The 60,951-nt window shown below is 39.4% G+C and overlaps 2 protein-coding genes across 2 annotated transcripts; one reads left to right on the top strand and one right to left on the bottom strand.

Moving 5' to 3' along the window:
* Positions 1–1,672: 1,672 nt before the first annotated feature.
* SPX (spexin hormone) lies at positions 1,673–8,047 on the top strand (the record flags this gene model as incomplete). Its single annotated transcript, XM_082481119.1, has 6 exons — positions 1,673–1,678; positions 2,612–2,692; positions 2,821–2,878; positions 4,934–4,996; positions 5,646–5,732; positions 7,989–8,047. 6 exons carry the CDS (start codon positions 1,673–1,675, stop codon positions 8,045–8,047), a joined length of 354 nt encoding a protein of 117 aa, XP_082337245.1.
* A 3,906-nt stretch (positions 8,048–11,953) lies between these two features.
* On the bottom strand, positions 11,954–58,102 carry GYS2 (glycogen synthase 2). Its single transcript, XM_082495987.1, has 16 exons — positions 57,856–58,102; positions 48,243–48,424; positions 45,149–45,340; positions 44,170–44,355; positions 33,276–33,420; positions 28,271–28,388; positions 27,739–27,859; positions 25,141–25,247; positions 21,886–21,945; positions 21,171–21,249; positions 20,390–20,503; positions 18,383–18,509; positions 16,505–16,600; positions 14,894–15,057; positions 13,623–13,703; positions 11,954–12,561 (listed from the first exon to the last, which is right to left on the bottom strand). The coding sequence occupies exons 1-16, from the start codon at positions 57,974–57,976 to the stop codon at positions 12,340–12,342; spliced, it is 2,115 nt and encodes a 704-aa protein (XP_082352113.1). The 5' UTR covers positions 57,977–58,102; the 3' UTR covers positions 11,954–12,339.
* Between the last annotated feature and the right edge of the window lie 2,849 nt (positions 58,103–60,951).

Here is a 60,951-nt window from a genome sequence, read left to right as displayed (position 1 = left end):
TGTGCACAAAGAGAGGCTCTGAAGTCCCTCCAGAAGAGAAAAGTTGAGTAGCTTTGTCTTTTCAAAGTCTCTGCTTGTTAAATGTCTCCTGGATGCAATGCATAGTGCCCTTCTAATGCTAAGGGTTAAACATCATCGAGAAATGTCTCTGATCTGTCAGAGTAAGAGGAAAAGAGCACAGAAAATGTAAACTTCACATTGAAGTAGATGCAAGTAGAATCCCTTCTCCTGGCTAGGGTGCATCATGGCATGGCCTTTTTAAAAGGATAGAGGTACAATAGCAGCTCCCAGCCATCACAAGATCTGCACGAGGTGAAAACCTGAACTTCCCTCTCATTTCTTGCATCTATACCAGAATGAGCTGCAGCTAACGGCACTTCTGTACATTCGATGGACAGTTCCGTCTGGCATGAGCAGAGAACAGAGCAATATCCCCCCAAAAGTGGGAGAGCAATTGCATCTTCACTAACTGTGTGCTTCAGAGCAGACTCCACAGACACATCAGGGAAAAGTTCATAACAAGCCTTAGCAGTGCCTATCTGCGTACCCCTCACTTAGGCTCTGCATACGTGAGCATGTGATTGTCACACATATGGGCCGACCTGTATGTTTGTAACACCACAGGCTGATCCTGTTTGTGAGGCTATCGCAATAAACATTCTATTGGCCAATCTTCTAATCAGCAAATTTCTAGCTCCCTGTTTGCTTTGCTTCCTCTTCTGCTTCCCTTTCCCATTTCACAATGGAAAAAAAGAAGGAGAGATAAAACCCCTAGCTACAGAACCAACACGGCTAGGCATCAAGCATGATTAGCTCTTTGCCTGAGGACCAAACCCACTATGCATGACTGTGACGAGTCCGACGATAACTTAGAAGTAGCTTATGGAAATGGCTTCTCTGATTCCTGCTTCCTGCCTTTTTTCTGTTTACTGCTCCTATGCTTGACCTATTCAAGGCTGCGATCTGGGCTTTTATTCCAACCAATCCACGAGACAGAAAAGTGTTTCTGACTATTAGGGATTGGTGGGTTTCTTGGTGGTTCTTTTTTTTTTTTTATTATTCAGCTTTGTATTTTTATTTATGTGTACGAAAACTAGATGCAAGAGATCATTAGAGAATCAAACAAGAAACTGCATCCTCTAAAGGTACGCTAGGAATAGCCTCAAACTAGTAAAACTGGGTAAGTCCCCTTCTTCTTGATGTTGACATATTATGACTGGAGAGTAATTTACTAACTTTCTCAGCTCCCACGATGGATAGCAACCTGATAATTAAATTATCTTAGGTAAACATTCGTCATCCATATTAATACCTGCTTTGGGCTGTGGTTATTGATCATCTAGCAAGGTGACGTATTGCAAACGCACAGGGATGATGCTGATGTATTCAGAAGGTATTCACCTGGCTAATGGGGTGCATCTCCAAGTGCATCCATCTTTCAATCATTTCTCTGACTTCCTGCAAGACTACAGATCTCCCTCAGGAGTTATCAGACCTTCTACTTCTCCATCTACAGGGCTGACAAGAGATCCCTTTAGACTCCTCCGCCCTGCCACAGAAGGGGAGGGTACCTTCACTCCTAAGATTTAAAAAGGGACCCCCAAACCTGTAGGAGATCTTGTGACACATTATCCCAAGAAAAGAAGACCGAAGATTTGCCACTGAACTAAGTATGAAGGTGAGTGAGACTCTTTTGGTGTGTGGGAAACATTTAGTTTGCAATTTATTTTTTTTCATGTGAGTATAATATTTAGGAACTGCAGGGAGGCTTCATAATTTTAACTTAAAAATAACCTGAGAGGAATATACATATAGTTCTATTCAGTGTGCTTGAAACAACTGCATTAAAAAAAAATTAATAGCACAATGTGGTCTCAAAACAAGGATGAAATATACCACTGTGAATCATAATGTTAAATGCTCTGTGTTGCCCATTACTGTTATCAATGCATGAATAAAAATCTGGTCTGTGCGAACAAGCAGAGGTGCAACTTGTTCACAGAATATTCATGCTCAATGCTTTCATTTGCATGTGCTGCATCAGTAAACAAACTCCAAGAATCAAACAAGCCTCTCTCATGACATGTGTGTAATCATGGTTGATGCAAATAAGATGCTAAATTTAAAAACTTTCTTTTCCTGAGGAAGCAGTGATTCGCTCTCCTGGTTGGTTAGGTGGTTGGTTGGTTTGCAATGGCAAGTCCCCTACATTTGCTTGTTGTCTAAACTCTATCATTCAAGGTCTGGTAAAATCAAGATATACTTTGTATCATATTTCCCCTTTAGTTTGTCATTATTCTCATTTCTGGAGGATCTAATGACCTTATAAATAGGATCACAAAAGGTACTTGCCTTGATGGCAGTTCTCACCAGTATGGAAACTTTATAATGAATATGAGTAAAGAGAATAAAAGAAGTTTGATTTAACATTGATCCTCCCATCAGATCCCTGTGTATTGAAGCTGAAATAGCCACTGAGCAAGAGGAGCTTTGGCAGTAAGACAGGGAGAAAGGAGGGACTGGAAATACCCTCACATTTAGATTTGAACTTGAGAGGATCTACAGACCTGAAAGGCTTTTCCTGTACCTCATGGTTCTTTGTTATGCTCAGGGACTGTGTAAACTGACAGCATCTGCAATGGCACTGTTCTTGGCAGCGTCCTTCGTATCTTTCTGCTGGAGCGCACCTCAGGTAAACAGCTTGCTCAGGCTGAAAGTGCGGCATCCATGAATCTCACAGGTTGGTGCCATTAAAGTATTTGCACTAGTTAGTAACAGCAAGCAACGCTGATATCTCTTTTCTCTTTTTTTGGCTTAAAGGTTCATTTCCAAAGGAGAAACTGGACTCCTCAGGCTATGCTCTATTTGAAGGGTGCACGTAAGTCCCAAGCTCTTTCTGTTTTGAGGAGATAACTTTCTCTACCACTGGATTATTTCTAATCTGCTTGGCTCCACACAAGCAGTAAATCCTTGAGAATGCTGTGGAGGTAGAAGTTCTGAGGCCTGCAGGGATGTGTTGCCAAAAAAGCCAATGGAATCCTGGGCTGCATAGGGAAGAGTGTGGCCAGTAGGTCAAAGGAGGTCATTCTCCCCCTCTACTCTGCACTGGTGAGGCCACAACTGGAATACTGTGTCCAATTTTGGGCTCCCCAGTTCAAGAGGGACAGGGAACCGCTGGAGCGAGTCCAGCGAAGGGCAACTAAGATGATTAAGGGCTTGCAGCATCTCCATTATGAGGAAAGGCTGAGAGAGCTGGGACTCTTTAGCCTGGAGAAGAGAAGGCTGAGGGGAGACCTTATTATGGCGTACAAGTATCTAAAGGGTGGGCTGAAGGAGGATGGAGCCAGGCTCTTTTCAATGGTTCCCAGGGACAGGACAGGGGGCAATGGGCACAAGTTGGAATATAGGATGTTCCGTTCAAATACACGGAAAAACTTCTTTACGGTGAGGGTGACAGAGCACTGGCACAGGCTGCCCAGGGAGGTTGTGGAGTCCCCTTCTCTGGAAATTTTCAAGACGTTCCTGGATGCAGTCCTGAGTAATGTGGCTCCAGGCAATCCTGCTTTGGCAGGGGAGTTGGACTAGATGGTCTCTAGAGGTCCCTTCCAAATCTGAAAACTCCGTGATTCTGTGATTCCGTGATTCCGTGTTAATTGTTATTTCATCTTGTCTCTGAAACAGTGGCATTGTCAGTATCATTTTTAAAGAAATCAAATCGAAGAAAGCAACTGTTGGAAGAAGAAAAGCAAAACAAAGTACTGAAAATGTAGAGTTTGAAGCTTGACTGTAAAACTTATTGGAAAAGCAGTTTCCTTGTCTGAAATAATCTTAAAGGGGGTTTAAGACATGCTGGGTATAATCATCATTCCTTATTCTCTCTCAGGCTTTATTAAAACATTTTCTCAAGCAATAGGAGAGCACACATTCCTATTACAAGCATCTTGCATTAGAGTTGGTATTAAGACCACAAGCAGCCTCTTCTAAGGAGAACTGGATGTCAGTGTTATCAATATTGTGGTGCTAAGGTTGTGTAAATGACCTTTTGAGTTTCTATCGCTAGTCCAGAGTTAAAGAAGCATTAAATATAAAGATAAAATCTGGAGCCAAAGAGAGATTTTATCCTTTCATGCAAACCCACAAAATTTAACAGAACTATTATTTAAAAAAAGAATAATCTATTATGAATTGTTGTTTCAAAATTAAAAGCTGTCAGGTAGATATTAAGAGGGCAAGAAAAATAGCTTCCTTGAAATTAAAAAAAAATGAAACTCACAATCCTGAAAGAAATGCGAAAGGGAGACAATAGGAATAATAAAAACATAAAATAAATATAGGCTCCAAATGGCTGTAAGTGTAACTGGAAGAAGCTCTAGTGCCATTAATAAAATTATTTCTATTCATAAAAGCAAATAATTTGGCCCTTTTTTCTTTTGCTTAAGTCTTCCAACTGAATAATGCACTGTGCTTCTTCTATACTGACTTGTGTATCATTCTTACTGATGAATAGGAAGTAGTGTGATTATATTTTTTTAGGGCACTTAAATTTTTTTTTTAATTAGAAGTATCCCTTTAAAAGGCAATACTTTACACTCCAGCAAAGAGATTGAAGGCTGTTGATCGTACAGCAGTCGAGAAAAGAGTGAGGAAAAGACAGCAAATTCCTCTCTATATACAGTTCCTACAGCAGGTTAATACAAGAATCAAAACGGCTGAAACAGCTGTTCTATAGAATAAAGTATGTCTTGAGTGTTCTGATTCAGGATGAACTATTGCTGATTGGGAATACCCCAGGATGGACTTATGCCTCCCATTTTATGTTTGTAGGGGTATTGCTGTAATTTTGTATTTCAAAAAGACTACTTTAGGGATTGTAAAGTAGGAATTACAACAGTTTAGGGAGGTTGTTTTCACCCTTTCCCCACTGCTTTTGTAGAGGGACGTCGATTCATCTCAGATGAGAGCCAACGAAAGGATCTGTATGACAGAATGCAGCTTGGTAAGTACATGTGCACACGTGTATGTAACACGTCAGTCTTTCCTCAGATTATGGGAGAAACCTGTGGAAACTGGAGGGGACTTGTTTTCCTGGAATTATATTCAAGGAAGCAATTGAACTCCCTTTTGTTAGTTCCTTCGTTCCAAAAAGCAAACGATAAAGACTGCCTGACTTCCCTCTCTTGTGTGCCTGTGTGATTTCACATACATAAATGACGTTCCAGATTGACCCGGCTGTTAAGTGGGATTATCATCAGTACCTTTGACTTTCTTTTTCCACTGAAAAAAATCAAATCAAGTTATTAATTGTGCTGAACTGACAAATGACAGAAGTAGACAGTGTTAATCTATGCTAGACAACGTTTCTGGAGGAAACAAAATGTTGTGGCAAAGTAAGAAACAAATGAAAAAAGAAAATGTTGGTTTTACCTTCTAAGGGACTTTAAAACAGCCCCCTTTTTTAAAAGATTACTAGTCTGTTCTGTGTTAGATGTTTATCAGGCTGCTTTTGAGCAGAGAATGCTATAGAGTGAAGGAGACAACAATATTTTTTTTCTCTTTGGGACTCTAGTTATAAAGAAGTAAAGAACAAAATAAATAAATGCCAGTAAACATTAACAAACCATGCATCTCTGATTTTATAATTCTAGAAACACGCAGCCAAAACACAAATCCTTTATCTCTTTCTGAAGCTGCAGCGCTGTTCCTTAGTTCCCTACAGAAAGCACGAGGAGAAGGTAAATGCATGTTTTGTATTACCCTGACTTTTATAAAAGGGCTTTATCAGTATTTCATTTACTAACAATTTAGTAAATTGATCTAAAAGGCGTGGTTTGAAAAGAGATATTATTCCACAGAGTGCATTATATTAGACTGTACATTTACAGAGAGGTTATTGCATTAGGGTGTACATTTACACACATTAGAACATGAATCAGATAAATGATAATAGGTAAACTTTTGTATATTCTGCTCTTAATTTGCTTTTCAGATTTTTATTAGTTTAGATTGAAGGGAATGGCTATTTTGAATTTAATTTTCTGAACTCTACTGGGGCTTCTTTCTCTGCAGAATGTTGTTTGCTTGTGAAATTTTTATTCCTCCATTGCCTTTTATGTCCTGGTGGAAAGGCTTAAAAGAATCCTAAAAGGCCCCAGCAGAGGAGCTGTGGGATTCACATCTGGGTCCGGAGAGCTCTGTTGTTGGCACAGCTGACAACAGGTCCCAATGACATCTAGAGGCAGAAATATCCTGAAAAATCCCATAACTAATTAACGTGTTCCCAGCCTCCCAGACATATTGTCTAACCCTCTCATCTCTGTCTCCTCACCACCTGCTTCCTCATCACCTGCTACGTGCTTCCACTTCTCACTTTAGAACCTCAGAACCCACATCTCCCTTCCACAACACCCCACAGCAAAACCCAGCTACTGAGTCGGGTGTAAATAACTTGTGTTTCCTCATCTCCTTCACGCACATCGCGCCCCTTTAGATGAGGACCCCTACCTTATGCTCCCCAGCTCCCTCACCCTGCTATCCTTCCTAGACCAGCTTTCCTGCAAAGCCATTATGCTGAACTCCTCATTGTCTGATGCATACATACAGCTCACCAGGCTGAGACCCTAAATCTATGCTCTCCATGTCCTCTGTCATTCTACCTTTTGCCTCTTCAGGTACATAGACTATCTTTTGGAAATGGAGCTGGGGACAAGGAGGTTATAAAAGGACGATACACCCTACAATGTTGTGGAGAGTCTGTGCTGGGCTTATAAAAGCCCAGCAGTTTGTCAAAGTTACGCTCTTCCCCTCTTTGGTTCAGGACAGGGAGGACCAGAAGGTGGCTAGAAGCTACCTTTGTTTCTTATTGTCCTGGTTGTGAGTTCCTTACTCAGACTTTAATTTCTGTCATCATGACAGGAAGAAAATGTGCTTTACTTGAATTAGGACATGTGACGTAAAACCCTAGTAAAAATGAGGTCGTTTTGTACCTTTCACATAGATAAGGTAAGACAGGCCTCTTACTGCCTAATTGCCTTTGACATCATCAACAGTATGTGATAAATAACTGCCTTGCCACCTCTGTGACATCACCTCTCCTTAGTTATCTAAAGTATGCAGCTTTCCTGAAATGAAAACCAGGACAGAAACACCTGGCAGAATTTACCTGGTGTATGAGTAGATATGCTGGAATCCCTCCTGTCTTGTTACACTTCCTAAAATCTCCCACTGTATGTCACGTTGCGCTGGGGCTCAGGTCTCTCTTCCCTGCCCTGGCAGAACTCTGCTAACCAAAAAAATTCAGTGGCATTTTGACTGAGAGAGAAAGGCAGGATTAAAAACGAGCATAGTGCTTTGGACAAAATATATAAGAAGTTCTAAAGATAAATTAGTGAAAGTGTCATTTGTGTGCTAACAAAAAGAGAAAATCCGCTGAAGTTCACGATTCATAAGTTTTAGTGGTATTTTCCTGCCTGCTGTTGCTATTCCAGAGGAGACAGAGGACAGCAACAGCCCCCTAAGAAAGACGGTGACATATCTGAGAGAGCTAAGCAGAACTGGCAGCTTGTTTGAAAAATACTATATGGAATAACATTGCCGTCATTGTGGTAGGGAATAACAACACAGTCAAACCTGGGTAAGCCCTGCGTTTTCAGAAGACCGCTTTCAGGTGATTTTAGAATCCTTTTGACTGCGAGAAATGTGCAAATAAAGAACAAATGCAATTATTTTCTTCTGCATGTAAAATTTCTGCCTTGTACTAAGACATCCCTCTAGACGTGGTTTGTATCTTTGCTCTTCAGCAAACAGAAAAATTCCTACATTTAAAATGAGAGAAGACATGGTTGTATCTACAGATGCCTGCATCTCTTAGCTAAGCAGTCACATTACACTAGGCCTGTGCCTGACGCACATCTATCTCATGAAAACTTTGGCTGACTGAACTTTCTCCTTTATCTACAGCTTATTTTTCCCCATTGTGTCTTGTCTTACAGTTGAAGAAGAAAACAGTGATCACCCTGGCTACTTGACAGATAATCTATCAAATTGGTGAAATATTTCCAATTTCTTTAATGTTTGTATTGTATATACCCTGAAATCATGACTTGTGTAAACAGTATTTCATCCATCCTCACTAAATTTCCCAAAGGGTGACGTATATACTCATTGCAACATTTTGAATGCAAACTGATTAAAAGTTACCAGTTTAGATAAGGAAATTATTTATAAAGTTCCTGCCTTGTTTAGACCATTTTGCATGTCCTGCCCAAAATTTAAAATTCACTGTACCGTCTTACCTGAAAGGATGATTAAAACTGTCTTTTTTGATAACTACTTCATTAAAGGCAATTTTTCAACAGTATTCGGTAAACCTTTTACTGCCTTCCACCCAGCTGTATATTGAAGGCTTTTTATTTCTGATAAAGGTAGATTCCTTCACCACTTCCACAGCTGGCCCTGTAATTTGCTGAAGGTCAATAAAGTCAGTGAGATATTCAACCAATCCAGCCATCTTTGACTGCAAAGCAGGTGATTTTTTTTTCACAGATATTTGTCACCACAGAGAACAGCCAACAGCGCTTACTTAGACCTCAGTGCTGCCCTAGTTACATACACACGGGATCGTATACTCTGAGCAATCCTACTGAGCAAGTCCCACCACATAAAGATGGTATGGGGATAGGTCTTACAGGATCAGGGCCTCATTAATGACTATGGCATACAGTCACTACTGTTGTCAGGAGGTGAAGTACTGCTGGAGGTAGTGGTGGTGTACTAGGTGCAAATCTAGTGTCACGCACGACAACAGGCCCATCGAATCATAGAATGCTTTAGGTTGGAAGGGACCTTGAAGATCATCTAGTTCCAATTAATTACATCGTTATTGTGCTATTTTGTCGGCCTGGTTTTTGAGTTGCAAAACTGGAATTATACATATATCAGTTAATTATCATTCCATGCTGATAAGGATATATTTAATGCTATTTATGTAGTTTTGTGGTCTTACTGGAAAGTCCTCTGGAGTTCTCATGTAATTAAAAAGTAGCTACATGATTCTTGTGTCCAAGCAACTACGTTTTATGTTTTTGACCTTTAACCCTAGTTGTGCTCTTCATCTTTTAATGCTGCTTTCCTCTGATCTTTCTCATGACACTGCTAATTTTCTTAACTGACACTAACTATAATGTTGCTTTTCCTCGACACAAAGAAATACAGCCAAAGGAACAGGGGAATTAATTTCTATCATGGGACTATAGGCACTTTCAGTAATTGTTCATAATCTGTATAATTTCACAGAGGAACATAACTGGAGGAATCAAAATGTCCTTGTTTGTTCATTTTTAAGCACTAATATATCTTTCAATAGCAGTATATGTTGTATGACAGAATGCATTCACGATGAACTTCATCTAAAGACCAATGGTATCCACCAGCATCTTTTTATTAATTTAATTGCTCTTTGTTTCAAGCATACTCTGAATACCCCAGGTGCATCTGAGTTATTTTTCAGCATATTTTACAGTATGATCAGAGAGTGCTCAGACAAAGAGTAGAAGTCTTATACATCCCTTGATTTGGTAGTATCATGAAATTCATATGCCTCTAAATGTCCCAGGGCTAAAAAACCTACTAATCACATTCACAGCTGACTGATTTTTTTTTATGTATTCCTGATCTAAGCTCACTAGCTTAAACAATTCTTTACAAATATCATGAAATAGAATAAACATTCTGCCTCATTGGTGAGCTGTTTGTGAAATCCTAATATTTTCAATCTGGCAGATGATCATTTATGTACCAGATAGCTGCTACCAAGCTTGTCAGATGTCAGTAACTCTTAGAAATGTGTGGCATTTAAGTTAGGTGATCTGACGTCTCGACTGAATGAAAAGACATTCCCTCTAACACTGCAAATTCAAAAGAGATAAATGTTTTGCTGTAGTTAAATTGCCTTCCTACTGATGGCTGGTCCTAGCATTCAAGGCAGAACTAAAATAAGCCTAAAAGCATGAGGCAGAGATCCCTTTGACCACTGGGACCATTTCTGAGAAGAATGGGCATAGTATTCACATTAGTCCTATCTCAAAAGTTGTGCACTTTCTGTCACTGGGCAGGTGCTCAAAGCATGTGAGCGTGCTGAAACAAACACAGCTGGATTTGTGCGAGATGTCACGCCAGCTCCCTGCTCTTCCCAAGGAGCTCAAACACTGTAAACGCATCTAAGAGAACCTGCAACCTGGATCATAGATATTGCTTATTTTTCTACTCTGGGACTTCTCCAGAAAGAACAAGTGTAGCTGTCTTAATGCAACCCTAGCAAAACCTTTCCACCTCCCATATTGTCTGTGCTGTGCCTCCATCATTTAGCAATATTTACAGTATGTGTGTAGTGATCACATCTTTCAGCACTGCAATGAAGCTGGGTCTGGAATGATGATAAACAGATGTTCACCAGCTTGTGGTGACTAGGACATTTTTAGGCAACAAAGGAAGTGCAGGATCACTCTCAGATGATGCTAAGGCAATTTTGATGTCAGAGAATTTGGGGTGAAATGCTTTTCTTCAGTACAACAGAAATATAAGCGATAATATCAGATTTCTTGAACTATTTTCTTAAGAGAACATTAACTTATTGCCACATATGAAAAATAACTACTCATTGTTTTACTTACTTTTCAAATGGCTAAAAAGTAGTGACACTTTTAAAATCCAATTAAGTTTTTGTCATAAGAGCCTGAACCTGTCTTCTGAGAATAGTTATTCTTTCAAGTATCGAATTCAGCTTAAGAATGAAAGTCCAATTTTAAAACTGATGTTAGGTGGCCAAAAATACAAATAGGCACCTAATGACTTTTATTCTATATGGCCTATAGTAAGAACCACGTCATCAAATGTTGGTTAAGTGTTTGAAAGGTAGGTGTCTAATCAAAGTTGTACATCTAGCCTCCCCTTGGGGTTGACAGTGAAGGTAAATACTTCCAAAGGTTACATTGTCCTACCTGCTGAAGAACAGGCTGAATCAATTCCTGGAAATGTCTTTTCTTGAACAACGTAGGAAATTCTTCTAAATTAAATTCTTCTAAATTAAATTCTTCTAAATTAAATTCTTCTAAATTAATTCTAAATTAAATTTTCTAATTAAATTCTTCTAAAATAAAAGATGAATCTCCTTCCTAATGTCTTCATGTCAAGATCTACTTCTGAAGAGCATGTTAAGGCCCTCTCTGCATCTCTAGGAACGGAAATACTTTTGAAAGCTTTCTGTAAGGCAAACAAAATGTCTAGTTCTTGTTGTGATCCTCAATTATTCCCCAAGCACTTTTAAGTTTCAGGTACTTTTCAAAATTATCTCTGTGGGCAGATGTGTTCCTGGATTTCTTTTAGCATTATTTGTTACGATTAGGTCTTTTCTAGAAGGAGTTAAATAGACCATGGATTAATGGGGCAATTGGAAGAACAAGAGTTACTCATCTTTGAATGTTGTCACATTGCTCTATGGCATGTAAGCTTGTCTGCAGGAGGTGGTGTTACTTAAGGAAATGTCATTCTCTGTAGCCAAGTCACATTAATTTTCTCCTAAATTAGTTTGTTAACAAACTTAGAACCTAAGACAAAATGAAAACAATAAAAGAGACATACCAGAGGAATCAGAAAATAAACGGTCTGCTGTTTATTGTGGGTCTAAATGACTTCAGAAAGATGACTTCATTTGTCTCTCAAATTCAAATGCTCACTGCATAAGACTTTATATTGTTCCACAGGAAGTATGTTTTACCCCTGGATCAAGACACTTCTATGTGCTGTAAAAAAAAGTTTTAAATGATGTAAGCTTACAATAAACAGCATAAGGAAAAAGAAAGACCATTTTCAGTGTATCTTTTTCAACCCTGCCAAGGTTTCCCCAGTGTAATACTTTTTTCTCTAAATTTTTTGAGCTCTGTCTTAAAGTTCATGTTAGTTTAGGAGGGGAAAAGGTGGAACATAAATGAAGCAGGAATACATTTGGGACACCCATAATGGAGCTATCAGCATGGACTATGATTAATATAGATGATTATGTAGACAAAGGTATGATCTGCAGTTTGTATAAGCTCCTGAGGGTATTGTCGCATTCTCTATGTTTATTAAGTTTGAGAAATCTCTTCTACCTCAAAGGGGCACAGAAGATTTGTCATTTAAACTACTTGCAAGGTGAAATAATGCCAGGCTTTCCAACAGCGTAGCTCAAGTAACATTTAAGATTCCTCTAATTATATCACACTGTCCTTAATACAAAGCTTGCCAAGCCTACAGAAGAAACTGTTGAATGGATGGAGAGACCCTGCCAGGGTGAGAGCAAAGAATTCAGTTCCTGTATTCTCCATGCTGCTTCTTTTTTCCTTGCGGCAATACTCCAAGAGAAAAGGGAGACTTGATGTTTTGCCTATCCCTTTCGGCTTCCTCATCCTCATCATATCTTTCATCCTCATCTTCATCTTCACCTTCGCTATGGTGAGGGCTGGAATGCTGAGAGACGGAAGGTGATGGTGGCACTGATGAAGGCCTGGGGTACCTGAAACCTTCCGTCTGGCAGAGAGAGAAGCAAGTTGTATATATTATCACAGTGTTCCTCAATTGATTGTATACAGCAATTTAAAGCTATCAACACTTCAAAGGAAAGCAATGGTGGGATGTAAGCTAGACCTGCTCTGCACTCTAAAATTTAACTCCCTTGAACCCAGATCCCCTCAGTCCTTCTCTGCCACTAAGTACATACTTGTATGGCAGTGAACTTTAGCCTGTGCTATAAACAGTATGCTGCACTTCCAGTACTGCTTTTTGCACAATATGACTATCTTTATTGAGCCTTAAAACCATCAACATAACATGAAATCCTTCTGTACTCTAGTCAGAATATGCTTATTGAAATTCAGAATTCATTCTGAAGTTTTAAAGCAGTTTTCTAGTTATAATGTCAATATCTGCAAAATCAGAACCAAGCAAGGGGTTTTGGCCTAAGCCTCCCTCCTCCTTCTTATTTAAAAAAACGAGTTGCTCTCTGGAGGCTTGGTTTCAAATAACATGGTTCTTCCATTGGATCTGAGCAGCCTCCCTTCTCAAATTAGTGCTAATATGCACTATGCAAGAACTGTTAGAAGGTGTGCCTTTAAACTGAGCCCTTGTAGTTCCAGCAACAGCCTCCTCCTCACATACCATGTTTAGATGAAGGCAATGCTTTGCCTTGCTTTCCCTAGAACATCATTTCCCAGCTCCCCTTCTATTTGGTTTGTGCGGAACATCTCCAAGGCATTTATGAGAAGCAAAATTAGAAGTTGCCACTCTTCTAATTGGAATTTCAAGGGTCTGTTCCTCAGCTGGTCTAAAGTGTCATAGCCCCATCCAGGTCACTATAAATCATCTGAAGAACTGTTCCTGTATTGCACCTGGTACCCCTAGTGTTTGCATCTGGTACCATTACAACTCCTGACTGGGTCTATAACTTGAGCTTTTAACTCCGAGTTCCTACTTCCCTTCAGCTAAAACAAAGCTTGCTAACTCCCTTCTCTTTCTGTCACATACACACACTCTTTCTCTCTCTGTAATGTAGCTAAAATGCAAAGGAGCTCATCTCCAAAAGCAGACTTTACCTTTGGTGGAGCACTTGGTTCCATCTCAAATTTATCTGGGAATGTTCTGCTAAGAGCCAAGTGTCTGGCATGGATGTAATACTGCAACATAAAAGAGAAGGCTTTACAGTCAAGAAGTTTTGGGTAGATTTAAGCAAGTAAAAAAGGAACATAAAATGAGTATCTTCTAAAAGACAATGCTGAAGAAAGACTAAACATATTTTCAGCTAAGGACAATCCAACTGATATCACTGATTGTAATGAAGATATTACTGTGAAGTAGTGAGCCATTCATGTTAGATTCACACTGAAGTAGACTCTGGAACAGAAGCTGAATAAGGTTTCTGTAAGACTTGAGATGTATCAAGACAGAACCCAGCACTTGTCTCAGTCAGTGTAATTCTTATTGAGTGACAGAAATTCTTTGTCTCTCAAGAGAGAACTGGCTCTTTTTTAACCAGGAAAATTTACATCGTTAAGTGTGCATGTGTATACACATAAACTTTGGACTCATCCTTGCATAGGAAGCATGTGTAACAGTTACAGAGAATTAACATTTATGAGTTTACTGAGAGCTGGTACTTAAGAATTTGGCAAAAATATTTATGGATCCACTATATTGATGAGTCTCCATCACTTGCACAGAAAAAAAATAGCTTGTTGTGTCAGGGTCTTATGCTGTGTTGGGAACCATATAAACGGAAAGGTTCTCACCCAGATATCAGGGCAGAACAAGGTCCAAAATAGTTACAAAACTGATATATATGCATCCCCTTTGCTCCTGTGGACTTGAGAATACTACTTTGCTACTGTCTTCTTAGTAGGTGGTACTGCAGTGTTTTCTGCGTCAAATTAAATACACTATTTTTCCTTTAAGGCACAGAGGTAGTTTAGGAGTGTTGAGGAACCACAAGGCACAGAAACATTTTAGGAAGAACAGGCAGGACTTTTGAAAGAGTCTAGATGACTTTGGAGCATAAATCCCACTTCGTGTAGGGTTGCCAGTGTTGTCAGAGACACAAGCTTTTTACATTGTCTTTAGCATGAGGAGTACAAAGACCTCAGTGTAACTGTCTTTGGCTCTAACCTATTGAGTTAAGTCATGTCTCTCCTTACCAGTGGAGAAAGGAAGAATTACACTGAAGTGTAAAGGCAGGCTTTGCCTTCAGCACTTTTGAGAGGTGCTTTTCAGAACAGGGATGTCTCCTTGCATTGTAGCGTGATGCTGAAGACTGCTAGTTAGACCTATGTGTCTGGAATTTTTAACACCTCTATTACATAATTTCACACACCCTGCCTAGGTATCTCCAGTCCAACAGATCTGAGAGCCTCTCAGTTCGGTTTCTTTGAATGATCCTCTGGCGACGGGACTGCTGACAAAATCCGTACAGGAACTGAGTCAGCTGGTTGCATGATTCATCAGGTGAGCGGAACCTCCTGTCAACTATGTAGATGCCTGAAGGAAACAAAAAAGGTGAAGATGAGTGGAACTGAAAATGGGATCTGACCTCTTACATTTTTATTCTGCCTTCTGTCACACAGTCTTACAAACATTACATGTATGATATGTTCTTTTTAATGTTAGAAGGCAGCTATAACTGGAACATTTGTTACTTTTCTAATGGAATGGAAAGCTGCAGAGAAACATGTATTTTTTATTTTAATTTTCTTTACCTTTCAAGCTGAAATTCCGCAAATTATTCAAAATTCAGAGGCTTTGTTGTTGTGTAAGTATGTCCAAAAGGATTCAAGAGTTTCTGGATAAAGACATATCATGTTATCTCCCACAATTTTTAAAATACTGACTGCTTAAAAAAATAGTCCAGTGCTTTCCTAGTTTGGAGTAGAATTTAGAAGTGTGGATGGTCAGAATCAGCCTGTAGGAGAGAAGCTGTGTTTTCTGTAGAAACACAAGTGTTTCCATATACAATTCTGGCAGAAAGAGGGCCAAGGTAAACTTTGCCTTTATGTAGTTTGTCAAGATCAATATTTTATTCTTGCCACATTCCTTACACCAGGGTGTTGGGAAAAAGAGGGTACTAGACTTCAGCTATCTTAGGGGACAAAACAGATGCAGAACTACCTTAACTGAAGCCCCAGTGTCCCCTAGGAACGTACAGTAAGTTATGTCAATGCTCACATCTGTGTTTTGGCAGAGAAGAGCACATGACCTGTGTTCTCCGTCTGTGACCTTTCTGAAGGCTCTCAAAGACATGTCTACCCAGGCAGGCGTAGCTATATTTTGCAACTGGCTCTACCCCCGCCTCTAGATCAGGGCATAGTTGGTACAAGTATGGAGCTGTCATTGCCTGACTGTGCAGACAAGCCACGGTACTTAGAAAGAGGCCCTAGTTTGGACAAATTGTCAATATTGTCTTGATACACCAGGAATTGGCTACCCTCCTCCCTACAACACTCCAATCATGAACCATTTCTAAACCTTTATGAGCAGATTCTTATTTGTAAGTAGGTTCCTTTTATTTTCACAGGTTTACTTTTTAGTGTACATGATAATTTATTGCTTGGTGGGCGAAAGTTTCACTGGCATCAGGTCCCAGCACATATTTCTTGGACTACACCAAAAGAAGCAGATTTTTCACAGGCATTAAAGGGAAGTGCTGGGAGACTCCAGAGAAGGTATGAAGAGCACTGAGCTTGGAAGCATGAAGCAGACAAAAGCTTAAAGGCAGACAAAAGGGAGAGAACCTGGAAAGGGTTTGGATAAATATGAAAGCTTGAATGGCTTGTTCAACATAATGAGATGTTTAGAGCTCTGAATATATTCCTCCAGTTAACTCCATTGCACTAGTGAAAGCACGAATTGAAGAGTAACGGAATTGTGGCTGTGCTTTTTGCTTTCTTAACTCAGAGGTGGAATTTTGATATGGTGTTAAAATTTTTACCATAAGCCGCTGGGTCAGCAACATGTTCCTGCATGAAACAGCCGAATCCAGAAAGGTTTGTGGTTACACTGGGAATGCCCATCACAGTACATTCAGCTGCCAAAAGAAACAGACAAAAAGCATTTCAGGGAAACATCATTTCAGTGGTTTCACCTTGAGAGAAAAAATAAAAAGAAACAGGCAGACAGAAGGTCCCATAACACTAGAGCTGCCCTGAAAATGTCAAGTGAAAACTATTATGCTTTGTTATGGATTTGGAGAAAAAGAAAAAAGAAAGAAAGAAAAAGAATTTTTTTAAGAGAAAATTTCACACTGTTTTTATGAACATCTTTGTGTTTCCCAGCAGCTAAACTGAAAACTTTCTGGGAGTCCAGTGCTGAAACAGTGTACTACAATATATGGTCTGGATTGTTCGTTTGGATTTTAAATTGAAGCTTTTTGTACATATATGTTCATTAGTTGTTCACAACTATTAACAAAAATGAATCTCTTAAGTGCAGGAGCGTGTTAAACTTTGTATTTTGGTATTCATTGTTTGTAAATTGATCCCTATAGCAAGAAAAAAAAACAACAAATCCCATCACTAACTCAGGACTTCATTCAAATTAGTTGTGGAGCTAGTTTTATAAAATTAGAAAATGCATGCATCTTTTGCAGTTATTTCTATCATTGCTGTGAGTAAGGATAACTGTTTACTTAAAGAGTTTTTGCCAATGAACTCAAGCCTAAACTAAGCATGCAGATAAACAGTCTTTGCAATGCTGAAAGCCATCCACATGGCCTTCATTAATATGACAATAAAACTGGTGTCCATAAAACAGAGCTATAAACCTACCCTAAAAAAATCACGTTTTGTTTCTTTTGCATTAGTAATGGAAAGAGAAACTACCCTTTTAAGTAGTGTAAATCACAGCTATCCTCAAAACTGCTAAGTACCAGTCTAACTTTTCTGCCCAGGTTTACTTTAATGTTCACTTCAAAATCATTCCTGGATGTCACACTTTTTTTATACCTTAGCTGAGATTAGAACAGGAAGAGAAATTGCCAGAATGCACAACAGTTGTCTTACTTGGAATTGAATAGATCTCTTACTTGGAGGGAAATAGCTCTGGAGAATGACTAAATTTGCAAAATTTCTATTCTGATTCATTTGCTTACAACAAATGCTCTTCAGAGGGGCGCCCCAACTTTTGGATGTGTATCAAGATGATAGAAGGGATTTTGGAGGACATAAAAAGCCCACGCACCTAGGCTTCGATCTTCATAGGTATTCAAGTTCGTAGTTTGCACTGATTTCATCAAGTGTTGAGTGCCTTTTGTAAATCTGGGGCAACTTTTTAAAGTCAGAAACTACATGTTCCCTGTACCTTTAGAAATTTCCATTTAATTCTGTGAGATTCTCTACCACTGCATGTATTTGTGGTAAGTATCTTGGATATGGTGGTACATAATTCTATGAAACTTAATTGTTATCTTGAATTAAATCCACTGAAGTATGTCAACTGGTAGCATCAGATTTCTTGCCCTACTTTTTTCCATATGTACACTCTAAATCTTCTTATAAAATCCTTGAATCAAGTTAAGAATTAAGTTTAAAAACTGATTTTTTGTTCTAAAGCCACAGAAAATCAAAAGATTACATGTTAGTATGGGAAAGGGTCCAGCGCAGGGACAAATGTGAGTAGTTGCCAGTCAGTAGATGCCATTTTATACCACCTGGCCCCAAATTTTTGCCAGCAGTAAGACCTTTGCACTGCAGAGGAAACAGAGCCAAAAGAGTTTTTTCAGCACTCCAGAAGAAACTGGCTGCAAAGCTATTCTGCGTCAACAGAATGGGTATTCATCTTTTGATACTAGTTAAGTGTACAGATTGCCTACCTGGAGTGTAACCCCAGGGTTCATAGTATGATGGAAATACACCAAGGTGGCAGCCTCTGACAAACTCCTCATAGTCCAAGGGCAGCAACGGGCTTGTTGAAGAAAGAAACTCTGGATGTACGATCACCTGGATATTCAAAACTTACATTAGAGGTGAAAGAAAACCACCATCAATACATTTTAATTATCAATAAGCTTAAGCAATTTCCTCACTCTGGTCTTTCCTAGGTATCTGGACAACACCTCCTTTGCCCATCTGTTATCTAATTCACTTCCCACACTAAAATGAATCCTGCCTAGGTGCAGTCTTGTCCTGGAAATAGTACTGATAATGAACACTGCAGCCATTATTCCACATCAAGGATATGCTTTTATCCTTTCTTAATAATGTAGTAATGCTACTCACTTGAGTAAATTAACACATGAACGTATTCAACAAGTAAATGGGCTGTAAACTCATTATGCAAGCCTATTTGATCCCAATGGCTTCCATTGGCAGTGCTGAGGCTATTTTTCACATGCCACTTGTGTCTGCATGTGTATGTCATACATCTCTCAAACTGCCTTTCCATTTGAAGTTTACAGAATTTTTGTCCATGATATTCAGCTCATTAAGTATTACACCAGTTCATGCAGCAGGTAATTTTCCAGTGGTAATGACAATTTTGTACAAACTTGACATATAGTTAGCCAATCAAGTCTGCTGAGAAGCAGGAAGAGGTGTCTGTGGTGTTATATGCTATCTGCTTTGTAATGACTTAGTTCTGAGGAATTTTTTATCACGTTTATATACAATGCATCCTTCCACCCTACTTTTCTTACATCTAATATATAGGATGAGGGGTAGTGGCTTCAAACTGGAAGAGGGTAGATTTATAATAGGTATTAGGAAGAAATTTCTCACTATGAGGGTGGTGAGACACTGGAACAGGTTGCCCAGGGAAGTTGTGGAGGTCTCATCCCTGGAAGTGTCCAAGGCCAGGCTGGATGGGGCTTTGAGCAACCTGGTCTAGTGGGAGGTGTCCCTGCCCATGGCAGGGGGGTTGGAAGTAGATGATCTTTAGGGTCCCTTCCAACTCTAACCATTCTATGATTCTATGATTATTACCACATTATGCTCTCAGAGCTCATTGGAGACACATGCTTAGCAGAGAATGTGTTAAGCCAGGAAGATGCAACTAGGAAGTTGAGGGGAATGTTTACTCAGTTATTGTCACAGGTTTAAAAGCCAAAACACTGAGAACAAGTGATATGTCATTGTCAGAGATACTATGGATCTGACTTTAAAAAGAAGGTTTGGAAGAGGAAGTATTTGCAATTTTAGGTTCTACTTTGAATAGATAGATGAGATGATGAGATAGTCATAGTTAACAGAGAGAATGCCAAAGATTGCCAGACCAAAAAAAGGTTTGGGAGACTTGTGAGTGGGAGCTGATAATTTCTGTGGTCTGGCAAGATAGACATGGAAGTAAGGAAAGGAATTATTTACATACATTTAGCTTCAACAGTTGATGTAAACACGAGCACAGCATGAACAAGAAGTATTTCTGCTCGGGATCAAAGCCCTGGTTACCTTCTACAGCAAATGCTGAGTGTCAGGGTGCTGTTCTTAAGAGAGGAACCAATACTCCAGAAACATCTGTGCTCAAACTCTGGACCTCCAGTTTTAAGGAAATGACTCTATTACAGTTTTACACCTGGGTGCAAACGACCTGTGGCACTTCCCGAATTTCAGAGTAGTAGTGCCTCATTCAGTACAGGAGGCAGCAATGAAAGGAATTCCCTAACATCAGATTTCTAACTTGAAATTAACTTGGTTAAACAGCAACTGAGGATATCTGTGAAGTGACTAGCTGTTATTCCTGGAAAAGGAGGAAGAGGGAAGAAGTACTCTATTAGTATAACACTGCCCATCAAGAATTTGACTGCACTCCCCATGCTAATGATCCAGACTGAGATGTTTAAAGAAATTCCATTTTACGTTTAAATGAAAATGACAGAATGTACCTTTACTCTGTCTGTCCGGTTATTGAAAAGGCCAATGCGTCGGATGGTATTGAGGATTGGATCATTGCCATCATCAATCATGTTGTGGGTGGTCACTGGAGGCAGACTGTGTCGCTAAAGAGAAAAAAGGCAATCAATAAGCAAGAGAAAACTGTTGGCAGAGTCCTGTTACCATTTTCTTAGGTTAGTGGAAGACAGTGGGAGATTTTGTCATTGATGTGGATAGGTTTTTACCCTTTCATTTTAAGGTAAGAAAGGAAAGTTATGCTCATGTAATGTTGTCTTCTATATAACTAAGGCCACAAATGAGACCATAAAATCTGTCACAGGACTTGGTTCATTTACCTCAAAATAAATGTATTTTTACTAACTTTTAGAGAGGCCTACCATTTAATTTTAAAGGCTTTTAGTCAATATGTTGTGCCTCTTTAAGAGGCTGATTTTACATATTTAACTGATTTTACATATTTAATAAAAATGGAAGAATCCAGGCTTCAGGAACAATGCGAAGTTCACACTTAGTGCAGAAAAAAAGAATTAGGACTTTTTGGGTCCTGCATGTGACTGGGGAAATATCCATGGATTCCCCAAAAGAACTAGTTTGGATCATACTCTCATTAAAAACAATCACAGCTGATCTTTAAATGTTACTGCTGAGAAGTATATTTGCTGAAACTTTTTTTTCAATGCATGCTTATCACTGTATGTCATACATAATCCTTGTACATAGTCATGTTTATCATTTATACTAGACATTTGTGTAAATAATACGTTTTCTGACCTGTGTTGAAAAGATGGCTCTTTTCATAATGGTTATATCATCTCGGTCAAGAATCTTGTTCAAGTCTGGAATTTCTCCTCTGCAGATGCAACACAAAGCCTATTTTACCAAATGACTTATTATCAGTTTTATAAAGAAAATGAAGAAACAGCAAACAAGGTCTGATCTGAAGTCTGCTGACATCAACATGAATCTTTCCTTTGTTTTCATGGCCCTTCTGTATTCCCTACATTTTGTTCTCCCATACACTTGCTGACCTTCCAATTAGTTTACAAAAAAGCTAAACAATTCTCTTTTTTTCTGTTTTTCAGACACACATTGTTTTTGCTGAAGTTCCAGTCAGCTCATCTGTGATTTGGGTCATTCACTTCCAACTGTCTTTTGAAAGGATATGACTAAGCCACTAATACATATTACTGTGTCTCTGGTGCTTTTCTAAGCTGAGGTAGCTGATTGTCGACAGTGAGTAAGCCTTTTTACTTAGACATCCCCCATCCCCCGAACTCTTTCTACAATGGGGTGCTAGCACCTTTAAATTTTTTCTCTGTGATCTGCCTATTGAACAAGTAGCCTGTATATGGAACAGAGGATCCCACATTCTTCTCCTATGCCCTTCCTATGGATGTGAAAATCTTACACAAAAAGCAGAAGCACAGAAACACCACAGCTGAACACGTGGCTTTGCAAGGCAGAGCAAAGTAACCTATACACTCACTTTAGCAGGGCATTGTAGAGTTTCTTTCCAAACTTTTCTTTCACAGACTGTGCAGTGTCCCTAGGAAAAAAATAAATATATGTATAAAACAGGAGAATCCAGGACAAAGACAGAATAAAAGAGATCCCTGCTGTTGGAAATTAAATTTTGCTTTCGTGTATACTGATGGAATCAGGAATGCAGCAGCAGACAGAGGTCTGGTTCTCAAAGCTCTTTTATCCACCAGCAGCCACACCGATGCATTTCAACACAACTGAGGATTTGACCTTCATGCAAAGATGAATGCACTGTGAAAGCCAGCAGCAGACCTCACTAGTGATTACTTCTAATATTTTGCTCTGATCAGTAGACCACACTTTCATCTCAGCTATGAAAAAGAGAGCATATATATGACTCTGTGTAGAGAAACACGATCATTAACATTGGACACTAATCAAGACTGAGAGGTCTCCAATTGAACTTGACCTAGTAGAAAGATGTAAGTTAAAAGAGTTAAACAAATAGGGATTTTAAAGCAAGCTTCTCCCTTCATTTTCTGCCCTATGTCTTAATTCAAAGACTTTTGAAAACAAGTGTTAGACTAAAAGGTAGTTTGCCATAAATTAGTTTGCAAACCAAAAAAATTCCTGGAAAGCTCATGCCATGTTTTAAGCTAATAATAAAGCCTGTGCCAGACACATGTTAAATTTTAGCTAAGAAAGAACTCCAGTAAGCAACTCTTATAAATGCAAAGAGCCATCTATATAATCTTGCCCCTAGTTGAAATAACTTGAAAGCATAGTTGGAAGTGCTGTTGTCAAAATAGCAAATGCACTCTCAATTTCAGTAAACCACCCACTTCATCAAACTTTTTCTGCCTTTCTGATTTCTAAGAATTACACCGTGGGGTAAGACAAAACATGTTAAGTGAAATCCTAAACTTTACAAAGCTGAGAATCCACATACCTGTTAGTTGCTCTCTCCCAACTCACATAGACATAATAGCAGATGAGTTAATTTTGGATGAGTTGTAAAGCAGCTAAATGTTAAACCAAGTTGATCCAAATCCCAGCAAGCTAGTCCCTGCATGACTATAATTTCATGCCATGAACAATATCCAAAACTTAACCCAGATAGGATAGACTGCTTTTTCAGAAGCAGAGGAAACAAGGGATTTTATATCCCAGATCAGCCATTGCCTATTCCTTTACAAGTGCCAGTCTCTTCTTGTATTTAATTTCTGTGGCACCCTTAAAATCATCTAATACTATTATGTAATATTGATATCAGGTGGTTTTATACAGGAGTTCCAGATCATGATAATGCTGCCTATGGTGATGCAGAAGGTCTTTTGCTTTTCACAGAGCACATTGGGAAGAATAGCTTGAAACAGTATTTTTTGCATAATAATAAAGGTTTACCTTTCCTGTTACTATTGTGCCTGCATTACTGAGTAGTAGAGAAATAACCATGTAGTAGAGATACAACAGAGAAAAACCTTTGCATATCTCTTTTAATTTAAACTTTCCTAATATCCTTGTATTATTTATTTAATATGTACCTGTTTTATTATATTCAAACATTACATACTTTATATCAAAGACAAAGTAGAGGCCAAAAGCACTTGTTGCAAGCATGGCTGTTTCCCACTGCACTCGCATTATTTTCCTGTAGTTCTTGCATACAGAGTTCTCATTAAAATCTCCGGCTATGTTACCCAGATTTAGCCATCTACAGTTTAAGCTAGTTGTGCAGATTATCCACACATCTGCAGAGGGTGACAGTCCATTTCAGAGGATGACTCCCTTCACTTGTCTCTTTCTGAAGTGGTATAGGATGAAACATCATTTGGAGGGAGCCATCAGTCTCCACTCCAGCGAAGGCAGCTTAGATGCATTACTTTTAGGAAGCCAGAGTTGGACAATTAAGTCCAGCCTCTACGTGTGTGGTACCTGTTTCCAGAATGGTAACCAGGTATAATGTTTCAGTCCCAAGAAGCTGCTGTGTGGTGACTGCATAGATAATCTAGAGAGTAGATAGATTTCTCATATCTGTCTCCTTTTCCAGATATGGCAAAAGCTAAATGATTTCAGTGATCCTTGTTAAACTATTTCTGTCACTGTTTTTGTGCAGGTTTAGTATCTGTTGATCAAAGACTGCAACTTGATTGCTGATATCCAGAAACTGAGCCAGAGATCATCTGCTGGAGGCAGTTAATGAGATAACAAGAAAAATAGTATCCTTTTACACAGTGCCTTTTATGTACAGATCTCGAAGTCGTTTAGATTTCTATCATTTTATAAATATAGAACTGGCATCAGAAAGAGGTTAAACAGAGTGAGACGCAGGCATAGAAGCAGAAGCTAGGTCTTGTGGGTTTTAGTCCCTTAGCTTTAAGACCAGCTTCCTTACTTCTGCAGCAGACTTTTAACCGCTCTTGCCACCTGATAAGGTGCACATTTCCACTTCCCTGCTTAGATAATTAATCTGTAAATATGCTAAGTGAAATGGCATTTTTCACTTTTTTAAACAAAATTCATCCTTGATAACCTACCACTGATTTTCTTTATGAATTTGAACCTTCAGTTTGGCCATGACTCTCATTTTAGAAGTACCTCACAACATGTGTCTTTTCCTATGTAGAATCACATAGCAGTTAAAGTGAGGTGAAGGTTAAGTCTGCTCCTGCTTTGCTTTTTTGTTCAGGAAGTTGTAAAAGAAAACTGTTAAACTGAGAGGGGCTGTGACAATTTTCCCTTTATAAATGTAAGTTTCACTGCTTGGGTACGGCTATTGCTTATTGTAGGCTACATAGAAAATTACACACAATCGTTACTAATTGTTATTCTGCTAGATTAGACAGTAAAATTTCTATATTTCTAAATAAAAAAGGGTGTGTATTTAATTTCTTTAGCAGGTGGTCCTTATTTTACGGAAGCTCAATGGCATGTCCAAAAGGAGTATTAGAAACAGTTAGAAGACATCCAGAACACTGGATTTTCTAGAACCTTTGATTTTGTCACTGCAACAGAAGTACTATTTGCTAACTTGTTCCAAAGAATGGCAAGGCAAGTTTACTGAAAATAAGCTAGGACAAAAAAAGATAGATATTTGCCCTTATTTATCATTCCCATCTCTGTGATCCTCACAAACACATTCTAGTTACACACAATCCTTGATTTTAGCAGAGCAAAAATAGAGCATTATTCTTCATCAGAAACTTTTGCGTGTCTCCTCAATTCACTGTACAAGGCCCTCAGTGAGAACGGCAATTACCAGAGCTGCTTCCGGACTGCTTGTCCTTTCAGGGTTTCCACATTGAAATTGTTTGTCTTTGCTGGCATGATGAAGAACACAACAACTGTAACATCAGTCTTATGAACCTACAAGGACACAAGATGGAGAGAAAAAAAAAAATCTCACTACAAGGTATCACAGCCAACTTTAACAGTAAGAATTAGTCGCAGGAAAAGTCAGTGCACTTCGATTAGCTGTCCAGGAAGGTTGTGATCTTATACCTCTCCCTTTAGCTATGAAGTCTTTGTCAAGTCAGAGGTATAGCTAAGGATAGAGACTCATAAACAGATGTCACCCAATTCCTATTTGGGTACTAGAGATCTTCCTGACTTCTCATGGTTTAGAAGCCATGGCTTAGGATATGAATGTAAATGGCAAAGAATAAAAAACCTACACAAATTTTCTCACCTGACACAAACTTTGTTGGCTTAAAGTAGTGAGCAATTAATTTACTAGCTTGAGTATGCCCGGGCATGGGGCAAGCGGGACTACTTTCTACAGCAATAGCACTCCAGAGGTACGAGCAGAAAGAGGCATGATAGCAACCACTGTTTACATGAACCCCCGGCAAAGAACCTGCCAGACACACAAAAAGCTGCAAGTAATTTCTTGTTCAACTCTCACGTCCAGATACTGTAAAGGTAAAAAGCACTGGTTGTAAAATCTGACCCTTTTCTTATAGATGGTTTCACTTGCTGGTTTCTCCTGTCCACTAACAAGATTCAGAATACCAGGTCCCAGAGGGATACCTCACATGGAGCAGAACGAGGTTGTACTCCTGTCAGCAACTATCTAAAGAAAAGCTAAGAGTAAACTCTGTTCAGAGCTGTAAAAATTAAATTATTTTGAATTGCCTCCATTCTAAACTTTGGACACAAACATGTTATGAGCATGCCTCTCTCATATTGAGGTATGGGGAAATGTATAGTTTAAAATAAACTACGGTAGTCATCTATCATTTTAAGGTTCTTCCCTTCAGTCTCTTTAAGGCAGGTTCAAAGTCCATCAGGTTATGATCTCAATGTGTATAAAAAACTGTCCCAACATTCGTATTTTATTTCCAAAATGTGAGTAATATTTTCAAGTAGCAAAGGAAAAGGACCCTATAAAGCAAAACAATTCCATCAAACACTATGTATTTTTTAGGTTCAGACACACCACTGGGACCTGTTTAAGAAACATCATCGTTCCCAGATTCACAAGTAGTACAGGTATTCTGCTGTTCCCAATGGAATTACCTCTTGAAATAATTGCAGAGCAAGTGTTCTTTGAACAGCTAATCAGGTGCTGGCATGCATGTTGGAACAGTAATGCAACAAAGCCAGGCCCAGCTTATGGCAGAAGCAAGTCCCAGTACACTGTTCTGGAGAGCTTTGAAAAATTAGCCTCGGTTTCCTTTGACTTTCAATCAGCCTAGCTTGTCATTGATGCCATATAAATCATTAGATAAAATAAGAGATTGCTGCAATCATTGCTCAAGCAATTCTTTCCCTCTTACCACATAAGGCCTTCCTCATTATCAGCATTTACAGTTAATAGCTATGTAATGCCACTAAAAGGGAGCTAAAGTTGCACAATATTGCCAAACAACAAAAGTCAGTTTTTTGCCAAAGTTGTGGAAGAAATACTTAAGTTATGCAAGGAGACCTGTTGCGTGAGTGAATGGATTAAGAATTTCCAGGAATTCCACAGGCTGTATTGGTGTATTAATAGAAGGTGGCAGTAGAACAAATGTACTTAGGGCTTTGAAAATTAGTATTTTTTCAGCCCTGCTGACAATATAGCATCAAGATTTTGATCCAGTTTTTCCATATGATTTAAATGATAAAAGTACAAAAGACAGAGTCTGGGACAACAGCCAATTGATCCTTGCTAGATGACTGAACACTGATTAGCATTTTTTAAATTTTTTATTTTAAATGTCTCAGTCTTTGGGACACATTTGGAGACATTTTCAATGACCTCATTTATAGGTGGTAAGCACTCTGCTCTTTCGTCATGACAAGGCCTAGGACTTATCTTCATTAAAGTACTCCATAAAGGCATTTTATAAACATTGTACTCACTTTTTACCTGAGGAAACAGCAGCATAGAGGTGTGAGTGGCTTCCCCATGCTTATTCATCAGGCCACTGCCACACTGCATTTTAATGCAAGATTCCCATTCAATGCAATAACAGTACTCAAAGATTTAAAAGATCATGGTCAGGTCTTAATGAATTAAACAATTTGCTTAAAAACATATTTTTAAATTGCATCATTAAATTTTTTATTTGCCTTCTAATATGTAAAACTTCAGGGCAAATTCTTGAACCATATTTTCAGTATTTTTCTCTAAAACCAAGGGGGGTAACCATAGATTAACTTCTTGAACTATGTAATCAATTATTTTTAAGCAGCCTGAGATCATTATATATAGTCTGATGATTCAGGGAGAGCGCTTTATGAAAACTGAAAATCCTATATTTGTTTTCCTATAAACCAGAGTATGACATGGAAATTCTTCCAGGTGACTTCCATAGTATGGTAAGTTTCAGCATAAGCTCTATGTTATCTACATTTGCAGAAGCTTTCTTACCCTCAGCAAAAAGTTCAATCTTGATAAGGCTTCTAGAAACATATCAGCTCCTTTGTTGGAAAATTCATATCTTCCAGCAATGAAGAAAAATAAGGTCTTCTCAAGACTGAAGTCAAGGTGGCTGAAACCAAGCAAACAAACAGAGAAGCACAAAGTATTTCTCAAGAAATAATAAAACAAAACACACAACAGCTTTCTATTCTGGAGGACTTTATTATCCCAAGAAAATAATGAAAGTGAGGCTTTTCTGCTGTTCTTTAAATTGACTATCTTAATCTGATAAACTGCATCTTGGGTAAATAATGAAATAATGAAATCAAGACCTTCTGCCTGATCCCACAATCTGTTAAACAGAGTTAGAACTGGTGTCTAAAATTCCTTTAGTCTCTGACTGAGAAATCCCAGACAAATATTTGAATAAGTTGCTAACATTTCACCTCCTCTATGAAGTACTTGTTGGTCTTCCTGCTTTAGTTCTTGCTTTAAATAGTGTTGGACAACCATTGCTAATTTTTGAAAAGTAAAAGCATACCCATAGAAATGACCTCGAATGAACTCTTGGATCCTAGCCTTGTACATGGAATGCAAATTCTGAAACTCATGCATTGCTGAAAATTTCTTAATGTTCAAGCCATTTGGGGTGACAACATCTGGAAAAGCAGAGAAAAGGCAGAGGTAGACATCTTCAGACTTAGAGAAATCTTTAAGGAAAGAACCATCGTGTCTTTCAGTTGTCAGTATGTGAACAGGTTATGTACTCTTAGTACTCATGGACAGGGAACAGCACTGTCTAACACAATGGTCTCCACCAGCTTACTCCACAAAGCTATTTCATGTGGCACTCGACTCTCTATAGCATTCAAGTGGCTTTGTGCCATTTTGACCTGTACTCAACATCAGCATAGACCTTGCTGAACAGTGAGGTCTCCCCATGTCAAGACTTAAGTAATGTCTCCATTTAGCCATATGCTTTTTGAGCAATATGCCCTTTAGCTCTTTATTCTTGATGTCACTGTTGCCTGCTTTATCACTATAAATTGAAAGCTGTTGAAAGCAGAAACTGTGCTGTACTATGTACTTGTTTACTGCATTGCACGAGAGGTGTGTTTTGTCAAGACTTCTGAGGATTTATCAGAAAAGGGAGAATATAAGAAAACTTTTTAAAAAGACCACCCTTCAGTAATCTGTTGGATTTCTCCTAAAAATAGCCACAGAATATTATGATTTACACTTTTATGGCTGCTCTCCTCAAAGAATCCAAAGCATCTTACAATTAAAATTTGTTCATTTCCAGTGTCTGCTAAGATAGAGTTATAGGATATAAATAGAGTTATAAGGATAGGCATAGCTTGTTCCAACCAACACTGAAATTCAGTCGCTCTTCACCTTTCCGGTAGAGCACAGCAGCTGTTTAAAGGCTTGCCCTAAATTTAACTGATGTAAATGAAAAGTATGTCATATTCTTTTCTTTGAGTTGGCTTATGAAAGCCACTTCGGCACATGAAAGGGGAGGCCAGTTCCTCAGCAGATGTATTTCATAGTAGCACAACTGGCTTCAGTAGACTTATACTAATTTATGATACCAGAGATTCTTCAAATACAAAGAATCTTCAAAGAAGCAGAAAGTGCTAATTATTAGAGGATGCACTGGTGCCGATTTCATACTCGTTCTCCTGGCAAGTGTCATCAGGTGTCTAGTAACCATAACCATTAACTGTAGTAACTTTAAAAGTTCTATGCATCATTCAAAGGACCTTCAGTAAGATATCATTCCCTACCACACGTGGTTCGTGCAAACAAAACATCTCATTTGCTGTCAGTGCACATGGTTAACTCCCCCCCTGTACGTCAGAGTTACTGATGGGAGTACAGTCTCTCGCTTGCCACCAATACAGGACTTGAACACTACTTCTGTTATAGACTTTCAGTCAAGGATGTCTGACATTCAGGGTTTCCTGTCCCTGCCCCTAAAAGTAGAGGTTTGTATGTCTAGCATTAAGCATCTGACCTGATACAAAACTGTCTCTTATTTCTGGAGAGACTTAGGGAGACCTCTTTAAAACATCTATGGCTCCTCTGGTTGATCACATATCAAGATGATCTTAAAACAAGTACAATCAGTTCTCCATATGCTGTCCAGTATATGTTTGACATTTTTCATGCAAATACCATGGCCATTTTAATTACTTCCTTGAAATTTACAGTCTGCTTTAGCATCATATGTATTTCTCTGCCAGGTAAGTGATCACTGATCACTCTTTCTCTTGTAAAATGTTTTGATACTCAGGGTTAAACAGCAGTACGTAAAAATATAATCTTTAGTAGTAACCATGCAATACCAAAAATTTCAATGGACCTGTCTAGAAATACCACATTTCAAACTGAAGACCAAGGAATCTTTACTTGTTAGATGCTTGGGATTTGGTTCTCAGTGACAAGAAAGGAGAGTCTTGGTGGGACTGACAAGAAAACCTATGTTCTTATCTTCTGCTGCCCAGTACCAGGAGCTGCTCTGAACAAAGCCCTGTGTGGCCTCATGGGGTCAACAGAGCAGAAACACCCTCCGTTTCTCTTTGTCTTTACCCACAATATATAGTCTCCTTCCTCTGACCCGCTTGTTGTTCAGCACGGAAGAACTGGATCATTCAGAACATAGCTTTGAGACTGCAACCACTTCAAGCTCTTCCCAATAAAGTAAGAATCTTTGACTGGGTATTTCTGGCCAGTTTCCATACACTCTCTCGCATTTATTTATCACGGAGTTTTGGAAACCCTCACCCACCAGCAGCAGCCTGTATATAACCTACCCCCATGTTCTTTGATTCAACTGCAGCTTCGTTTACCCTTTCATCAGGATTGGGGCTCAATCCATCTCTTATTTAAGCCTTTCAGATAGAGAACGGACATGGTGGCACAAAGCATCCAGTTAACTATTTCTGTTCAATGTACAATAATATTTTGAATATGTGTGAGGCAAAGTGCCCTTGCCCTAGGGAAGAAATAATGAAAGAGATCTTTGTTCCTATTTCAAGTGTTTTGGGTTTTTTGCTGTTTAATGAATTAATGCCATTTTTGTTTTAAAATTGTCTTAAGTAGGTCAAATCAGAATGATTTGACTTTTGTATTTATAGGAAATAAATTGACATTGATTTAAGTAATAGCACAGTATGATGTTTTCTGTTGATAAGTCACTAAGATTCAGGTTTGACTCATACTTTTTCAAAGTTTAATTCTATGATTTTACATACAGATACAAAGTCTACATCTAGATCTTAACTGATACTTAAGCCTTTTGGAATTTTGATTCAAAGTCTTCTCTACCATTAATGAGAAATATGCTTCATATGTTTCATACCTGAATGAAAATATTAGAAATCCCGTAACAGTTTTCAAATCATGGGAATATAATTATGATGGCTGACAGAATCTTGCATGATACGTCAAAGAGAACAGGTTCAACATTAGATACTAAGCTTTTGACAAATATGGTTTGATAAATTATTGATCACATAACAGCAGCAGCAAGTGAAATCAGAGTAATGCAAGCAGTCATTCTGCCAGGTTTAGACTGGAAAATTGGCCTTTGTCCTGATGCAAAAGCTCTCTATGCAATCGTGTCTACTGAATTTTAAAGGGGCTTTTCCAAGTGATGAGATTTATAATTTAAATTATAGTCAAAGTTTAACATTAATGAGAAGTAGCAGACACTGCTCTGCTTACCATGTTTCCTCAGTTATTTTTAGTTAAAAACTGTTACAAAGTTTACCCCTAAATAAATTCAAATGCAAACAAAAGTTAATTGTGCCAATTCTGCATCCCTCTTCTAAAACTTTGTTTTTAAAGTGTATCAAGAAGTGTACAAATTCTTTCAGTATTCATGTTCCTTTGCAGAATTCAAACTTAATGATCTGCTGAAGGATTGCTGACCTTTCTGAACAGCCAATGTCTATGCTGATTTCACAACTTCAAAGAGAATAAATAGTACGAGAATGGACTTCTACACAGTTTATTTGTGGTCTAAGATACAAAGAAACTATTCCCATCAGAACATATTTTCCACTTATAACTGTATTCCTAGGATGTGGGGTACCAATTCCTATTGGATTTCTTTCTAGCTCTGTCAACCTGAAGCATGATATGTCAATTTTTAACCCAGACATCAAATATATTTACTTGGTTTCTTCAAAGTTGCAAGAATAATCAAAAAAATCTCAGGCCTGTGAATCTCTGTGCATGGAATTCTCTTCAGCTTCAACTGACGTTCTATCTGTGAGCAGTCTGCAGATTTTCTCTCCCAAATTAAACTGGATTCAGACTCATTTCAGTCTCCTAAAATCCCAAAACATAAACTATGATTTTCAAGAGTAGCTATTGTGGGGAGAAGCCTCATGCCAATATAAAACAGCTTCAAAAGTCTGATTTTCAGAGATCAAGTGCTCTGCACTTGGTAAAACACAAGACCTTTCAGAGATATCCCAGATTAAGTGACTGAACACCTAAATTACTTTTAAGATATGGCTGTCATGTTTAAAATAAAAAGGAAAGATCTCTTCAGTTCATCATCCTATTGACAATTTTTTGCAGTTTTTCCCCCATGATGCTTACGTGCAAATGGAGTATTGTGGCTTGTCCTTATAAAGCACTGTGCTGATTTAAAGAGAACTTTAATGACACATCAAGCTGGGATCATGACTTTATGCAAACTCCATGCATGTAACACAACAAGATTTGTGGGTAAGTGCTATATTTTATTAGACTAATATGAAGGGGAAAGTCAGACAAACTGTTGGGCACATATCTTGACTATTTTTTCAAGCTGTACTGGTCGGTCTATAAGAAAATATTATATGTATGAAACTTATCACGGTTAGGTCTTAAGATGATGATGGCTACAACCACGCTGCTACTCGTAGCTGTGAGAGAGATATGGAAATAAACTGTATTGATTTACAGTTTGTTTTTTGCCTTCTCATTGGTTTCAACATTAAGTAAAGAAAAACAGCATTAGCACTGGAAAGCAAAACTTATTTATCATTATGTTTTGCATATGAAGCTTTTTGTTACATTTCTAAAAGACTATATCACTCATCTCTAGCAAAAGCAACAAACCTCACACTGTAAAAGCTGGTGAAATGCATGACAAAGGTTGCAGCTTCTGCTTTCATCAGTTGACCTGAATATATTACCATCACTGGAAACTGCTATAGACAAAACTCCTGAAGCCGAGATGTTCTTGCAAAGGAAGTCTAACATCCATGGAGTTAAACTAATGCTCTCCTGGAATGGTACGGAAAACTGTTATTAAATGGTGCTGAACTGGATTTCTTCTGGATTACATATGCTACTAGAATGTGTTTCAAGTGATATTATCTGCACTTTTCTTTTGAAAATTGGTTATTCTCTGCAGTGTAGCCAGACATACCCATGCATGTGTCCTGGCTCGTCATGTTTGTATACCTGTCTCTATTATTTTCATTCAGTCTGAGGAAATGTAGGTACTTAGAGGAAATACAATAAGAACACAATTCAGGTCTTACCAGGATTTCTTTTAAGCATATGTTCTGCTTCTATAGCTGTTATCTGTGAGACTGTGGTGAACACATGGGCACAATGTACAGATGCCCGTTCCATACAGTACCGATGGTAAATCTGTCTCTCTCCTGCTTCCTTGTCAATGTCAAACTGTTAAATAATAAAACAAAAAAAAACACCTGTGTGATATGCTCATCAGACTTACTACCATAGAGAAGGTCTCTTGTGTTAAGCTTGATTTCCCCAGGGAGTAAGAATCATGTGATTATGATGTTGGTTTGTCTTTCTGTTTTTTGAACCATTTTATCAACTTTAAAGAGTTTGAAGAAGCAAGACAGGTCTCAGTTCCTGCATGATAGTGGAAAAAAAATGGCACCTCTGCAAATGGAGTGAGACCCAGATTAATGATCCCATGAAAGGTAAGGATCTGTGCTATTTGGTAATATGTCATCTTGCAATCTTGCCTGGGCTTGTTGAAAAACTTGGGAGAGCAGGGAAGTGGCTGGTAACTGAGGGTGTAGGGGAGAGGAAAAAAAAAGGAATGGGGATAAGGAGAGAACCTGGGGACTGGGTAGAATGGTGAGAATCATGGATAGGCAAGAGAGAAATGGACTTGTAGCAGAGAGTTAGGATGTAGGAACTCAATCACAAATCCTGAGGGAACAAAGAAAATGAGATATTTTCCGAGACTCAGAGATGTTCTTCCTCCAACTCCACCACTATTATTCGCTGCTCCTTTTACTTCAATTTGAACTCCATTAATTTATAGAGGCAGATGCAAGTTAAACTGCTAGATAAGACCATCCCAAATACCAAAGTATTTCTAAATCACCTTTAAACCTTGCAGCTATCCCCCCTTTTTTTTTTTTAGTAAGTTTATGTTATCCTTATGGGAAGAAAATGCACAATACCTATTGAGCCCATGCATAAATGTTTGAATGTTCACTAATGATGCCCTGTGCAAAATTGCTACAATGTAGTCTGAAAAAGAATAATGCTAACGGGGTGTCAATGATTACAATTAAATTACAATCTCTTAGTCTTACATGATGTTTCACTTCTGGGAACAGAAGTGTTGACCTCCTAAAGGTCAACAGTATGGGCACCAAATAGACTGTGTGAGTTACATGGAGAGTGACAGTGGCTGTCAATGAGCTCTGTCGTTATCACTGCTTAATGCTAGGAGCACAGTCTGATTTTGATTGCATTTGACTCTGTAATTTCATTGACCATAATAGATTTAACCCTTATTATAGGCTGGGCAGACAGCAGTTTCTATAGTTAGGACTACCTGACCTTTGTCACAGCTAGTTGCTTTTAGCACTTTAGAACTTAGCCAGAAGTAACGCTATTTAGACCGTGACTTTTCATGCTGAGTACATGCTTAAGGTTGGTATAGAAGATGTTTTAATATATTTCAGCAAACGTGAACCATTTCAGGGAACAAGATTTATGCAGATAATTATTTATTTTTACTTAGTTATAGATGTAGATATAGATCTCTTACAACTGTTTTGCTAAGAAACTTAAGTGCTTTTATCCACTGAGCACTCTAATTTTGCAGTGGTGCTACACTGCTGGTGGGAAAGTGGCTTCCACCATATTAGTTGAAAATGCCATCTTAATATGACTGAAAAAGAAGTCTTGAAAAATTTCAGCTGGAAAGTTCTAGAGAAACCAGATGTTTTCTTTTGGTATTGACAATCCTGTATGTCAAGAGTTTCTAAGCTTGCCTTGCCAAGGAGATTTTTAGAAAAAGGTAGGAAATATGCTTTACCACATAGTATGCTATACATTATGATACCCTTTTTCAGTTGTATCATCATATATCATATTTTCCGCATTCACCATAAGAATTTGGGTGCATGAAATACAACCATATCGCAAAGGAAGATCTTTTCTCTAGAACATACATCTCATTTGTCACAGAAGTTGACTAGTAGAAAAAGCACAGGGCAAGATGTAAGAGGAAGAGAAAAAAATGTTAATTAATTTGACTCCTCAGAGTGCCACAGATCTCCAGCATGATGCTTCGCTTACTCTAAACCAAATCTTTCACATGCAGTTCTTAACTGTGTGTTCCTCCTTTTGAGGAATTGACTTCTTATTAAAATTGACAGCAAACAAATAGCCAGGTTTTTGTTCTCTTTTCCCTTTCTCAAGAAGAATGAGTTCTTTAAAAAATGTAATTAAAAAATAAATTTGGGACATATTCAGTAACTATAGATAAACACTCCCTCCAACACTACTAGGAGAAAGGTTCATAAAAGGGTTGTTCAAAGCACTATGGCTTTTTTCTGGGTAGCTTTTATTTCTTTGATTGCATGAAAGCATTTAATATATGCACATAGTAGTGTTTATTTCTTCATTGCTTTTCATTTTTTCATCTTCTGGAAATGGGAAATATTTTATTTTGTATATACTCACATGACTTTTGGCACGCTTTTTCAAAGGTACACAATTCCATGTCTATTAGCAAGTATAAACTGAGGTCACAGAGTTCTCATATTTCATTTGCTCTCACTTTCCAGCAGTTCCCTCCACCGATCGGTAAAGCAAGATCTTGACCTTTGACTTCACTTATAGTGTGGGGTAAGAAACCTCACTGCACACCTCTGACCAGGCTAGACGAGCGACTTCAGAAAATAAACCTTACACAAGTTGAAGGGCAGGTTAAATGGAACTTAATTGATGAGACAGTGCAGGAGACAAATTTAGTCCACACAGTACTGTGCAAAGACAGCTGAGCTTGCTGTGACAGTATTAGCTCCAGAATTAGCAGCAACACGGGGCATGGCACTGTATTGAGCCAATACGCTGAAATGAAGCGGAATACCAGTGCAGCTAGTCTGCTCTTCACCCCCAAACCACTGTTTCTGCTCAGCAATTGGCTCTGCCGTCTGAATGCTTGTCTGCCCTAGCTCAGGCCCCTGTGTACTATGCTCCATAGCATTCACATTCAGCAAAGGGCAAAGCAAAATATCTGTGAAGTGCGTCATGCTTACTTTTGTTTGTTTGCTGTTATCAGCAAATGGGAACACTAGCAAAGTCACAAATGAGAGCTGCATCAAAAGAAAGACAGATCTAAGCCAGATTAACTGTTTATAGAATTATTTAGGTTAGAAAATACCCTTAAGACCATTGAGTCCAACCATTTCTTTCCTCAGTGACTTTTAAAGACTAATGACTTCAATATCCACTTCCCTGTAAATATTCCACTGCTCCCAGTGAGGATCCCCTCTTATTTTGACTGTTAGAAACCAAGCAGATTATTAGAATTTACATGATGGCAAGAATTAGAGGGGAAAATGCCTCCCTTATAAGGCCACTCTAATTTCAAAGCAAAACAGGAAGATGTTCCACAGGCATCATGCTTTGGAGTAAAACTTGCATTTGCTGCAATGCAATTCTGAGTAAAAATTACAGCTCATTTCTGTCCTTTCTTTGGGTCCATGTGATAAGCATAACATTTCACTCATGTCTTAAAATTTAGCGTTTTAGAGGGCACAGTAGGTAACCTTTGAACATCCCAGCATGACATTCTGATTAAGACAGCTAAGATGATCTCTGAATGCAAAAAGAAGAGAAAATGAAGCAGTTATGCGTTATTGGCATTATGCTTATCTTGGAAATAGTGAACAGTCACTGAAGTAACAAAAAAAAAAAAATCCAAATCAGACATTCCTACTTCAAAACGATAAAGACAAATTGCAAAGAATTTACAAAAGCACAAGAATGATTTGAGTCAAAAAAGAGGAAAGACTATACTAGCTATGTAAATACTTTTCTGAAAGACAGGTAAACTATTTGTCACAGTCCGCATAAAATCTCTAGATACTGATACTAGACTATGTTTTCACAAAGAAAAAAAGTATGTTGAAAGCTAACAGAAGTTAAGCCAAGACTAACTCAAACCGGAATTAAAATACATAGTTTTGATAATGAATAACTTTGTGACCCCTTTGCATAAATAATATAGATTCGCCTTAACACTTGAACCTTATGTCAAGAGCGGATAATGCTTTTGTAAGTAGTTTGTATCTCAAATAAAAGGTATAGATTTGATGCACGAATTTTCAGCTGAGGATTTTAGGCAGAGAATGAAATTAGCTCTTCTGGTCTTTAAAATCAGTGGCACGCTCAAGTTCACAAGGTGATTCTGCAGTCCAATCAGGAACAGGGAGAGCTAGGCCTGAAGTTTAAATTCCTTATCTACCAAATGGTAGAATGGAAAGATCCTCACATCTAGCGTAATCTCACTGGCTGCCATTGTCTGAATTATGTAAGAATTACTCTTTTTAAAACTCAGTTTACGTCAGATTTAACTCCCATTGATTTTTATCTTGTGCAACTAGAACTTTCATTCTGGTACAGCTCTGCCATGCCAAGTAAGAATGAAATTTACACTTCCTGGCTTAAATCAGATTTCCATTAGCTGCTCTACTAACAAAGCGGATAAGCTTTGCATAACAGTGAGCTCAGTGACAGCCGGGAAGTACTGTACTAAGTGGAATGAGAGCTTGTGCTCCGATATTGTCAGCATAAAGGCTCTTGACTATTCATTTTCGTTGGGATTTTTAGTATTTTTCCTTTGAGATCTCTCGAGCTAGGATTCTCCACCACTTTGCAAACTAGATCCAACTGCACTATGAGCTGCAGTATGAGCTGAATGTAAAATGTTGGTAGGTTTAAATAAAAGTGTTACACATTGGCAGGGCAACCTTCTATATGGAAAAATGCAATGAAGAATGAGTTGGGTTTTTTTTCTTCTCCTTAGAGCACTCTTTCCATTATGAGTCAAGGTGATTTTTTAGTAAGAAGTATCAGAGGCTGAAGCCTACAAATTTCTCCATTATGTCACACCAGTGGTCTACAAAACCATTTCAGATGGTCACTCTCAGATTAAATTCCAGGTTAGATCATTTGCCAAAAAGACTGCTCCCAATACAGCTGTCTATTCACCTATGAGCTAGCCTGGACCATCAGTGTCTCTCAGTCAATTTATGAAAGGTCTTTGTCTATTTAAAACACCACAGGGCTGAAATGAGACCAAAAAAACCACCAACCAACCAGCCAAAAAAAACCCTGAAATAAGCCAGTCCCCTTAAACAATGGGGAAAGCAATAAAAGACTAACATTCTTGATCTTCAGCTGAGAAGTCAGTTCATCCTGAAGAGAAAAAGGCTTCACAGGCTCAGGACTTTTTTTTCACAGAACTTTCTACCTTCTGGATTAGCTATCTTGGTTCAGTTTATCTTAGCACAAACATAACCTTACTTGCACCAGTGTAAAAGCGACACTGGACAATGGGGAAAAAAAAATGCTGGTTTGTCCTGGTTTGAGGTAAAACAACCAATTTTCTGTTCAGTAATTTTACTTTGCAGCTAAGACTCTTCTAACTAACTGAACTCTCTGAAATTAATGGCGCATTTTTAAGACAGTAGCCCGCTTCCAGAGTGGTAAGACCTGATTGTTTATAATTTATGCCAAGGAATGGTATGCAGCAAAGCTCTTGTTTATACCTATTGCTATAACAACCAAGGTCAGCTAATTTTGTTATATGTCCCATTGGAGGGTCAGAAGCAGAAAAGTGTAGTGGGGTCCCACCTTCAGGGAGGAGTGGACAGGACAGGTGACCCAAAACTGACCAATAGGGTATTCCGTCCCATCTGCCTCATGCTCAGTATAAAAGCTGAGGGATGAAAGAGTAAGCTCTCTTTCTTCAATGGCCAGTGTTGAGGAGGACTCTGTCCATTTGTTTGTCTTTGATCCCAACCTGTGCGTTCCTGAATTCAGGTCTGGAATTGAGTTCCCATCCATCGCTGAGTCTAGTCTGGGACTTTCCCAGTGCCTGCTAGTGACATGATTGTCATCCTGGGAGTTCGATATGCTTGTGTATATATTGTATATATTTCGTTATTTTCTTTTTATCATTATACTAATATTTTCATTAAAGTAGTTTAGTTTTCTTTTAAACTCATAAGTCTCTTTTCTCTCTCATCCTTCTCTCCCTGAAAAGAGATTGTCTGTAAAAGAAAGCATCTGTTGTTCATTTTAGTGGCCAGCCCAGCCCAAGCCATGACATGGCTGGACTATTTAGATTTGTGAAACTTCTTAAGCATAGTTAAATCTATGATAATATCTCTGTTGGGAATTAAGCTTATAACATACCCTGCTTGTTACTGAAATTAGAAAGTGTGGACTTTGGAAGAGTTCAAGCCAGTAGCCTGTAGGCAGGGTTAGCAGTCCCTGACCCAGCCATTTACCCAGGGCTCTTCAGACGCTTAAAAGTAAATAAAAATATCACACACTACCAGTTTCTGTGCAAGTCACCTTCTGTTTTGTTCTTTTTGTTTTCCCTCCCTTCCTTCCTCCAGAATCAGAGTGATTTAAATGTGAATCTAGGAACTAAAACGTACACTGAATAACTGCGGTATGGTTATCGCTTCAGGGTTCCTTAGCTCAGACATAGCCCTCTGTTGTTTGTTACATGCTGCTGGGAACACAACAGTGTTACTGCTCCTGCGCACACTGTTAAGGGTTTAACACCCAGGTTTCCACTGGAGCAGCGGCAGCTAAATTTCTCCCAGTTCAGATGAAGTGAGGTAAGACTGTAAGAATAAGAATTGTACAATCTTATACAGTAATGCTGTATAAGAACCAGAATCCTGTCTCTGATCGAGGCAAAGAGCAGATGGCTCGGGAAGAGGTCAGGAGTCAGACAACTTTACAGTCATTGCACTGATAGGGCACCCTCCTATCTTCCAGCTATCTACAGCTCTAATCTACTGGGTTGACCAGGTTTTCAGTCCCCGAGAAAATGTCCTCATACAGCTCACAGGCTGAAATGTGCCCTCAGCTTACAAAACAAAGAGTTTTAGTAGCCTATGATCCAGGCCTCTACATGATTTAGGGAGTCCAAAATGAATCACACATCACAGTGTGGCAACCCTTCACTAAGTCATTCTTAACTTTTCCTCATAAGACTAGTAAGGCTGAAGGTCAAGTTTTCACAGGTCCAGTGTTTGAGAGAGCTGTCAGAAGACCACATGGAGCCTTCCCTTCTGGTTTTATCACCTGACAGGGGCTGGTGACTTGAGCTCTTCGCTCATAGAACTGCTAGAGAAAATGTAAGCCAGCCTGCACTGCACAGCCCTTTGCCTGATCATTGATATTCGCTCCAAACAGGTTGGGACTTGGGCCAAAGTCTCCTCTGGTCTAAAGCTACTGACCTCACCAGCTTACTTCACAGAATACATTTGTACCTTCTACCATTGTGCCAACTGGCACCTATTGAGCTTTGCTACGAAGCTGAATAAAAGTGGTATTTTCCACTGTGGAATCCAGAGAAAGAAAATCTCAGTAACCCTTTATATTTTCAAAAGAGATCTTTCAACTCATCTCATATCTTCTGGTCCTGCTTATCTTCAGGGGTGGTTTAACACTGAAGTGGAAGAGCCCACTGTGTGGGCATATGCACATGCGTGTGTGTGTGTGTGTGTGTGTGTGTGTGCGCGCGCAGAGCAGGCAGGGCTGATGAGCAGTGGAGGACATATTGAGAGTGTGTTACAGTGTCAGGGCTGACAGGAAATATTACAGTGAGGAACAACACACTGGCCACACATAGCTAGGGCACTGCGAAAGGAGAGAGAGAAAGGACTGTGAAGATGCCAGGTAAATATCTTTTATCAGTCATCAATCGTGTCATGGTTTTGCCTGTGGATCCCACTGTCAAATCCTTCAACATTGCAGAAAAGCACTTGACCTCAGAGGCCTGAGTAGGGGTCTCTCTATGAGGTGTTCTAAGCAAGCTTTTTGTGGACTGTATTGGGGACTAGAAAAGGGAACATGAGGTTTCCTCTTTCCTTTGCAGGAGCAGTGCATGTCTGATTGTCTCTCTCGGCACAATTAAATTATACCCTTTCCTTTTGTGCTGCAACCATTTTTCTGTGATATCTAGCACAGCACATAGTACAGTTGCATCTTTCCCACCCATCTCAGCTGCTGTGCTTAAAGCTGGTGGAAACTGTTCTAACCAAGAAACACTGACCAACAGTGAGATCTTAAAATCAACTATTATTATGCTTTAAAGGAAGAAAATTATGCAGTAACACTGAAACAGGAAAGCCAGCTATTCTATTTTGGGGTGGGAAGCCCTAAAAATATATTGTCTCATCCAAAGACAATCATGAGGAAGCCCTGAAGAATATTCTCCATTGGACATATTGCTTGCTTGACCTTAATAGTTTACTACTAGAAGACTGCAACAAGTATAGCCTCAGAAGACTTGGCTATCTGTATCATTTAATTACTGTATTCCAATCAACCTCTCATGTTTATCAACAGACTTTTGGGCCAGCTTGACATTTTTACAGTCAAAAGAGCCCTCATTAAGATACCTGATCTCTTACTAAAAGTTAACTTTGTCCGGGAGAGCTTTAGCATACTATAAGCATGTTAAACAGTAGTATAACAGGTTGGCATGATTTCCTCTATCAGTACCTTTAAATGTCAATCTCTTCACAGAGGACAAAAAGCATTAGGGTCTAGAAATCCAAGCTTCCTACCTTAAATATTATTTAAAACAGTTTGTAATACTTCAAACTGATACATATGTTTCATTCCATATATTCATAGAATAAAATCTGAATAGAAATTTCTGTATTTATCATTGTCATGGTTTGGGCCAGACTGGCTGCTGATAGTTACCAATGGGATTTGTGAAGCTTTGCAGAAGGATGGACAGCACCTTATCACATAAAGTTGGCCGTGTCACGTGTGAACAGTAAAAATGATATTAATACTGTGACTAGATTATAAATATATTTAAATCTGTAAGTCTGCTCAGATATAAGATCATTACTTTTTCTTTTAAGTACAGAGACAAGGGTGAAGCCCCCAAAGTTATCCCAAAGGGAAAAAAAGTTGCTTTTGAGAAAAGCAGACTATTGTACCAGACTACTTGTAGCTCACCAAATTAACCAGAATAAAAAACAAGGGTTTTTTTTTAGAATTTTCTTTACAAAAGGCAAGGCACTGACATAGTATTTTTAGCATCAGTTTGTAAAACAATCAGCATTCTTTTTTTTCTTTAATTCTAATTTCTCATTTTTAATGCCCCTTCCCCACCTCCTTTTTTTTTTTTTTTGTTTTTACTATGGCTTCCTTACTAACAGATTATCTGTAAGATGCAAGGCTGAATGAATAAAGTTACTGCTGAAAAGTCCCCTCTTTCTCAAGTGTTAAACCTGAAACTGCATAGTTTTAGTTCTTTCAATCTAGCTGCGTCCAGAGAAAAATGATTTAATGTGACTTTAAAGCTGGATTTTGCATATATACACATAAGGAGAATATGAGGGAGCAGGAATGTCTAGACTCATGAAACTTGGGTCTGACAGCATGACTGCGTTATTCATGCTGCCTCATTAATGCACCTAACAAATGTATCTAATTTAAGAGGCTGGTTTTCCTAGGTGATAGATGGAGACAGATCTTTCAGATGGTAATTTGGGGATGTTTGCCTTTTACACTAATTATGAAGAGGCCAGTGCAATTCCACTGATGATAGAGAAAGCCTAGAAGGAGTAACCACCTATGTTAGTTACCTCAGTGGGCAATGAGAATTCCCCCTAAGCACCACCACGCTACAACCTTTACGCATATGAGTAAATGAGCGGAGACAGTCTTTTACTCTTAGTGTGTTCCGTAGGTTCAATAGTTGCCATTGGCGTGAAAGAAAAAAAAAAAAAATGGTGTTGTTCCACAGAATGTCAAGCTTCAAACATCTAAGTGAAAATTGCCAACTTGCTTCATTGATTTTAGCCAAGGAAATACATGGACAGTGAATAAGGCAGTTGTTTTAGTCTTTTAACTACCTCTACCCTCAGTAAGTGCTGGAATGCAAAAATCTCTTGAACTCAGTTTGCCTGTAACCATATTAGAAATCCCAGATCTGGTAATGGACCTCTGCTGAAGGCAGTGCTTAAGACATCTGGGTCCTTGAAATGTTTGTTTGTGTTATGCTTTGAGTGGAAAGAGAACAGTGAAAAGCAAAACCACTAGATAGTTAAAAAAAATTCCAAGAAACAGATGCGGGTCTTCTGAACTCACAAAATACTTCCTACATTTGCCAGTTACAAATTAAGCCTAACATGAAAAGCTTGAAAGTAGAAGGACTTATGACTTGCAAGAATTAAGAAGTAGGCTGGGGAAAAAAAAAAAAAAGGAATTCCAGGGTAATTTCAGCAAGAGGAGGGCTACCAGCTATTTTTTCTACTGCCTTTCATTAAGAAAGACTGCTTTGAGGCTGCACCTAAAGTGCCAGATGATGACTACAGCCGAATAGGTTTTACGTTCAGTGGTTAATCATACTGCTGACAGTAACTCCCAAACTATAGCAATCAACTCTAACAATGGATGCCTTTCCTGAACAAAAAGGGGAATATTCTCAAGGATACTTGACTTGCTTTTGAACAAAGACCCAAACCATTGAAAAGAAGGTTAAGAACCTCTGCTGGCAATCCTGTACTGCTGCAATATTACGCCACGTATCAGTGGACTGGACTAAGGCGCTGACTTGACTGGAGACTGAATGAGTTTCAGTACTCTGCAGTGCAAATCTGGTAAATCAAAGTTCACTGAAGGTAGTGCAAATATTCTAGACTCCACTGAGCTTTAAGACCTGTCAGATGACACAGAGACAAAGTCATTCACGCCTAGAGACCTTGTGGTCTTACAAATACCATTTCTTGTGCTCTGGAACTGGCAGCCTATCACTCAGCTGTGGGTCAATCAAAAGTGATCACACAGTATACAATATATGGTGTGGCACAGTAAACAGAAAAGGAGCCAGGAGCTGATTAACTGAAAAAAAGAAGGAATGAGAAAAATATCTCTTACCTGGTCAAGATTGTTGTAAAAATCTATACTGGCTGCACACAGGTATCTCCCAAGCAGAGTCGCATGGGTAGTAAAAATTGTGGCAACAGGAAGTTTCTGAGATCGTGACAGTATTAAACCAACTCCTGCCTGCCACTCATGGAAGTGAGCAATTATGTTGGGCTTGTCATCAAACTGACAGGAAAGCTGAAAATAATTAGAAAGGACATACATGAAACACATATTACCCTGCTCATCATCCCAGCCCCAGAAACCTTTTTTTTTTCATGCCTTCTTCTTGTGCTTGTTTTCTTTCATATGACAATGCAGTACAGTGTTTTAAGTGGTCATGTGTCTTGATTCTCATCAGCCCTAATCCTTAGTCCAAGAAGCGCATGTGCCTCACTAGTGCCTCAGAACAGTATCCTTCCTAGAGTGCTAGGGAGCTCTGGGAAGCACAGTCACTCTTGTTTCCTTTAACTTGCCCTTCTGCTGTTGAAACTCTTGTTTGGATAAGAAAATCATGAGCACCTATGACAGACAGATGATTCTGCAGATTAACAAAGTTTCCTCCCTTCAGGTAGGCTGTGATAGAGTGACATGTGAAGTCACAGTGCTATTATTAATTCTTTCCGTCCATCTATATTCCCCCCTAATTGCTGAGATATGACTTTACCGGCTTCGAGGACAGTTTGTGAGTGTGACAACTTGACTACTGTTGGAGAGAAGAAGGGAGTTTGAAATCCTACTTAAGGTAATTGAGAAGAAAAGACACTGCAGATTTCACATAGAGCAGCATTCCACCAGCACCCTGCATTCTCCCAGAAAAATATAGTTAAATGACCACTTTAGGTTTAAGTTTTAAATAAAAATTTGATCTACATCAGGTATCAATTTCCTTAAAATCATAGTTTTCAAAATGGAGAATAGGAATCACATTCCAAAGATTTTTTGCCCTGCTGACAAGGCTGAGGTTTGAAAATCTTTATAAAAACTGTACCTCTTTTAAAAACCAGGCTGTTAACGATCCAAAAATCACGGCATCGTTGGCTTCTCGGTCATGAAAAGGGATCCCTATGTTGCTGGCATCCCAGAATTCACCTTTCCACCTGTCCAGATTCCAAGCTGCTGATCCTATATCAAACAGCAAGACATATGGGCTGCCCTCTATCAGCCATCTTCCAAAAAAGACCTATGGGAAAGAGGCAAGGATGTAAGCAGAAAATATGAAAGTGAACATAAAGGCCAATTAGTATAACTATTTTCATCCACCAAATCTTAAGTACTTTACATATGGAATATGTGATCATAGTCCTACATACCCAGGATTTGTGGTTTTCCTTGCAAAATACACAGAGTAATACTGGACCAAAGACAGGTGTAAAAGGAAACTACAATCTTTAAGAACATTTTGTTTTAAAGACTTTCATTTTAGATTTTCATTGCAATGTTAACTTTTTTTTAATGAAAAAAAGCTTCAGAAGACTATACTTGGTTGAATAATGAGGTCTTACGATATTACTGAAGTATCTACGCTGTTTTTGTTCTTACTTCAAAATTATTATTTTCTTTCCGTCAGATTTGTCACCAATCTTTTGCCATTTATGTTAGAATATTGGTGATAGATTTTGTAGGACAGGTGCTTGGGAACTGTATCTACCATGACATTTCCTCATTCTGTCCAAGCAGCGCAGTTGATGCCCTTTGGTAGAGTGGAAGGATCAATCAGAAGGTGTAATAATACCTAAAACCCCATCAGCCTAAAAATACAGCTTTCTTCCTTTATCTGCATCGGTATAGTTAAACACCTCTAAGAGTATTTAGAAACCCACTGATATAACCTACCTGTCCAACCAGGAGAGTAGGCTGAACTGTCATAAGGCACCACAATACAGATTGTATCAGTCTGTACAGTCAAATTATTTCACATTAATTCTACCATCAAAATAGCTATAGCATCAGAGACCTATTAATTGGGAAGAATGAGGTACTATAGGGAGACTAGTGCAGTTTATACCCCATGCAAAAGAATCTTTTATGACGCTGTTCGAACTCTTTTCATTCACCAAGCTCTGGGACCTTGGGGATTGAACCCAGCCCTGACGCTAGTATGGGCTGAATACAGGTCAAGTCTTGAAAACAATGAGATGAAAGCTCTTAGATCTGTTTGCACAAAAAATACAGAGTGTAACAAAGACAGGTGTGTGAAGGAGGGTCAGCTCCTTCTGTACTTATTTCAGGCTATCCAGGTTTCTTATTCAGGAAAATGAGGCTAAAGAGCAGGCAGTTTGTGTGAACCCAGACTTCATTTAAATATGGAGTTCAGCTGTGGCAAGGAACACACCTGACCTGAGAAGTTTGGAAGCGTTCCTAGGTCCCCTGGTTTAAAGGGATCTTTTGTGATGCATAAGCAAAATCCAGACATAAATGCTAATAGGATAAGCACAGCTCCTGGAAACTAGAGCGTCTTTATTAGAGATCAAAGCTATACTTGACGTACCAGGGACAGATTTGCTGCTATATGTGAATACTCCAGCACCACAATGCACATGCTAGGCTGGCAGCGTTGGCTGATTAAATTGAATGTATTGTTGGAACAGCAAGTAGTGTACAGATATAACGTTGCAATTAACCTGCCCCACAAATCTTTAGCTTTTTTTCCAAATAAAGGAGTGTTACACAGCTTGCAGAGACATATCTTCGTAAGCAACAGAGGCAACAAGAAAATTTGATCAATCACTTATGAAAATTTGATTAGAAATAATGGCAGTTAGATTAAACCTTTTAGTTTGAACTTCAGCCTGAACAATGTGAGCATCACACAACGTTATTGTTCCCAACAGACACTTTCCCAAGCTGTGGCACTTATACACTCCAACAATATACTTCTACATAATATGCAATAGGACAGTGGATCCTAACAACAGCAGAACTGCTGTTACAAAGGGAGATAACACATTGGACTGCCACCAGCTGTGGCACTGGTAATAAGCTTATGAATTTCTACGTTAAAGTGTGTCATGCCCCTCAGCAACAGAAGCCTGTAAGAATGCTTCCTTGCTGCTGCCTCTCAATGCTTTTCACATCTGTCCAGCACACATTATAAGCAGACAATTTTTCCTCCCGCCAACTAGCATCTCTCTCTTAAAAAGAGTTGGAAAGGACCTTGAAGATCATCGAGTTCCAACCCCCTTGCCATAGACAGCAACACCTCCCACTAGACCAGGTTGCCCAAGGCCAGGACTCAATGCTGAATCAGTGTGAAGGTGAGTTCTAGATCTCTGATGAGGACTTTCAAGAAAGGAGGTCAGATTTAGCATGTGCTATCTTCCACTCATTTTCAGGTAATCAGTTTCCTCAAGGCTGCAGTTGCTTGCAGCTTAGTAGCTTTCCCATCAGCACAGCAGATTCCATTCCTTTCAGCAGATCACCCTTATAGGAAGAAGTTTATTCCTAGTTTATTGTTGGAGAAACAGTCACAGAGAGGCTATGAGGTTTGTCTGAGATCACAAAGAAAACACTGGTTAAAAATTGTGTAGGAAACACGGATGAACTCATTCCTTGTGCTGTGGTTTAACCTCTCTTCCTAGGGAAGAGACACATAGTTGCATCGATGCGCCAAAGCAGATTCTTTGTCGGTGGGGTGGTTTTCTTAAGTTCACCTGTGGTCTGTCCCTTGCTGGCTTTCAACTCAAAATAATGCTACATAAGAAAAATTGAGAGCTAGTGGAATGCTTTTCTCTCTCCAGTACAAGAGCATCAAATGTAATGTAAGTGTTCAGTCAAAGTAAGGTTATATTATATCTACTAAAATCTCACTGTATTTAGATACTGGATAAATAAGTCATTAATCCAATTAAGTAGACTTGCAGATAAATGACCGTTAAAACCTGTAATTGGATAAACTGATTCTTCCTCAAAAAGAACCTTTAATGAATTGACTCTGCCATTCTAACAGTGGATTCTGAGCCTTTCCTATTGTGACATTGACCAGGACTGCTGTGTCAAGTGGAACGGCAAGAGCATTAACCGAAACTGTAATCTCCTCAGAGTCAGCTTTGTTGCCCTGGGAAGCAGTAGCACATCTCATTTACCTGACACCCTTGGCTTTTCATGGTGTCCATTGCCTTCTTAACCGCAGGGTTTGGAGGCTCACATGCTTCCACCTGAGTCTTCACATTGTGCTCAAAATAGGGACCAACCAGAAAATAGTTTTCACCCCATTCATCTGCTGTAATTTTCGCTTTTGTCTGGATCACAGTGTAAATGCCTCCCACTGCAAAAGAAAATCACAAAGAACGAAAAGGAGAAAGGGGTACAGGCCACAAAGCTCTGCAATAAGCTCAAACCCACTGGTGGATCAGACACACCTCTAGTTAAATGACTTCACATATTCAGATTTTAAGCGAAACTCAGACTCTATCAAATAAATAGAAGTTCAGTCTCTTAAATGGAATCAAAGCTTCACCGTTCACTTTAAGAGTATGCACTTCTAGCAGACCATGTGTAATTCTAAAATGACAATTTAATGCTTTGCTTACTCCTGGGTGACTGCATATGGTTTCCCTCAATTTCTCCTCAAATCTCAAATGGATGCTTTCTATCCTTAACTTTATTTTTATCTAGTCTGTGATTTTTTTAAATTTCTTTTAGATGGTCAAAGTCACACCACGAATGTTCAACTAATATATTATTTCATTCTTATGTTATTACCCACTTTTTGGAACTTGAAATTTTTACATTCAGATTGTGGGATTCAAATTCTAGGGCTCATGCTTCCACCCTCTCATGCCTAATCTTGGTTCTACTGCTCCTCAAGTATAGCCTTCTGCTTTTTTATTGCAGCAGATATAGTTTTCAAACATATTTTTTGTGATGTGGAAATATATGTGGTGAGAACTGAGCTGGCACTTCCAGCTTGTTTTACACAGATCACTGAGAGAAGTTGAGGGACATTGACTACTAACTATAAAAATGGATTTAAATCAATATCCTCAAAGCAAAAGGTGTCATGTCCCATCACTATTCTGATGAGTTGTTAAAGTTGGAAGGAACGTAGCCTGCACTCCCAATATAAACATCTGCAGTAACCTTCCACCAAAATATTGTTCATTTTAAAAATAAACACAACATAAAATGTATAAGAGAATGTGACAACAACATCTCCTGACGAGTCAGTACAGATCTACCTAGTCTCGCACATTGTATGCAAAATTCACTTGGCTGCTCTTCCTCACAGTTTTCCATAGCCAGCCCCATAATTCATGCATTAGCAGGGCAGCCTTGCAAAGCCCCCTTTGCCACAGGACCCACGGTGCAAGGCAGTGGGCATTCCACCACCACAAACTTGGAAGAACAGCAGCACATGCTTAAATCCAGCAAATGGAAGCAAAGGCAAGGCAAAAGAAAATCAGACACTAGGTAGCTGCTGTACATCAGTGACAAATTTAGCATAGCTCCAGTGATTTTAAAGCATGGTAAGATAAATGAAGCTCAACAGGCACAAGCAAACAACAAAGGAAGTAACAGGAAGAGAATTAGTGTTCCTACTTAAAAATATCAACCTCCACTGAATTTGAAAACATTTAGTAATAGCCCAGACAAGAAGGCTGTGCTATGCCTTTCAGCAGTGACATCAAAATTACATAAGAAGTCAGCACTGCAAGTTGGCAATGACTGATAGCAGGTACTCCAGACTTACTTTTTAAAAGGTACTGGGGCATCCAGAGGTGCCAATGCACTGCACGCAACTGCATATAGTAAGAATCTTCAGAAATTATCTGATTCTCCTTAAAAATCTGCAGCAAATGACCACCATTTACAGTAGAGCAGCTGAAGTTGCTCAGCATTTTGGGAGATTAGTTCCCAGATTAATTAACCTGTATCACCTAACAACTCCAGAAAGCCTTCTGCCAAGCCTGGTACCTTGCAGCCCTGAGGAACTAAACAACAGTGCTATGTTTTTAATTGTGCTCCTAGAAAAGAAACCATGCACTTAAAATCCTTTTCTTTAGCAATAGCCTCTTTGTTTTGAATGCTTGAAGGTTCCCTAGCCCTACTATTTTTATGTCAAGATGTCTCAGGCTTCTAGATATTTTAAAGAAGGTATTTTAAAGAAAAACAAATGCAGTTCCAATCTCCCAGCTTCGTAAGTGGAATTATTACAATAAAGTATTGCCCTACGTAGTAATTAAAGTCCTAAGAAGACACGAATCTTACAGGTATACGTTCCTAAATCAAGCTCACAGTTCAAGAGTTTCATATCATATAGACATGGAACTGCAGAAGGAAATCTGTGCGCAAGACTCTTCTTCTACACCTCATTAAGACCAGAAAGCTAAGAAACTAAATTATAGTCACCATATTCTACCATGGCTGCTCTGGACAGGGATTTAGAGAAATCTTAGGTAAGCGACACTATATATTCCCTCCAAGTTCCTCTGCTCACAAGCTGAGAGAGACTACTTGAATAGCTTGGATTCAGATAAATATATCATTTTAATTATATGAGACAAGTCAGAATGTTCAACCCATAAAGCGATGCAGTAACGATGACATGTCTGTTCTTATGGGGTGGTAAGTACGTGATATGAGCATAAAGCACTGCAAACCAACATGGATAAATAAGGGGGATGGTAGAAATCTTAGTCATGAAACTAGTTGGTTTTAACTGGCAGAAATACTGAGCTTACAATAAGGAAAGATTTTTGTGCAAAGCAGCCTGGTGACCCCACAAAAAGAGAAAGTATCTACCTCCAAGATGAAAGATACTAAATAAGGTGTTAGATATAGCTGCATATGACTAGAGTGGTGCAAAGGTCTTAACCCACTATCACAAGAGTGGAGATCAGCCTCTTTCACACTGCAAGGCGTTCAACATTGGGATCAGCAGGGTAGCTGAGTTTCCACAGCTATTAATTTTAAGCTTAATAAGAAAGCTGCAGCTCAGGAGCTGAATAGAGCCTGGAACTTTGTTTTGTATAGCCAACAGCCGAGTGTTTCTTTTCACCAGGTTTTGCTTAGGATCATTATGTGTCCTAAAGCTTGCCCTGCCCAAGATGTACGAAAGGCCTGTTCCAAGGGAAAGAGTGGAGAGTATGCTGTGCTCTGCCATCATAATCTTTTGCACAGCGAGGTAAAAAACATTTCAGGGCACTGACTTGCCTGAAATGCAATGAAAAGTACTTAGGATAAAACCAAAAAAGTACATTTTACAGATTGTGAACACTCTTCAGAAGATAGCTGTGATAAGAGCTCTGGGTTACCTGGTCCCCAAACTTGCTTTTGTCTTCTCCGTTACTGTGGAAATATGACTCACAAAGCATGTCTTTGCATAAGCTTCAATTGACAGGGGACGGAAAGTGTGCAAGTGAAACTATGTATGTGGAAAGTGTTGGGTATAACTTAAAAAAGGACACCTTAAGAAGAACAGAGCGATGTCTAGAATAATGTATTGACTTTTGAAATTACACTTTTCCATAGCTAATTTAAGGAATACCTTATATATCATTAAAAGATAGCTTATATCTGCTCAGTTACTTTGAATTCCCTGGAAACATCTGTGCCAGTAAGCAATGCTTTACATATCCTACTGACTAATAGAGTAAGGGTTTACATATTCACTTGGAGCCTAACAGAATTTGCAAATTACTTCTAGCAATTTAGTAAACCTCCTTATTCTTCTCAAATATGATGTTTTAAAGTCATATTATAAACAGAAAACTTTTCCAAACAACAGGGATGTACCAAAATCCCATGATGTTGCAAGTTTCTGTATGCAGCCTCTGAAGTTTTGTACTTTGAAACAGGTTTTAAAACAAACAATAAAGGACAAAATGAGAAATAGATGCAGAATTAGGAGAGAACAGATTCAGAGAATTGGTTTGGATCATCACAAACATGAGGAATTAGCAGTAAAATATGGATACAAGGCTAGTGTAGTGTTCTGATCTCCACCAAAAAGTTTTATTAAAATATTTTAAGTTTTAATCATTTTTAAATGTCCTTGAGTGAAAAATACTTTTATTATTTCTTTTTAAAACACGTTTTTACCTTTTTCACCAGAATAAAGGAAATCAAGTTAAAAAGGAAATTAACAATTAATCTTTTTTCCTTTTCATTCTTCCTCTTTTTGCAGGGAAAAAATAAGCTGGTATGGAAAGGGGAACTAAAATGTTTGGGAAAGGTTTTTGTTCTTTTAATAGAAGTTTGACTTTTCTTTTTTTAGTGACCTCTTTAAAAAATTAATTAAAAGATTAAAACAAAATATTTTCTCAGAAAATTTCATGGAATTGTTTTTAAAAGCTTGAATGTTTTCATATACGTTACCACTACTATGAATTTTTCTGCGTGCTATCTACATCACTGCAGTCATTTTCCTCTTTCCTCATGTCAAGTCCTGGTGCATTATTTCTTTTGTGTATTTAAAATCCAAGGAGCAATTAGAGTCCTCCAGCATAGACATCAGAACTATCTAAATAAATAAAAAGTCTGTGAGTCAAGAACAGTCTCCTGATATTATATCACTACTGAGGACAACATTAGGCAGAAGTGGAGATCTAACTATGCAACTGGAGACCTTTGTGCAAGTTCTAATATATAGATGTGCTCTTTCTGCCACAAGCTGTTACATGGAAAGATGCATTGGCAATGCTTTTTGTCACCTGATGAAGAAGTGTTCACAACTTCCAGGATTACACAGAAATTGCACTGAAAAAAATGTCTTCTGAAGGTGTGACCCTTTGAGCATGGAATTGCCAAAGCTTCTCCAAACTGCCAGAGATAGCCACCATTCATTTCACTTGCTCTCCCACCCAGCCCACACTGCAGAAGGACAGAGGCAAGGAGCAGCAGCAACCAAAAAGAATGGAGAGTGATAGGAAGTGAAGCTATGCGTGTCAGACATAGATAAGTGGAGACTGTCACTGACCGGTGCAGGAGCCCTTCCACACACACCTTTGCTATACAGAGACAGAGGATTAGGGTGCTCCCGGTGCTCTTCAGCTTCGTTGCTATGGCCTGAGCGGACCACTCTGAAAGCACTAAAGCTTTCCAGAGGACCATGGCTGCCACAGAATCCAAGAAAGCGGTGGGACCCAGGTTCAGGATTCAAGTTGACTCTACTGCCACAATTACTAGTTACATCAACTATCCTTTCATGCCTTCCCCTCAGAATGTATCTTTGATCTATAGAGATGTGATGCAATTGGCCTTGAACTTTTTTTTTTTTTTTCTAATGTTTAGTTGGAATTTTATTTATCGATTGCCTGTTGAGATATCTGGGGACCATTTTTAGAGTAACGTTGTAAAACACGTCAAGTGAAAAAAAACACAGCACCTTCAGATAGCAGAGGTTTTTCATGTATTTTTGGCTACATTTGTGGCCAGGACTTATCAGAAGATAGAAGTTCTCTAAATTCTGTTAAATTTTGGCATTCCTAACACATTCTGAAATAATACTGAAACACTGAAATTTATGACAGATGTCCACAATACAGAAACTATTTCTGTGTGCATCACCCCCAATGCACAAGATTTCATTTGAGATTGATTTGACGTTGACATACCACCCCACTCTAGAAATGCACAGAGCTTTCATGTTGTGCTTATGCCAGCTTTATGCCAGCACATCCCCACTCCCCAAAGTGTGTTAGTTCACGTGTGTCATAGATTACACCATTTACCTTCTGCCAAAGAACTTTCTTCATGGAAGGACATTTAATGCAGAGGGGGTGAAAAGCTGGTCTTACTGACTTCAGTGGATTCAGTGTTTAATTTCCAAGAGTCAAGATTTTCACCAGAGAAACTGTACACAGAGATCCACTCCAGAGAGAACTGAACCAAGGTTTGTTTTTAGCAGAATCTTCATTCCAATAGGGATGGAAAAAGATATTAAGGATTCATCTACCAGTGACTCTTGAGCTAATCTGTTCACAGCTGAATGATGATACAAACTGGCTGTTTGCCCAGCATTTTTAAGTATTCTTCTATTTTCTGTCTAAAAGCTGTTAGTATTACAGCAGGAGATATTAATCTAAATATTACTGGAATGATTTTAAAGACATCTTTATAGAGCACAGACCAGATCTTGAACATTCTCGGCCCTTCTCATTAATGTATCAGAAAACCCACTAAACTACAGCTAACTGTTATTGTAACTTACAGAATTAGACTGCCCCTATACCCAGATTAAATGCTTAAATTTTCAATAGGAAAAAGGGACTGCCGCCATTATTCCTGCAATGGCCTTTGGCTGCTCCCTGTTGACAATTTCCATCTGTGGGGTTTCGGACACAAGATCTACATAGCTTGTAGCCACTTGGTTTGTGCTCCTGTCTTTTTTATTGGTCTTCGTGTTACAGGGGAAGAAAAGCAGTCTTCCTTTCTAACATGCACAGAGATATAACCAGCCCTGGCTTTACTGGAGCACGGTGGCCAGGAGAGAAGGGGAAAGGTGGAAAATGCTGGGCTTCCTCAAGATTACCACCAGATCATGTGGCACTGCAGTGCACTGGGACCCCCTTTCTGCCACAGACACACAGTAGATCCACTTCACATTATGTGTCTTGCCCATCAGCGAAGAGTTAAATAAAGTGAGGAAAATCTTGCAAAACGAACTAAATTTTTCTAATTTCTTTGGCAGAGGACTTTCAACACCAGATGATTTCAATGTTGTGCTCGGTTTAGATGGCAAGTTCCTTTTCACAGGGAGAGTGACATTGGCAAATGAGCCTTTTTTATTTCTCATTCTCTCCTTCAGCTATTGTGTCTTTCCTTGATCCAGACAAAGAAAAGGAGAAAGAAGATTTGCTGGTGTTTTCCAACATATATGTCAGACATTGCCACTTAGCACAGGCAGTGGCCAGGACAGAGAATATAAAAAGAAGTAGAGAAGTAGAAAGCTCTGCCTAGTTAGAGCATGTGTTAAAATGATCTAGAGTTAAAAAAAAAAAAAAAAAGAAAAGAAAAAAAAAGAGAACTCCACTGTGCCAGCTGCTGAGAAAGAAGTGATGAGACTCTGGAAATAATGGATACTTGTAGATCTCTGAGCACTGAATTCGTACAACTGATTTGTCCTTCCCTACAGCCGCATCTCATGCCTCAGTACCAATCAGCACCATCTCCTGCTCAGGGAAATCCCAGTAAACGCTTGATCCCTATGGGCAGCCGGCCACATGAAGATCCTCTCACAATACGTAATCAGACGTGCTCCAATTTGCAGGACCCCTTCATCAACCTCAACCTCTGAAGGAGAATATATCTGAGAGATTCAGAAAACATCTCAGGACCTGTAAAGTGCACTGTTTAAAGGTGTGGGAATAGACAGCCATCCGTGAACTCTGGTAGTATGTTCCTCACAGGGAAGAAGACATTCGGCCTTATTGTCACTGTCACAGAGAATCGGAGGAACAACTAAGCAGCAGCATGGTTCAAGGAGAAAATGAACCCATAACCAAGCACCTAGTGATGCAAATAAAATTAATGCAAAGACTTGAACTCTTTCCTGTAGCTTTGCACCACTTTTACCAGTGCAAGGCAGCTTCATGCTGATCTACCCTGCCACACCTTCGCACTGCCAGAAAGGAAGGAAGAAACCTTCATGTTAAATGCTCAGAATTAGCTTGTCAGACAATAAACCCAGCTAATGCTTATCCTTCCCTCTATATTAGGAATATATGTAGCAGCATTAAAACTAAAACACTAAACCGCATAGCAGTACTAAATCTATGTGGGGTCAGCCTACTTAATCAAATAAACAGTTCTTCCTTCTGCTAAGGAGTCAGGAAAAATACACCGTAAGCTATTATTTCCTGAGCCTATGTATCTTCTGTGATAATTCTCCCCTGTTTGTTGGCTACTTTCTCTCCCAAGAAACATGGCACCTTAACATTTTCCAAGAAGTGTTTATGAAAGATAGGTCACCAGGGAACAGTATCTCACAACATGACTTAGACATTCAATTGCCTGGAAGATATAGAAAAAACACTTCAGTATCAAGAATTTACCAGAAAAATACACTGAAATAAGCTTATTAAAGAATTTTTGCACAAATGTTTCCAGTCAAGATTGGTTTAAAGAAACTTTGCACAGAGATCCGATTCTAATGAAGAAATTGTTTGTCGTGAGTAGTTCAGTCAGCCCTATTTGAATATATGGGTTTGGTTAAGTGGTGTAATTAACAGCACCTTATTTTTAAACTAACTGAATAAATATTCACTCTTATAAATATTCATTCTCTCATAAAATGCAAGAATAATAAATTTTAGCTGTTTAGTCAGTTGATTTGGCTTTGGAGAAATTAACAAGAGCTATATGGATGATTAAATGATTCACTGCATTTTGTACATACACAGACAGATAAATCTAATTGTGTTCTACTCTTTCTTAAAAATATTGTGTGATATCTATAACCAGGGGGTCCAGATGACTCAGAAAATATACATACTATGGAGTTCAGAGATGTTAGCGAGAACACCTGAATTTGCTAGATTTCTGCTGCCATCTGCTTGCCAGTGCCTTACTTACTATGCGCACTGCAAAATTAAATGCTGCATGCTCCAAGTTCTGATAGCAGTAAATTAACTCAAAAAGCTTGACTGAAGCTACTGGAAAATAAGCCCACAAGGATTTGAAGTGCAAAAGCTACTCTGTACTACCTCTGGGTATCGATACTCCTCACCACCCTAAAAAGAGCAATGTAAAATTGCACTGCAGTGCGGATTAAATACCAGAAGCTATCACAGAGTAGTAATTCCAGTTTCATCATGGGTATAAACCCTAGCACTGCCTGTTCCTCTCACACACGTTTCCCCTTTAGAGTTAAAATCTTAACAGATTACAGATCCCCTCTCCCGACTAATCTCTCTATTTATCTGCCAGGACAATAAGACACGAGGTCAATCATTTACTCATACTAACTCACTTTTGTGGCAAAAATGGAGCCTGTTCCCCCTTGATGAACTACATGTAGTGAAGGAGAATGATTTGAGGAGTGAATTAGAAATGGAGGCAGAGAGATCTTTGCATAACAAGCAGCGTGCACTTTGTCTGACAAGTTCTGTGCAGTGAACAGATTTTGAATCTGTACACACGCACAAAGCATGAAGTCCCTGTCTGGCACCACCTGTGTTTGCAAAGACCAGTCCAAAAGGGTTTCAGCTGGCATAAAGACTAGTGGTCATTGACATCTGGTTTTTGTTCAGTGGCTTCAATGCAACTATGTTTATTTATACCTGTTTCAAAGTTGACCTCATCTCTACACTGCTATAGAAGGCTAAGGGAGAACGCTGAACGGCTCTGAATCAGATGTCTGTTTTACAGCTCATTTTCACGTACTACATTCCCAAGTGAATTTGCACGGAAGGTAAAATATAAATATGTGCAAAGCAACATCTATATATCCATACATCTGCACACCGAGGCATAACACTTAAATGTTTGTTTAAACAACCTATCCCTGGTGGTGAAACATGTAAAGACACACAGACATCCTAACTATATGCTTATCCCACACAAGCACAGGCAGATGCAGCCCACACACAGCATGCACGATTACACATGGATGCCACATATACTCCTTCCAATACAACAGTTCTGCAGCCCACTTTTCTCCAAGCTCCCCTTTATGCCTTTCTTGTCCAAATCCTTCATGCCTCCCTCCACTCCCATGAAAACAGCAATACCAACTCCTAAGAGTGTTGTACAAACCTTTGTTGGTAACTTCCCAAGAAACTTCAAAGAGCAACAAATCTTCCACTGGTAGGTCTTCATCCTCCCACTGAGGAAGCCCGTTAAGAGAAGTCATGGACAGCGATCTAGCCAGTGGCATTTTCTTCAGCCCTCGAACACTCACCACGCAGGCCACAACAGTTAGCAAATGTCCAGTTAATGTGGCAGTTCTCCGCAGTTCTGGTTTGAGCAATCTGCTGGTCTGCTGGGCCCCAAGAAGAAAATTATTCAGATAGCTGGCAGCTAATGGGTTTAAACTGTCTGACCACCAGCATTAAATTGGCTCAGTGAAATCCTCAGGGCTTGAGAAGCAGCTGCTGGTAAAGGTAAGAATTTAAGACTGACCTGAGAAAGGTCTTGACTGTTTTGGGGCCAGGGCTCTCTTTTTCTTCTCTTAGAGGGAGGTAAAAAATGGTTTTGAGCCCCTCAGCCACAGCATTCAGTATCTACCACCTCAGGGACAACTGAAACTCAACAGTTGTAAATTCAGCACTGCCCTGAGCAAACTCCAGCAGAGAGGACACTTCGAGTTCACCACCTGATTTGAGTCCGGCCCCTGAATCCTCCCCTTGAGATACACCCTCCCATTAACACCCATGGACCTTCTGTATCTGCTGGTCATTTACCAACTGGTGTAGCAGACTCATTCTACATGATGTCTCTTAGATAACTTGCCAGGTTAAACATTGTTACCTATTCTTGTTCAGTTCATCAGCCTGTAAGCACTAGTTTACCTCTTACCCTTCCTCCACAATTAACTCCAGCTGTGTTCCCAGGGCTCCGTGCAAGCTTTTGGCTTCATTCTCCTCTCGAACAGCCTTGCAGCTTTTACAAAAAGAGCTACAAAGGCTCTATCCCTACTTTGGCACACACTTTGGCAGTCCTGGTGCCTGATTTTCCGCCTGGTTTCTCTTTTTCTATGCCACAGCTCTTTTCTGGCCTCTGGGCCCATGTCCTCTGCCCAGGGAAACTAGTGAGTAGTAAGCCAAGGAACAGTATGCCCCTGTCTTTCTCCAGTACAGAGCGTGGATGCTGCAAGCAATGCATGCACATCTGCAGAGATGTCAGTCCCTAACTTGCAACCTGAGAGCCTCAAAGGTCCACAGAGCAGCTGGCTGCCTGGAAGGTGCTTATGTGCTTGCGTGTCTGGTTGAGAAGCCAGTGTCTCTGGGACAGCTGTGTAAGTTGAATCTGATTCTGAGCTTAGAGCACAAGCTGCCCAAAATCCTCAGTTCAGCGCCAAGCAAATCTCCAGGTGAGATCCAGCACATCTCTGACACTGTGGAGAACAACACTGCACCTGCAGGCACTGACTGTGTAGTAGCATAGAGGGAAAGGCTCTGAGCTCACTTAAGACAAAACAAGTCCAAGGTAATTGGTTCAGAAGACAGGCAGCCCATCTGCACAAAAGTCTCTTAGGCATACTAGAATACAGCTGAGCCTACTTTAACAGCTATCTATCCCCCACAAGACTTGCTCTTCCACCTACACTTCCCGTGGCCTCTCTGCACTCATGGTGGTCAGACCCATCCCTGAGCTGATGGACGCAGCTCACCAAACTAAACCTAAGGACGCAGAATTTTTTTTTTTTTTTTTGCCAAGTTAGGAACGGGAGATGCCTCAGCAGAGAGCCTGGCAAGAGGGGATGGAGCAGCAGGGCTGGGAGCAGGGATGGGCAGGAAGCGAATGCTGCTTCGGTGCCTTTCCAGCCAGGGGAGCTGCCGCTTCCCCCGCGGGCTGGGCTGTGCGTGGGGGGGAGAGAGGTTTCCCTTTGAGGCTAACTGGAAGGCTTTACAGCCTGCCCAGGGAAGGGATCAGGGTTTTAGCAGCTGGGTGTCCTGTCTTCTCAATGGTTTAAGTTGCCTTACTTACCAGTTTATGAAAAAAAAAAAAAAAAAAAAAGCCTGGCCAAGAGTCATTATTTTTTGAAGCAGCTGTGGCTTTTACTACCTGGAGTAGGTAGGGAACCGTATTATCCTACAGGTTAAACATGGTGTTACTTAAAAGAAAAAACAGTAATATTTTAAGGCTCACTTTGTTTCTGAACCATCAAATCTGCCTGAGTCCCATCTTCACGCTTTCCCCTGGCAACCCTGCGGGCGAGGCTGAAAGCTGCCAGTCTCACCAAGGCCACCTCAGCCCGAGCAGGTAAGAACAAAGCAGCCCACAAGCCCGTCCTAATCCCAGAGGCTTTCGTCAGCCCTGTGCCAATGAATACACCGCAAAGTCAGCCATTTCACACGGGGCAGCAGGGGCGGTTAGCCCACAGTCCGCCTCACTGACCGCGGCCTATGCACCCCGTCCTTTGCGCCGGGCCCCTCTGCTGCCATGCTGCCATGTCAGGCCGCGCCGGCCTCTGGCACCGGCTGGCATGGCGGCAGGCGGAGGCGCTGGGGTGTCTCCCTGGCAGAGCTGTCGGCGGGTTTGTTTGTAGTGTTGGGCGGCACATATGAACTTTTAGCCCAGCTCTGGAGCCCCCAAGATAAGAAGGACCTGGACCTGCTGGAGCAAGTGCAGTGGAGGGCCACGAAGATGATCACAGGGCGGGAGCACCTCTCCTATCCAGCCAGGCTGAGGGAGTTAGGGTTGTTCAGCCTGGAGAAGAGAAGGCTCTGGGGATACTTTATCATGGCCTTCCAGTACCTAGTGGGAGCCAACAGGAAAGATGGGGAGGGACTCTTTATCAGGGAGTGTAGCAATAGGACAAAGGGTAATGGTTTTAAACTGAAAGAGGGTAGATTGAGATTAGATATTGGGAAGAAATTCTTTACCCTGAGGGTGGTGAGACGCTAGAACAGGATGCCCAGAGAAGCTGTGGATGCCCCATCCCTGGAAGTATTCAAGGCCAGGTTGGATGGGGCTTTGAGCAACCTGGTCCCGTGGGAGGTGTCCCTCTTTCTATGTCACTGACATATCACAATCCCTAAGCATTCAAAAGCCTAAAAAACATGCAAATAATTTTAGAACAATAAACTGAAGTTGTAATAATAAAATTTTTAAGCTCTTTATGTAGTCTGTGGTTTTCAGGTTCTTGGGTGTCATATTTTTCCAGCTTTTGTAATAAGAGGATACTCC

Source organism: Vanellus vanellus, assembly GCF_965231255.1.
Source record: "Vanellus vanellus genome assembly, chromosome: 1".
Lineage (NCBI taxonomy): Eukaryota > Metazoa > Chordata > Aves > Charadriiformes > Charadriidae > Vanellus > Vanellus vanellus.
This window is presented reverse-complemented; position numbering and strand designations above follow the sequence as displayed.

Bases quoted from the DNA above. Each gene is read 5' to 3' on its own strand.
- GYS2 (XM_082495987.1), bottom strand. From the start codon at position 57,976: ATGCCACTGGCTAGATCGCTGTCCATGACTTCTCTTAACGGGCTTCCT. The intron at 21,250-21,885 runs GTGAGTGTATAG...TTGCATCTGCAG, and splicing joins CTCTACAATGCCCTGCTAAA to AGGAGAAATTCCAGACTTGA. The intron at 13,704-14,893 runs GTGTGTGAAATT...TTTATGTTGCAG, and splicing joins ACTGGAGATACCTAGGCAGG to TATTACATCCATGCCAGACA.